The 72,089-nt window shown below is 45.2% G+C and overlaps 1 long non-coding RNA gene across 1 annotated transcript; it reads right to left on the bottom strand.

Annotated features, from left to right (window-relative positions):
- Positions 1-12,526: 12,526 nt before the first annotated feature.
- LOC119973691 lies at positions 12,527-53,172 on the bottom strand. The gene is made up of 3 exons (XR_005462374.1): positions 53,119-53,172; positions 46,144-46,272; positions 12,527-12,844 (listed from the first exon to the last, which is right to left on the bottom strand). It is a non-coding gene; the product is annotated as an uncharacterized LOC119973691 (long non-coding RNA).
- Between the last annotated feature and the right edge of the window lie 18,917 nt (positions 53,173-72,089).

Raw genomic sequence — 72,089 nt, 5'->3', positions numbered from 1 at the left:
GGCCTCCTTCTGCGCTGTAAATTCTATGAACAACAAAGGTTAACGAACAGAGTGTGGATCGGTGAATGGGACCTCATGAAAGTTAGCATACATAAGAGAGATTTTGATGAACTTTAACTTTATGGCGCATAGAAGATGGGAGACTGGCCAGGAGTGTATTTGAAGAGTTAGGTTTAAAAATCACAACACAATTATTATGTTCTCATCACTATTTTAAGACAGGTATTTTAATTTTAAATGAGAAAAGGACTTCAGTCACAGAAAATAATGCAAAAGCATTAATTAATTGTTTCCCCGCTGATATTGGAACAGGTATTTTGTGGCTTAAAGTGTCTAAAATAAAGCTATTTCTTTTGCAGATTGCATTCCCTTTTCTAAAGGCATTGTCCCCTTGCTTTCTTTCGTCTGTAGGTGCAGTCATTAACTGGGGCCTCACCCAAGAGGGCATTATTCATATGTGAGGCTTGACAGTGAGACAATCCAAGCATGAAAAAATGTAATGAAATGAAAATGAAAATGGCTTATTGTCACGAGTAGGCTTCAATGAAGTTACTATGAAAAGCCCCTAGTCGCCACATTCCGGCGCCTGTTACAGGAATTGAACCGTGCTGCTGGCCTGCTTGGTCTGCTTTCAAAGCCATGATTTAGCCCTGAGCTAAACAGCCCCTTTAACAGCATGGTGAACATCATTGTAAAGATTTTTATTCACACGTGCATACTTACAGCAGAGATACTGAGGGGTAATGGAATGGAGTCACAAACAAATTTTCACTTATAGCCTAGGATATTGAGGGAGGTCATTTGTAAATATTGGGGGCCAGAGGACCGAACCCTGTGGCACACCACTTGTTATAGCTCGCCAAACAAAAAAAGACCCATTTATCTGCCCTCTTTGCTTTCTGTTGGTTAGCCAATCCTCTATCCAAGCTAATATATTACCCCAAACACCGTGGGATCTTAACCTTGTACATTAACCTTTTGTGTGGCTCCTTACCAAATGCCCTCTGGAAGACCAGACATATTGGGGGCGATTCTGCAAAATGGAGACCAAGTGCTCGCGCCATCGTGAACGGCGTCAAGTTTCACAACGGCGCAAAACGGGCACGGGGATGATCGATTCTGTCCCCCACAGAGGGGCCAGCACGGCGCTGGAGCAGTTCATGCCGCTCCAGCCTCCATACCCGGTGCCAAATGGGCGCCGCGCCAACCCATGCATGCGGACTTCTTCAACCCTCCGGCCCCGATGCAACATGGTGCGGGGGTTCTGGGGCCGGACGCGGAAGAAAGTAGGCCCGGGGCGGGGGGGAGGGGGAGAGGCCGGCCCGCCAATCGGTGAACCCCGATTGCGGTCCAGACCCCATTGGAGGTCCCCCCCGGTGAAGAAGCGATTTTCCCCGCCCCACAGGCCGCCCCTCGACCGTTCGCGCAGAATTCCAGCCGGCAGCGACCATGGGTGAAAGGCGCCAGTGGGACTCTGCCATTTCCGCGCGGCCGCTCGGCCTATGCAGGCTGGAGAATCAGCGGCTTGTGGCCGCGCCGTGCCAAACGCACCGGCGCAAATGGCACCGATTCTCCACACCTCGGAGCATCGGGCACCGGTATCAGGGGGGCGGGGTGCGGTCGCGGCGATTCTCCGGCCTGGCGCGGGGCTCGGAGAATCGCGCCCACGGGGCAGGATTCTCCGTTGCACCGCACCAGTTTTCTGGTGTGGCGTGCCTCCGGCGGCAATGGGATTCTTCGTCTCGCCAGCCGTCCAATGGGATTTACCATTGTGGGCAGCCCGATGCCGTCGGGAAATACCCGGGCGTGGGTGCGCTGCCGGCGTAACGGATGATCCTGACAGCGGAAAATCTAACCCACTACATCGACAGGACCTTAATTATCCACTTTGCTTGTTACATCTTTAAAGAACTCCAGCAAATTAGTCAAACCCGATTTACCCTTCATAAAACCATGTTGGCTCTGATGGATGGCCTTTTGACTTTTTAAATATCCCATTGCTACCTCCTTAATAATGGATTCCAACAGTTTCCCAATGACAGATTCATAGACTCATAGAACATACAGTGCAGAAGGAGGCCATTCGGCCCATCGAGTCTGCACCGACCCACTTAAGCCCTCACTTCCACCCTATCCCCGTAACCCAATAACCCTTCCTAACCTTTTTGGTCACTAAGGGCAATTTATTATGGCCAATCCACCTAACCTGCACGTCTTTGGACTGTGGGAGGAAACCAGAGCACCCGGAGGAAACCCACACAGACACGGGGAGAACGTGCAGACTCCGCGCAGACAGTGACCCAGCAGGGAATCGAACCTGGCACCCTGGCACTGTGAAGCTACAGTGCTATCCACTTGTGCTACCGTGCTGCCCATAATGTTCATCTAACTGGTCTATAGTTTCCTTCTTTCTGCCTTTCTCCTTTTTTGAACAGGGATGTTACATTAGCCTTTCCAGAATCCAGGAAATTTTGGAATATTATAACCAATGTCTCCACTTTCTCTGCTGCCACTTCCTTTGAGACCCTCAGATGTGGACCCGAGGAGGAAAGAAAGGGAAAGAGGATACAGCTGACCACCAATGTTGGAGAGATTCAAATTGAGGTCAGAATTAGAGGAGTGCAGCTGTCCTGGAAAGTTGTGGGACTCGAGGAGCTTTCAGAGAGTTTGAGGGACAAGTCCGTAGAAGAATTTTAAAACAAGGTTGAGAATTATAAAATGAAGGACTTGCCTGAACAGGAACCAATGTAGGTCAGTGAGCACGGGGGTGATGAGTACAGAGGATTTGGTATGAACCAGGATAAGGGGATAAGGGCAGCAAAGTCTCATATCACCAAGTTTAGATTTGTAAAAATGTCTTTGTTTCTATTGTGACACCCCTTGTGATGGCTTATGGATGAACATCCTCCCCCACAACCAATGCTCTTTACTTTCTTATGACTTTTCACCACGTCATTTAAACTGAGAAATTAGGACGGTTCACATATTGTAAAAAAGAGGATATATGGGATATTAAAAGTTGCTTGCATTTGTGTTTAATTGGTTTTTAGTTTATAATTGTAGTGGAGTTGGAGTCACGGAGCAGGGGGCCGCAGCAAAGACAGGCGGGTGGCTCTGAGCGGAACCCCTCCTCTTCTCATTACTGGGTGCCTTTGAATGACAGTCTACCCTCCAACCCCCAACCCCCCCCCCAACCCCCAAATCCCCCCACACCCTCAACCCCCAAGAAACTCTGCATGGGTTTGCTTGTTGTCTGTCTGCATGGCAAGCCCCCAGTCTATCACTGGGTTAATACCAGCAATGGTGGGATGACACCCTGAAAGGGCATTAATTGGTCACATACGGACCTCAATTGGGTTGGGAAGCACGTCTGTGGGCCTTCCCATCACAGACTTAATCGGAATGGAGGTGGGAATGCAGCGGGGCCCCACCCGCCACCATCCCACCCGCCACCATCCCACCCGATTAAATTTCCCCCCCGCCTCCAAGCATTTCATTGGGGGGGGGGGGAGGGCGTGAAAGATTCCAATCAAGGATTTGGGGTCCATCTGGTCAGGCCAAACACCAAATAACATGCCTGTAGATAAGAAAGCTTATTGCAAATATTATTCCAATATAAATTTAGAACTTGAAAGAAATTATTTAACTTCAGATCCATTAGCTTTTACCTCTGAGTAACGGAGGGTACCATTGTATGGAGATCTGTTATGATGCCACAACATTTGTGGTCCCTTTACTTGTTTCAGTGATGTTCCAGAGTATAATGACAGCAAACTTGGGACCCATAGCTAAAAGTCATCTGATGCGCACTGCACCAATATTACTTTGGGTCAAGCCAATTGATGCAATAATTGAATTTGGAACAAAATACATTATAATAGGCAGGACCAGCAATTTATTTTAAGGTTTAAAGGTGAAATTATGAATGTTTTATTGTGCAGAGGGAAGAAAAGATAGGCATGGACCATTAAACCAATATTAACTCCAAATTAAATAGTTCTTGGCTCCATGAAAGCAAAGAGTTGATTGTTGAACTGATCCACATAGCTGGACTACAATCAGTCAAGTTACAATTTTCTTGAATTAGAAATAAATAGCCCCATTTATATATTATACTTGTAGAGGCAGTATTCAGCTTGGGCCAGGATGACCTTAACTGAACGCAATCCCCTGAGGTCAATATGGAGGGGAGTCCCAATTGAATGTGCCAAAAAACATTGAATAACCTGCCTAACAGAGTTTCATTTTCCATCAGAAACTGGCAGGATATTACTATTGAGCATGTATCTGCTGGACACAAACCTACTTGACAGACTTAGGCAAAATCTTGGGCAATGCTGTGACATTTTGTCTGAAATCCAATCTGAATACGTAGGTCACCAGAGTTGGTGCTCAACCTGTTGCTGCTAATATTCTGCTGCCAACTGGACACGTCTGAAATAAATTTAAATGGATGAAAGCCTTTGAGGTGCCTTATATCAAACTCTGACACATATTAACCATTTCCGTGGCAATCAGGTGGGCAGGCAATGAAAATTTCCCAGATAACTTAAACTGCTGGAAATTATAGATCAAATCATGGTTTCTATCCACATTCTGGTTAAGAAGTTAAGATGGCTGCCCAATGCAAGTCTTTTCTAAACATGCAGATTGGGGTCTGATGTCAGGTTGCATATAGGATAAAGTGGAGGCCGCATCAGGGATATGAATTTTGGGACCAGGAGGTGGAATCTCCTCTGATGGGACCCACGGGTTTACCACATCCACTGCCCTGCCACCATTTCCTTAACATGAGATCCTGCAGAAACGCACATCTCCACATATACTTGATTGCTGGCAGCTGACCAAGAGATGCCGGTTTTCCCGAGGCTACCAGCAACTTTTCACCCCGCTGTAGACATTTAAAATTTTTGGAACATGGGCGGGATTCTCCAATCCCGCAGAAAAGTGTCCACGCCCTCGTAAACGGCATCGCGTTTTATGACAGCGTGAACAGGCCGCTCCCAGGACTAATTCTGGCCCCTACAGGGGGCCAGCACGGTGCTGGAGCGGCACACGCTGCTCCAGCTGCTGATCCTGGCGCAAACTGTACACCGCGGGATCCGCGCATGCGCCGGCACCAACGTGGACATGCGCAGTGGCACCGGCGCCAACACGCGCATGGCCACCCCGATGCAGCATAGCGCAGGACTACAGGGGCCGACGCGTAGGAAAGGAGGCTCCCAGCCACAGAGGCCAGCCCGCCGATCGGTGGTCCCCGATCGCGGGACAGGCCACATCGGAGGCCCCCCCCCCCCCCCAGGGTCGGACCCCACCCCCCCCCCCCCCACAGGCTGCCACCCGATCCTTCAACCCCGAGGTCCCGCCGGCTCAGAGCAGGTTAGAATGGCGCCGGCTCAGTCAGGATATTAGTTAATTTTGATTTCTGTGCTGAGATCTACTCGCCTGCATTGATGATTTTGTTTGCCTGTTAAAGTAGAGCCAATTATTATTTTTGGAGGGGATTAGTCTTCATGCTGAGTATGCAAACTAGAATCATGGATCCTTGGCTTTAACTGGAATGTCTTCTCCGCTCCAAGAATGGTGAAGACGATTTGTTCAATTGGCTGCACTGGAAGGGAGACTTTGGAACTGAATCTCTTCTCATTCTGAATGAAAGGACTCAGCTGTTTTTTTCTCCCACCACTGACACCTTTTCCTAATCAAACAATGAACGATGAGAGGATTTGTACAGTGTGCAACCACTGGTATGTAACACTGAGGCGTCAATAAAGTTTTAACTCCACTCACAGAATTGTCAGAGAAAACCGTTTACAACCAAACAGTAATTATCATTGATTGCAATGTGGCAACACGGTTCTTCCTGGCTTCAAAGTATTATATTGAATTTGAGTGATAGCTTTTTCTTGGTGAGTTTTTCTTGGAGAGGAGATGAAAGAGTGAAAATCTAAACAAAACCTGATCCCATTTCCTTTCTCTTTCAGATAACGACTGACTCCCGGACATCCTGTCACAGGCATTGTTGTTTTATGCTCCACAATTGTCTAACCATAACCACACAGAGGAAGTGTCTACTTCAGAGTGATGAAGATAGTGGGCAGAACCTTGTGTTGTCTGGATGGAAGGATTGAGTCAGAACCATTTCAGTTCCTGATCCTGCAGGGATCTGAGGTACATCAGAAGGGCTGACTTTCGGGGGGGGGGGGGGGGGGGGGAGGGGGGGGGGGAGAGGGGGGGAAGGAGGGAGGGAGAGGGGGTGCAATTAGGTTGCTGCCACTGAATTCACGATTCATTTAAGGATGGTAGGCGGGAGCGAGAAGTGGGACTGTCATGGAATGATGCACTTTCAGAGACTTCATTTTTGAACAACAAGGATTTGAGGGATCTGAGGTACATCAGAAGGGCTGACTTTCGGGGGGGGGAGGAGGGGGGGAGAGGGGGGGAAGGAGGGAGGGAGAGGGGGTGCAATTAGGTTGCTGCCACTGAATTCACGATTCATTTAAGGGTGGTAGGCGGGAGCGAGAAGTGGGACTGTCATGGAATGATGCACTTTCAGAGACTTCATTTTTGAACAACAAAGGATTTATTTAGAAGGATATACAATGCGTTCTGGAATGCCTCTTGCCAAAGAGCACTCCTCCCCCTGGGGTGATTCCCCACCCTGAGTCCTGATTGGTCACCCAGGTCAGGTGACCCTTACTCTGCTGTGTTGGCCTGAAAGGAGTAGTCAGCACAGTTGGCCAGCCTGCTGTGTGACTGTGGGAAATTTAAAACTGCCAACTACAGGAGTGTTGTGAATGAGCATAATAGAGTGAAAGAGGTCAAGGGTTCAGCCATGTCCCTCGGATATTCTGTTGAGGTTATGATAGATGTGATGTGGAAGTCAGTGGGCATATAATAAATACTGGTTGACAGCCCAAACCAAGAAATGGAGATCAAGAAGTTGAGGGCAGCAACAGTCAGAAAAGAACGAATGACATCCTACAAATCTTCCAAAGCCCTCTGGCATTTTAACGGTCCCTATGTGGTCTGTTTGGGTAATAACACCTCACATCACTAAATGTGCATAGATTTTTCCTCCTGTTCTGCCTCCATTAACGGGGTGGGATCAGGATAGGATAGGTTCCTGTTTTAGATGTTTACTTTTTACCTTCCGATTGGAACTAAACTCACCCACTTTCTAGTTGGGGATGGGGGGGGGGGGGGGGGGGGGGGTTGGGGTGCGGGGGTAACATCACCCCTGTTAACCGTTTCTCAATCTACAGATGCTGCCTAGACTGCTGAGTATTTTCACCATTCGCTATTTTTATTTTTATTTCAGGTCTCCAGCATCTGCGACAATTTACTTTCGCACTGAAAAATGTTCTTGGAAAGAAAAGGTCTAAACTGTCATCCTTGTTAAATGCTGCAATTATCAACAAAGCTATGTTAACTTTACAGCCAACACATTTTAATTATAGAACAATGCTTGATAACCTCAATCACTTCACTCAACATACACATAATTTCAAATCTGTTTCATAACATTCAACATTTATAATTTTCCCTCAGGCTACTGCTTCTGAGGTTCATTTTTACCCTAATATAATGTGCATAGCTCTTGAGAACAGAACATTGAATACTGACAGTGCAACACATTTGTTTGAACTCCGGTACAGCTTTATCATTCATCTTAATTCTTATTTCTAATTTCTAGAGATTTCCAATTAAAGTTCAGCTCAAATACTTAATGGATGAGCTGAGCAGAATTTGAAAGTGGATAGGAAGAGCTTGCGGCACGATACATCTCACGGTAAAGGATTATTTAGTGCTGTTCTGAAATTCCTGCAGTTAAATATCAAAATTGCAGATATGCCACTTTATTCTTTTTCCTGGTTCCATGCTCTCCAACCCTCTAGCTGCCTTCAGCTTTGATGGTTTCACTTCTCCTGTATCAAGCAGAATCCCACAGCCAAAGAACTGCTCATATCCAGCTATGGGAGGTCATGGCCAGATTCTCTGAAAATGGGGCTAAGTACCCACGCTCGCCGGAAAACGGGTGCGAATCACTCCAGATTTTTTTCGAAAAGTACGGAGTGATTCTCTGGTTTTAAGGGGGCTAACAGGGCCTCGACGTGCGCCCCACAGCTCCTGCTGCCGAAACGGGGCACTGCACTTCCAGCCGAGAGTCCACGCATGCACACGGCAGCCGTTTCCACGCTGGCCCCCGCGCAACATGGTGGAGCCACACAGTGGGCCAGTGCGGATGAAGATAGGTCCTCCCGGATCGCGCGCGCCCACCGATCGGTAGCCCCCGATCTCAGGCCTGTCAGTCGTGGAGGCCCCCGCCGGAATCTGATCCTCCCCACCAGGACGGCCAGCACAGCCGCTGGTCCGAGCTCCCGCCTGGTGGGACCAGGTTGGAACCATGGCGGTGGAATTCGGCAGGGACTCAGCTGGTCGTTCGAGGAGAATCACCGCGGGGGCCTATTTCAACGGCCCCCGACTGGCACTGAGTCGAGCGCATGCGCGGCTGGCGGCGGTTCTCTGGTCCACGGAGAATCGCGTCCCGGCGCCGCGGGTCTGAGCCCCCATTCTCCGCCCCCGCGCCGACCACAATTTTGGCGCGGAGGCTCGGAGAATGCCGGCCCCAGCTCCAGGGACCCGGGTTCGATTCCCGGATTGGGTCACTGTCTGTGCGGGGTCTGCATGTTCTGCCTGTGTCTGCATGGGTTTCCGACGGGTGTTCCTGCCACAAAGTCCCGAAAGACGTGCTTGTTAATTGAATTGGACATTCTGAATTCTCCCTCAGTGTGCCTGAATAGAAGCTGGAGTGTGGCGACCAGGGGATTGTCACAGGAACTTCATTGTAGTGTTAATGTAAGCCTACTTGTGACACTAATAATGATTAGCGCTATTATTAATTTTACGACCACAAATTTGTGCGCAGTAAACATTGGGAGAAATTTTGGATTTAGACTTCTCCACAAACTGACCTCGTTCAGATAGCTTCCATTTTCAGCCTTCAGTTGATCTGTTTGGTTGCAACAACCTTCATTTGTGCCTCAAATCAATCTGATTAATCATTTAGAACAACTTTAAACCAGACAATTAGTAGTGATGCTCTTCATTCCCGATGGAAAAGTGGTTTCTTTTCCTGAAGGATCACAAACTGAAGCATTGGATGCGATTTAATGGCCTTGTCGCGCATGACTTGGTGATGCAACGAGGTCGTCGGATCTCACGAGAGGTCTCTCGCGAGATTTGTGACACTCCAAATGCCTTGCGATATTTAACGAGGGTGAGATCTAGATTACCATATTTAAGAGAGCCATTAGGCTCATTTAAATATATTCCCCCGGGGCCCGGGAACTAGCTGCCCCGCCTGAAATACATCGCCATGGTGCCATTTAGCACTGGTGTACACAAATGTGGACCAGGTGTAATGGCACATGGGAGGTTTCCCAAGCGATTAGTGTCCCCCGGGTGGTTGGGCTCCGGGCAGGATACCACTCTGGCACTCCCGCTGGCACGCGGGCACCTTGGCACTGCCAGCCTGGCACCATGAAATTACCACTCTGGCACTGCAATGGTGCGCAGGTGGCACTGCCAAACTGGCAGGGGAACTGTCAGGGTGCCAGGCTGACAGTGCCAATGTGCCCAATTGCCGGGTTTCCCATGCTGGGGATTGGGACTGAATGTGCCTTGTCCTTAAGAGACGGAGTGAGGTGGCGGGGGGTTAACTCCCCTAAGTGTTATGTTGGGTGCGGTGAGGGGTCCGGATGCTGCAGAGGAGTGGCTGAGCTCGGCAGTGCAAAAAATGACTAATGTCCTTTCATAACAAATGGAAAAGTCCCGTTCAATAGCAGTGCCATTCTTGGCATTGCAGGTGCTGAGAAACACCACTAAACGCATCCAAAACGGAACTCTGTTTTTGTCCCATTATATCGCACCCATTAACTCTCTTTGCCGTTCCCCAGATACTGCCAGACCTACTGAATATTTCTTGCATTTTCTGATTTTATTTTAGGTTGAAATACTGTCAGTTTTCGCTCATGGAGAGAAGTCTTCATTTTTAGACTGAAGGTTGTGGAGGTCAAGCCCCACTTGAATGCAGTAAGGCAGTGCTGTTGTGCCACAGGTTTATTCTTGAAGGTGAGGCATTGAGCTGAGGCCCTGCCTGCTCTCACCTGGTCATCGAAAATTCCAGAACACTGTTCAAAGAGCAGGGGGATTTTTCCTGTGGCCAAGGTAACGTTTCTCCCTCAACTAAAACCATAGTCATAGAATAGTGCAGCACATGAGGCCATTGAGTCTGTAACAGGCTCTTTCAAAGAGCAATCAAGTTAAGTCATACACCCTTCCTCGGTCCCCCTATTGCTGCCATTTCCCTCCTTCAAGTATTTATCCAATCCTCTTTTGCATGAATCTGTACTCACCAGACACTTAGGCAATGCATTCCAAATCCTTTTTATTTTAATATTTAGAATACCCGATTCATTTTTTCCAATTAAGGGGCAATTTAGCGTGGTCAATCCGCCTACCCTGTACATCTTTGGGTTGTGGGGGCGAAACCCACACAAACACATGGACAATGTGTAAACTCCACACAGATAGTGACCCAGAGTTGGGATCGAACCTGGGACCTCAGCGCTGTGAGGTAACAGTGCGAACCACTGTGCCACCGTGCTTCCCTATGCATTCCAAATCCTAACCAGGTGTTTCTTCACGTCACTCTGGTTCCCTTAGATCTGTGTTCTCATCTTATCGGCCCTTCAATCAGCCCGTCCTTTTGGTTACAAAGCACTTCAGGGCATCCTGAGGAGATGAAAGATGCTGGAAAATGTCTGTTCTTTCTTTTTTTTTCAACACACAGATGGACTGTTTCAGCAATTAAAGGGTTGCTTGGATTTTAGAACAACAGGATGTTTGATCTAACTGTGAGTAAGCGGTAAAGATAAACAACATTTAAAAGGGAGGCCACTCTTCTAGAGTGTCTCTTCTTTTAAAAAGAGTCAAGTAAACTGAGGCAATCCACAGCGCACATCCTTGTAACTATGCATTTGGATTTGGCATTGCACTCTCAAATAAAGGTGAGATACCTCTCCACAGCAGTGATGGGAAAATTGGAAGACACATCACATCCACCCCATCTCCTGCATCTCTTAGCAGCTGCCTCAAGAGTGCCTTAAACTGAAGTCTGGTACCGTATGTGGAACTAATCATTGTGTCGAGCATTGTGAAGGAGATGAATTTGCAAACACACAGCTGAAACCACAAGGTTGCTATAGCACCTCGGGTATATAGCAGTATCTTGATGTTGTTAAAATTTAGCTCTTTCACACTGCCACTCTAGGTAACTCCACCAAGCTACTTCCTTTCAATATGTCAGTTGCACTTATTGAACAAAAATATTGACATTTGGAAAACAATTAACAGCAGTCAGAATTCGCTTTATCTCATATTTAGAAACTGGTAGTCGTCAATTTCTTTGGAATTTGGTGTCTTCTACAAAACAATGTTATGAGAAAAATATTTCACACCGCAGTTATTTTTCAGATCTAAACTATGTTTGTTCTGTGGGACTCTGATGATAGCGCCCAATTATTAATCCCTTGGATATTGGGAAAATGATGAGACATATGCCTCTTTTCGAACATGTGTTTGTCGTCTAATGCCTTTGTTAAATTCCAGGATTATCAAGATGTAAAAATAGGAAGTCAAAAGAAATTGGGGAACATATGGCAAAGGTAAGTGCAAAAATTGTGTAAATGAACAGCAGATCCTCCAGTAACGGAAAGGGGAAAAAAAAAACCAAATGAACATTTCAGATGTTAATCTGCACGGCAGCACAGTGGTTAGCACTGTTGCTTCATAGCGCCATGGTCCCAGGTTCGATTCCCAGTCTTGCATAGTCGGCACGTTCTTCCTGTGTCTGCGTGGGTTTCCTCTGGGTGCTCCGGTTTCGTCCCACAAGTCGCAAAAGACGTGCTGTCACTAATTTGGACATTCTGAATTGTCCCTCAGTGTACCGCAGTGTACCCGACCAGGCGCCGGAGTGGGGCAACTAGGGGCTTTTCACAGTAACCTCATTGCACTGTTAATGTAAGCCTACTTGTGACACTAATAAAGATTATTATTATTATTCGATAGATGGATACATAATTTTCTTGCTCAAAGGATGCTTTTAACACTTAAGTGTTTTTCCTTCTCCCCAAAACAATTCAATATCCTGTAATGTTTGAAAGGTTAATACGTGTTGCACTTTTTAGTGGTCATAATATTCTGCAACAGATAAACTGTTTGGAATTGCAGGAATTGAATTGTTACTGTTAAAATGTTAAATATTGTAGCAGAGTTTTCTAATAATATTGACATCTACACTTATCCTGCAGTGCTCCTCCTTAACCTTGATATGAACTTCGTATGAAAATGAACTGTGTAAAGTACTATCAACAGCTAGCCTGAACCAGCTTGGATTGGGTGAGAGTGCAAGGACAGTGTGGTATTTTGCAGAAACATACAGCAGAGCACAAAATTATTTGACAAAAGTAATTTTATCTCAGTGCTATGAACGCATTCACATCTTTGTGTTTTATAATGAGTGTACAATAACAAACCACGTTCAGTGGCCGAAACGGCTGCCTCTCATTCCACAGATTCCTCTGGTCTATTCGTCAAGGCAGACAATTCATCTTATTGTGGCAACAATTTAAACAATTTGCAAATCAATTATCCAGGAATGAGCATATACAGTATTTCAAACTCCCTTAAAGGCCGATAGAAACATACTGAGGGGTGCAGAAAATCTGAACTTAAAAGCGGAAAAAAAATTGCTGGAAATGTTCGGTAGGCCTTGCAGCATCTGGGGAGAGAGAGACGCAAAGTTAGTCCTGCAGGTCGTGACTTTTGACAGGTTGATTGGTCACTCTCCATAGATAATGAGCATTTCCAGCATTTTCGGTTTTTATCCCCTAAAGGCGATTTCTGGTTGCTGAGGTTTTTGCACATCCTTTACTCTTCTGGATGGACTCAGTACAAAGTAAAGGTATTTGCGTGTAAAGAGCCTTATCACGTCAGAATTTAGAGTTTTAGGAACAGCAGGAGGCGACTGGGACCGTTGAAGGTAGACACAGACTTCACTGTCACCTAAAGGTGTCAGCTCAATGTTTGGCAGACCGAGGAAAAGAATATTTGAGGATCAGGCTCTCCATTCCGAGATAATACCAGGCAGTGGCTTTGTCAAGGGTAGGCAGCTCACAGCAACATCAGGCAGCTGCTGAATGTAATAATGTCCCCCCCACCCCGGGGAGAGAACACCAGAGGTGAAGGTCTCCCGGGACACAGAAAAGGCCTTCGTCAGAGCCGAATGGAACTACCTCTTTGAGGTATTGGAATGGTTTGGGCTAGGAGTGGGGTTCACCGCCTGGGTGAGGCTCTTGTACAATGCTCCCAAAGCAAGTGTCTGAATTAACACTACCAGCTCTGCATACTTCCAGCTACACAGAGGAACAAGACAGGGCTGCTCCCTGTCCCCACTCTTGTTCACGCTCGCGATCGAACCCCTTGCGATAGCCCTGTGGGACGCAAAAAGCTGGAAGGGAATCCGGAGAGGAGACAGCACAGAGTCTCACTCTATGCAGATGAACTGCTCCTCTATGTCTCAAAGCCACAGGAGGGACTGAAGGCAATACTGCAAATACTAAAAGCGTGATGGGGGAGGGGGGGGATTATAGACCAATCCGCAGGGCAACGAAATGTACATAGAGTTAGTTAAATGAAGGACAAAATAAACCTCTCTGTACAATAAAGTAAATTAGCGTGGGCATGAAAAATGTAATGCATACACAAAACAACTGTTTATAAATAAGAGAAAAGCCAATAAAAAGATTTTTTTTAAAAATGTTTAGCAGGCAGCAGTGATGTCCATGATCCTATATACTACAGCAGGCAGGGGACGTACCCTTGGCAGTGCCCACGCACTGGTGTCAAAACCGGTGTCAAGGAAGGTGGTCCAAAAACACCATTTTCCCCCAAGCCAACATACCCAGCATCAAGGCGCTTTTCACTCAAAATCAGTTCTACTGGTTGGAAAGTGTCCCATTACCTGACGTGTGACTCTGCAAACAACTGCTTTATTCACAACTCAGTGGTGGCAGGAGACTCCCAAGAGGGCAGCAGATACACTTTAGGAATGTTTTCAACGCATCCTTGAAGAGGGCTAACATTCCTATTGACTGATGGGAGTTCCTAGCTCGTGACTGACCAAAATGGAGAAGGTTCCTCGTGAAGGCACCGATCGCATCAAGAGGTTTTGTCAGGAATGTACAGAGGTGACGCTAAGGCGCTGGAGGCAACACATAAACCTCCAAACAACCCACCTACCCAAATAGTCAAGCATCTGCCATGCATGTGGTAGGGTCTGCAAAGCGCGCAATGGACTTACCAGCCATCCCAGAATCCACTGAACATTGGTGGAGGCAAGTCATCCTTGATTATGAGGAACTGCCTCAGAAGAGGAGAGTGGGGCCATAAAACTGACTCTTCAACCATTTCATGCAAATATTCTGACCATTTAAGTTTTTCAGGCCCATACTACTACATAGTATTCTGACTGTCCAGGCTCATGCTGCAGCTGATCGCTACTTGCTAAACTATTGCACATACAATGAAAGTAAGAGTTGGGTTGATTTAAACAATACTTACATTGTTTTTCACATTGCTGTTATTGAATCATTCAAATGTTTCAATGATTACAAGTTCACACAGTATGAAAAAGTGGTAATTTCACACTTACTGTGTCCGAAGATGAGCATTACACTCAACAGACAATGGAACAAGTAAGCATTGTTCCAGACTCATGTTTATGAAATGATTGTGTTATCATTTTAAATTGTGCGTACTAGCTACTGTTAATTTTGAATGATAAGGACAGTACACAGTGTCTACTGACTGAACGGATTGAACAAAAAAAACTGTTTTTCCAGAACTCAGCGCTCATAGAAAAGCAACATGTAGGCCGGATTAGACAGGACAATTCTTGGCAACCATTTGTTTTGTTATGACATCAATCGAAACATTACATCTTGGCATCTCACAATTCAGGCATTTAATCCACTGCCCCCCCCCTCCCCCTCCCCGCCCCCCCACCCCCCACCCGCCGCCGCCACCCCAAGTTTCTAATTTCCCAACGAAACAATACTTAAATGGTATTTGTAGTCAGAAGATGGAGTTGATCAAAGATTTTGTTCAACCCAATGGGCACGGCTTAATGTCCTTATTCCAAGAGCGCGATGAGGCAGTCAAATCACGGTAGAGGCCAAAATCGAGAACCACGCCAATCCGTTTGCAATCGAACCGCAGTTTCAGAAAAATGGATTGTCCAGTTAAAGCAGCGATGAGAGGAAATGTCTTTTTCCAGAGGGTCGTGAATCTTTGGAATTCTTAACCCAGAGAGCAGTGGAGGCTGGGTCATTGAATATATTCAAGGTTGAATCAAACAGATCCGTGAACTTTAAAAGAAGTTGGGGTTTGAGATTATAGGCAACAGGCAAGAAGTGGAGTTGAGGACTATTAACAGGCGGCACATTGGCACAGTGGTTAACACTGCTGCCTCAATTCTCCCCGTGTCTGCGTGGTCTCACCCCCTCAACCAAAAGATATGCAGGATAGGTGGATTGGCCATGCTAAATTGCCCTCAATAGAAAAAATTAAACATGTTTTTAAGAAAACATTGCTGCCTCACATTGCCAGGTACCCTGGGTTTGATTCGAGCTTTGGGTGATTGTCTGTGAGGATTTTGCACATTCTCCCCATGTCCATGTTGGTTTTCTCAAGGTGCTCCAGTTTCCTCCCACAGTCCAAAGATGTGCAGGTTTGGCTGAATTGGCCATGATCAATGTGCGGAGTTACAGGGATAGGGCGGGGGAGTGGGCCTAGGTAGAGTGCTCTTTCAGAGTGTTGGTGCAGACTCAATGGGCCGAATGGTATCCTTCTGCACCATTGGGATTCTACGGTTTATATGAGAGATGCTAAAAATCACCAGTTCAAAACCATCGCAACTGGCCAAGAGCATTACAGAGAACTGTAGACTAGGACTGAAGCAAAAGGCAGAACATCTAAAATGAGGTAGAGATAGCAAAGTAACAGACAATGATGGAGAAAGTTTGTAGATCAAAAAACAAATGCACAGGCTATGAGCAAGGCAGTGAGGATGGCAGGTAAATTGGCAGTAGAAGAGATAGAAATACTGGAGCATCATAGATCCATGAGTTAGAGGAAGCAGTCTACTGGCTGCATCCTGCTGGAACCGGGACACGATGCAGATGGTAGATCCCAGGAGATGCCTCCTACGGGATTCCTGATGCCTGTTACACCACGCAAGAACTAACAAGATCTCGCGTGTCGTCGCAATTTGGCCACAATGGACAGGACCCAGTCTTGTACAGCTAAGTGAGTTTAAGAACCCACTTATCAGTGCTCGCGCCGAATCTAACAGCCACCCGGCATCCATCGGCTCACTGAGGAGGCCCCAGTCGGGTGTAGTTCAGTACAGGTCCTCACAAATGGGGACCAGACGGAACGGTACCTCAGACCGTCTCCAGAGTGATGAGAAGCCCCCGGGTAGTTGGCCTCCAGGCAGGGTGGCACCCTGGCACTGCTGGTGTCATCCAGGCACCTTAGCACTGCCTGCCGGTGTGGCACCCTGGTGTTGCCACCCTGGCTATCAGGGTTCTCAGGTGCCCAGGTTGCACTGCCAGGCTGGCAGGGCACTTCTCGGGTTCCAGGCTGGCAGTTCCAAGGTGCCAGCGTGGCACTTTGCTCACAACATGGATCGGGCCCGGGGGTGTACCCTGCCTGTGTGAGCTGGGGCGGGGGGGGGGGGGGGGGGGGGGGGGAGGGGGGTGCTCGATGACCCCCTTACAGGTGGGGGGGGGGGGTCTAGAGATCTGGATGCCATTTAAAAATACATGCACATGTATTTAAATAGTATGGTCAGCTTTGCCTTGACACAAGTTTCACAGCACTTACTGCATTGCGTATAAAGTGCTTTCAGACATTTCTAAGAGACTTGATGTAGAACTACAGCACAAATTTCTTTTGGTTTCAAAGTCTGATTTTTAGTTTCAAAGAACATGAGCTCAAAGGTATCCACTGTGAGGAAGAAAAGGAGTAAATATGTTGTGCAAGCTACTAATTAATCTTCACTCTACTCAAAAATGTACTGAAAAAGACATTTCTTAAAAACCTTGGGAGCAATTGATAACTTGTAGCTGATAAGAATTGAAAATAAAGTACACATTTAACTCTGTTGCTCCTCTTTAGCTTCCTCTTGGATTTTGGGGAAACAAAGGGTATTTCACTGTAGCTGCTCTTCCTAGAACTATGTAGGATGTGATTCTGTATCAATCGGCTTGATAAGTGGTATCTGGAAATGTTGGATTGAGTAGCATTTGACTGAAAGAATTATCTCCCCCAGCTATGCCTCTATAGATTGCCACAGGCATGCATTTTGGCTTTCATCTGGGCCTATGGGGTCAGTCACAGTTGAGTGCAGATGTGCCCGTACACAGTTTACACCAGGATTTCAATCCCAAACAGGCACCCTAGTCTCTTCTCTCCTTAGATCAAGTGTTACTGAGTCTCGGTGTGATGTTCCTGAACAGCGTGGGTCAGCTAACTCAGTGCAACTCAATTTGAGGCAGTATGGTTATTAAAAACTACTGCCTTCAAACTTTTCTTTGAGATTAAAGCTAAAATAATATGCAAGAGTAAGAAAGTTCAAAGCTGTAAAATTGTAGATAAAATGAGGACTAATAAATTGATCGACATACCAGTCATTCTGTCACCAGCAACATAGACTGAATGCCAGAAGAGAGAAGGTGAACAGATGGCTTTAGATTCACTCAATTTACACTGAAAATGGTGAATCTGTGGCCCATATTAACCATGCAGGAAGGCATAAGCACTGCTGGCAAATCAAAAAAAAATGCTGGTTGTTTGAGGAAAAAGAAAGATTGAATATAAGAGTCAAATTCCTTTCGAAAACGTAGACATGGTCCAGCTGATAGTTTTCACCAATTTTGCGTATTCTGTCGAAGTAAAAATCCAGAGGAAAGGATCTTATTTCCCCTTATGGGTTATCTTTGAGAGTGAATTCCCTCAGAAATCTACCCCCCCCCCCCCCCCCCACCTCCCATTTTCTTCTGCCAAAGTTGCAGTGCGGAGAACAGAAGAAGCTCAAAAGAAATTCACCCAATTCTCCAGGACCAATAAAATTGCTCAGCTGACTCCTCGTAGATGCATAACATGGCTGGAGTGTACAAAGAAAGGGAAGAACCTTACTCTTGTTAAAATTGAATTGAACAAAGGAGAAAATACAAAACGAAATCTTCATTTCAAAATCACATACTGAACCAGAAAGCTCAACTTTAAACAGTATGCAAATATGATTGATATGCTACAAAAGTGGCACAAAATCTTAATATCTGATGCCTTTCTGTGGGCCTCCTAGCATCTACAAAGACAAGGTTATTGATTCACACTATAGGAATCCATAATGGGACAATGGAAATAAAGATTTTATCCCCACAGTGTTATCATAGATTGATTTATTTAAAGCAATAATTATGGGGAAATGGCTAACAAGCAATGAGAACAGATATTTGCTGTTGCTTTAGATTTGGCCATCAGAGTCAATGTTCTATGTTTTGAATCCTATGTATTGGAATTTTTATGATGATGGAGAAAAGGTTATTGTGGCTAAACACACCATGGTCACACCCCAGGTTAGGAGAAGTCTCATTGCAGGTGCTTGAGAAGCAATGGTGTGGGAAAACTGTTCAACGTCATTGGAATGGGAACGTTGGCCTGCCCGATGTAAAGTTTAAAATCCTAACTAATCAAGAGTCTGATTGCGGGGAGCAGCATGGTGGCGCAGTGGGTTAGCCCTGCTGCCTCACGGCGCCGAGGTCCCAGGTTCAATCCCGGCTCTGAGTCACTGTCCGTGTGGTGTTTGCACTTTCTCCCCGTATTTCTGTGGGTATCGCCCCCACAACCCAAAGATGTGCAGGGTAGGTGGACTGGCCATGTTAAACTGCCCCTTAATTGGAAAAAATAAATTGGACACTCTGAATTTATTTTTTAAAAAAGAGTCTGACTGCAAAAGTCAAGGGGATTCCTTTTCTGTGCATCTGATGAAGAGATAAAGACATGATTGGATTGGATTTGTTTATTGTCACGTGTACACAGGTACAGCGAAAAGTATTTTTCTGTGAGCAGCTCAAACAGATCATTAAGTACATGAAAAGAAAATTAAAAACAAGAAAATACATAATAGGGCAACATGAAAATGGCTACATCAATACCCAAGAACAAATTGGGAAGTGGCAAAATTCTATTTACGTCAAGAAGACTTTTGTTTCTTGAAATAATCTAACTAAACTCGAGCAAAATATTGCAGATGATGGAAATCTGAAATGCAACCCATCCTCCCCAAGGCAATCTGGACTGTGTCAGCAAGCCAGGCAGCATCTGTGGAGAGAGAAACAGTTACTGCCTCAGGCTCTGACAGGAGGTTGTCAACCTGAAACAGTACTTCTATCTTTCTCTCAATAGCCTCACTTACTGAGTATTTGCCGCATTTTCTGTTTCTGTTATGTCAATTTTGTATGGCTGGACAGGTGTTCAAGCTTACATTGGGCCTATGTCATTGTACCTCTCTCTCTTTCTCAGTTCCTTTCCATATATCTCTCACCTTTTACAGTACATCATTGAATAGCAGAAAAAAGGGTTTCAGCTTAATCTTGATCATTTGGCCTGTTTAATAAGGCTGCATTTCCCATCTCATCTCCATCAACATCAATGTGTATTTATATAGAGCCTTTAACATAACGAATAGTCCCAAAGTGCTTTACAGGCAGAACGTTAACAAGCAAAGTTTGACAATGAGCCATAAAATGAGACACTTTTTTCCATTTATTCTTTGATGGGTTGTGGCTATTTGCTGCCCATCACCCTTGAACTGAGTGGGTTGCTAGATCATTTCAGAGGGCAGTTAAGAGTTAACATTACTATGGTTCTGGGGTCACATGTAGGCCAGATCAGGTAAGGACAGTAGATTTGCTTAAATTTTCCTCAAAGACATTTGTGAACCAGATGAGTTTTATTTTTTTTCAATATAAATTTAGAGTACCCAGTTATTTCTTTTCCAATTAAAGGGCAATTTAGCGTGGCCAATCCACCTAACCTGCACATCTTTGGGTTGTGGGGGTGAAATGCAGACACGGGGAGAATGTGCAAACTCCACATGGACAGTGACCCAGGGCTGGGATTCGAACCCAGATCCTCAGTGCCGCAGTCCCAGTGCTAACCACTGCGCAACATGCCACTCCCTGCACCACATGCCCCCTCAGATGAGTTTTATGACAATCAATGACACTTTCATGGTCACCACTAGCTTTCAATTCCAAATTTATTAGTTCAATTCAAATTCCATTTGCTGACATAGTGGCCTGGGTCTCTGGAACACTAGCCTAATGACATTACCACTATGCCATCATCTCCGCAGGAGGAAGATTAAAATCTGTGTTGCTCAAGAGGCCAGAATTAGAGGAGTGCAGGTAATGAATGGGGCAAGAGCAGACTACAGAGATTGGGAGGGGCAAGGCGTTGGAGTGATTTGAAAACAAAGGTGAGAATTTAAAATTGAGACTGGTAAGTGAGACTTTGTGCGAGTCAAGAGGCAGGAGAGTTTTAGATTGTTCAAGTTTACAGAAGATGGCCTGTCCAGAGTGCCTTGTCAAGTTGAAAGGTAAAAAAAAACACGGATGAGGGTTTCAACAGCAGATGATTTAAGACAGGGGCTGAGTCAAGTGATGTTACATAACTGGAAAAAGGTGATTCAAGTGCTTTGCTGATAGTTGGTCATAAGCCCATCCCTGGGTTAAATATGTTACCAGATTTGTGAAAAATCTGAAAGCAGTTGCCAGGGAGTGGGATGGAATAGGTGGTTAGGGAGTTTCTATGTTGCCAAGTTACCAATCAGTTCTCAGAATACTCATTGAGGGGTTTGGGCTCATTCACATTTCCAAAAGTTTTAAATAATAATCTTAATATTTAATGTAACTAACCATCAGTATAACAAAGCTCCTCACATTCACAACAGGAGTAGTATGTTTTCTGAAATTCTATTACATTGGTCTCTGCGATCAAAGACACATCTCCATGGCAACTGTCTTGCCATAGTACAAAATGCTGAAAATTAATTCAACTGATGCTATTCTTTTCACTCAAACTGAAGTACATTCATAAAAGTAAATCATTTTTAACAAAACCAAAAACATTTATAATGATGATTCTGCTGAACATAATGCTTCACAACAAGGAGTACTTTGCATATTAAAATTAAACAACTCAACAACAACTGAAACAACTTGCACATGATCGCAATAGTCCCAAGGCATTCCACTGAGTATTAACAGACAAAGGGGCTTATCTAGTTGTATAAGTTTTGAAAATGAAAAGCAGAATATGTGTGAGGGAATAAACAGACATTCATTTTTATAATAAGCAAGATTTGTTGAAAGGATGCAAGCCCCATCATTGGGGTTCTGCATGGTGGGAGAGGACTGAGAGAGCTGGCCCAATCACAGGGCCAGTAGCCCAACTGAGAGAGGTTGCCGCTTCTGAGATAGCAAGGAGAATGTGAAGGCACCTCCATTTTGTGACAAATATTTTGAGAATACATAATAAGGCTTGACTGATAGCACAGAAATCTTTGAACCTGTTGAAAGACCTGAACCCTAGGTAAAACATGGTTTGATTGACAGCCTTGGATCTCTGGTCTATGCGGTGGTGAGTGACTTAGAGGGGAACCTCCAGGTGGTGGAGTTTCCATGTATCTGCTGCCCTTGTCCTTCTAGGTAATATTGGCCATGGGTTTGGAAGATGCTGCCTGAGGAGAATTGGTGAGTTCCTGCAGTACACCCTGTAGATGGTACACACAGCTGTCACTGTTCATCGGTGGTGGAGGGAGTGAATGTTTGAATGTTTGTGGATGGAGTGCTAAGCTGTTAGGATGTCTAGTCCTCACCCCTCACACATCCTCATCCTCTTCCCCCACCCTCATTCCCCCTCATACTTCAACAAGGCCCCTCCGTAGCCACCTACCCAATATTCATCAAGTGTGGACCTCATGAACCAGGTGTAGATGAAAAGAAATATCTAATAATCTAATAGTCATACATACATCATAGTGAAAAAACTCCCATCCATGAAACCCATTCAAAGTTATTGAATTTCCTTGTGGTCAGCCTTTAATAAAAACAAATAAACTTGTATTCAGACACCACATGAAGGACACATAATCCTTTAATAGCCTCTTCAATTTGCCAATCAAACTGTGAAGTCAGAACTGTGATAAAATTACAGATTTTGATGGACATCCAAACATTCAGAATTACATAAAACTCTTGTAAATTGTAAACAAAGAACTCTATTAAAACTGCATGAACAGTTTCAACCTGTGGCAGCTAGCCTGTTAGCAAAGCAATGGAAACTTTATCGAGGAAACAAGAATTTTAAGAAGCTAGGAACCAAAGTAGTAGATACTTTGGAGAGAGAACCTTGCAGGACAAAAACTGAAACACCTCTGTTCAGATTAAAATCTTAGGAAGAACTAACTTTTCAGACAGATCTGGCTCCTCCCCTTAATTACATCATCTGTACCCAAAGCATAAGGTATTTTTCTGTCTCAGCCCATAAGATGTCTCATGACTTGTTTCGCCAGGACCATCCACAATAATGGATAGGGGCTGGTTTAGCACAGGGCTAAATCGCTGGCTTTGAAAGCAGACCAAGGCAGACCAGCAGCACGGTTCAATTCCCATACCAGCCTCCCCGAATAGGCGCCGGAATGTGGCAACTAGGGGCTTTTCACAGTAACTTCATTTGAAGCCTTCTTGTGACAATAAGCGATTTTCATTTCATTATTTCAATACCCCTCATAAGTAATCTCCACCTAGGTGTCCTTTAAACACAAATAATATTCCATCAGCAGACCACTTCACTAGCAGAATTAATGATTACCTCAATTTTATGACCTCTTAATCACAGCTTTAGCAGAAATGCTTCCTGTATGCATTTTAGCCAAGGTTTTAACAATATACTGCAAATAAAGTACGACAAATCCTTACGTTCATCACACCCATCCCTAACTGCTCTCCATTTCAGAGGGCGTTTGAGAGTCAACCATATTCCTGTGGTTCTGGAGCTACATATAGGCCAGACCAAGTATGGATGACATATTTCCTTCTCTAAAGGACATTAGTGAACCAGATGGGTTTATTTTACCACAATCAACAATGGCTTAATGGTCATCACAAGAGTCTTAATTCCAGGTATCTATTGAATTAAAATTTGAACCAGAGAACCCAAATCGTACTCTGAGTCTCTCGATTACTAGTCCAGTGACAACACCACAGTGCCATTACCTCCCCACCTTGCTTCAATAGCATTCTGACAAACCATTATGGAAGAAATTGTAGTCTGAATGTAAGGGAATCATTCTTTATAATGAATATAATAAATATTGACCCATAATATCCTGCACACTTCAGAGTTAAATTATGTAGTTCCATATTCGCTAAAACAGCAGAAACCTCCCAAAAGAACTTCCATCTATCTTCAAAGACGACATAGAATAAAGCCAGCAGGAGATATCTTAAAAGGAGGCCTGGAAACATTGTGCACCAAGGGAATAGTTCATTATTTAGGCTGCTCCTCAGTGTTGCTCATTACCGATGTTGACTCTCCCTCCAGCTCTTAGTATTCATCAGGGGAATGATAATTGACACTTACAATATTCCCCAGCACCAGAAAATGAAAAAAGGGGAGGTCAGAACATATGATCATGCCTGGAGGCTGAACATTTGAAGGAGTATTGTGCAGAAGCTGGGGGAAGGATCCACTTTAAGGAGAATATACATTCAAACTATCTTTTTCTTCCAAAACACAGCATCAGGAATCCTCTGGTAGAAGTTAGAAATTCACAGGATGTTTTTTTGCTAATGCTAGAAATTAGTAACTATAGCCTTGCATTTCGATGATAATTTGATATCTGCCTGTATACCGTCCTTTTTACCCCTGTTTTCAACATCTTCTACACAGGGCACCCTTATATACCAGACTAACTTTATATTAATATGTAGAGGATTGTGGAATTGTAATTTTACCGTTTCTGCTTGATGGAGTAAACAGCTTCTAGACAGTAACATCAATTCATCAATCTCTCCTCCAATAGATTACCAGGATTGCTGAAATGGCAGTGGTTGCATAGAGTACAAATTGCTGCCCTATCTCAAGATGACAACAGACATGCGTTCCGCTCCTGACACTTTTCCATTGCCCTTGCTGTTGCCTGCCAGCTAGCGAGGCCAGACTGCTGGCGGCCATGTTAAGGTGGTGCTGTTGGTAGCTGGGTCTCCAGCTGTTTGAGGTCAGCCTCCAAAGTCATCTACAGTCAGCAATGTTCCACAAACTGTGCTGCAGCCACTGGGGTTGTACCAGGACAGACAAAGGCACATGGAAATGTGCTCATGGAAATGCACAGGGGTGATTTGTTTATTTTTGTGTGCATTCCCGGTTCCCGGTATAATTCTTGAACTATTTGTTCATGTTGAGCCTAGATACAAAGAAACCGCCTAGATTTTAGCCTTCCTACGCTCCTCCTTTTCCCTCAGCCCTTGCGTTGCTCTACGAGCCATCTGCTAATCCAAGTCAAGGCACAAAAGTTACCAGTTCACAGGTGTGTGAGAAACTGGTTTATGCAAAAGCCCCGAAATGAGAAAAGCAATATTTCAGTACCTGCCACTGCAGTCCCTGTAGGATATTGAAACTTTAAATAGCTATAGAAAGTATTCAAAACATGTACAATTTCAGCAGCAGACAGGGGGAATAAACTCGTACAGAGGCAGACTTACAATGAAACACACCATGCCTAGGCACTGGCTGCTGACCAATGGCTGGGGCCCAATGCTGGCCGTTGTCTGTGGGCACCAATCAGAGACTGGTAGTTCTGCATTTACTGATAGGCTCATTTTTCACCTATCGGCAGGCAATGCAGAGTGACATTAGATTCTAATTGGTTGAGTCATTTTAGAGCAGGAAAACACAGGTCAATGTTGAGGCGATGAGGAGGGGGAGAGGCAGCGGTCAAGGCAAAGATCTCCTGCTTTTACTGAACTAACATTTTGAGAATTGCTGAAAAAATCCATGAGGAACTTGGAGGGAGGGAGGAGGTAAGTCAAACAGCTGTCGTCGAGGGGAGCAGGGAGCGACTCAACCCCCAGGCCAGGGCTGAGGAGGCCTGGGCATGCGATAGACAGGCAGCCAGCACTGAAGTGAGGTCGTCAAGGTGAAGTGCGAGCCGCTGCCAGAACCGGGCAACTTGGTGAAACTACGAGGGACATGATGAGTGTGCCAACCAGCCTGGACTCAGGGTAGCTGTCATCAAGAAGTGAGGGGAGCAGGGGTGACGCGACACCCAGGGCTGAGGAGGGCAAAAAAAAATCTGCTCTTTCAAAATAATCATATTCATTTAAATCAAGAAAGATCAGTTGAAATAAATTGACAATTTTAATCTGGCAGTCAAAAACGCAGAAAGTTGAAGGTGAGGCAAATGACAAAGCTGGGCAAAACGACAGTTTATCATTTTACATTAAAAGTATTGAACAATGTACAAACTGCACATTCATCCTTATCCACTAAAAGTATAGGTACATTTTCTGATGACTTAGACTTGCCAATTTCCAGAGAAACGTTGCCTGAAAAGTTGAAAAAGAAGTAGAATCTGAAATGGCAATGAACTATAAGGTATTCTTCTGTTGAAGTGACGGTAGAAACCCAACCAGAAAACATTGACTTAAAGCCAAAATCTGTTCCAGAGTATGATAGAATATTTTGCACTAAATAAACCAGAAAGCATAGGTAATATGGAAAATTTGAGAAAAGAGTTTGAAAGCAGGTTAGAGGTCCTCCTTTGTCTTATTTTTTGAGGGTGAAGAGAAAGGGGATGACGGAAATTAGCAATTGGTTGCTTTTTGAGAAGCATATATGGTAGTTTACTATTAGCTTGCAAATTATTCCCTGACCATAGTAAAGAAAAAGAAGCATTCATCGAAGGTAGTCTAACTAGCGAAATGGTGTAAGAGATATTGCTGATCATGAAACTTTCAAAACCCATATTAAAGCTATGTGTTCATTCAAATTTGTCAATTATCTGGAAGAATTAATTTGGCTCAGTTTGAAAAGGCGTGTCCTTACAGTAGCTAAATGCTAAGATGTGTTGTTGCCACAGTCAAATTGCTGTCTTCTTTGGGGTTCCCTCTAACAGGACATGATGAGTCATTATTGTCAAATCAAAGAGGTAATTTTTTTCGCCTGCCTTGAATATCTCAGTGAATTTGATGAGCTTCTCAAAGAGCATTTGAAAAGTTATTAATGTGGCTTTTTAACGCTCAGAACCTACGATGACTTCATTGCCATAATGGCAGAGCAGCTTCGAAATCAACTCACTAATAAAGCAAAAGATGCCAAATAGTTGATTCAACTTCAGATGTGAGTCATGTGGACCAATTAACATTAATTTTAAAATATTTGACCAGCGGTTGTGACCAGCGGTTGTGAAGTTATACTGCAATTTCTTTCTTTTGTCCAGATACAATCCCCCACATCAGAGTGTCTGGAAACAACTATTTCAGAAATGATTGAAAATTTAGGTTTGGACATCAAAAATAATCTCGGGCAGAGTTTCGCTAATGCCGCAAATATGGCAGGAAAATATTCAGATCTACAGCAAGACTGAGCAATGTAAGCTAATGTGCATTTATTCATCCCATGTTCCAGTCACTCCTTGAATTTAGTCTGCAATGCGGAAGTTCAATCCTGTGAGGCAGCCGTACATTTATTTTTTACTTTGTTCAAAATGTGTATGCTTTTTTTAGGTTTCCACGCATTGGTGGAATAGGTTCCAATCATGCTTGGGGCGGACAAATGGAAAACAACTGATGGTCAAAATAATTTGTGACACCAGGTGGTCCGCTGGTGCAGCTGCGGTTTAGGGTTTGAAGATGAACTTTGTTGACATAAAGGAAACCTTGGGCGGGATTCTCCGAGCCCGCGCCGTGTTGGAGAATCGCTGGGTGCGTGGGAAATTCCCGCCGCACCAATCCGACGCCGGGCCGCTGATTCGCCGAACAATCGTGCTTGCGGGTTTTCCACGGTTGCCATGGTGCCAGTTGGGGGCCACTGAAATAGGCCCCCACGGCGATTCTGTGCTGGCGACGGGCCGAACTCCTGCCGAGTTCCACTGAGTCCCACCGGCGTGGTTCTAACCTAGTACTTCCCGGCTGGAGCTCGGACCCGCGGCTGCTGTGGACGTCCTGATCGGGGGGGGGGGGGGGGGATCTGACTCCGGGGGGGGGGGGGGGGGGCCTCCACAGGGTCAAGCCGCGATCGGGGGCATCCGATTGACGGGCGGCAGCGATCTGGAGGGGGCCTTCCTCCTTCTACGCGGCCCGCTGTAAAGCCCCCGACATGTTGCTCCATGCCGGCGCAGAGACGGCCAGCACGCGCATACACGGACCCACGCCGGCTGTGCAGGGAATGCCTTTCAGCGCCGGAGCAGCGTGCAGCTCTCTGGTGCCGTGCTAGCCCGTGAACAGCGCATGAATTGTTGGGCCAGCCCTGACCCGTTGACGCTGGCGTACACCACTCCGGTGTTGACGCCGGCATGCACCACTCCGGTGTTTACACCGGCGTGAACATTTGGCCGAGATTTCAGAGTATCCCGGCCCTTATCCGCATCAAATTCAGAAAAAACACATGTGAAAGCTGATGCAAAATCCTTCATAAAGAAATTTGCTGTTTTTATTGTTTTGCAGCAAATTGCTACAAAGCGTCGATTCAACTTTATTGAATGCAGAATAATTGTTAGCCTCCATAAATAGTTCTGTCATGAAAGCTTTACATTACTGTAGCTTTAAGATTAATATTAGCATAAAATACACATCCCTCTGATGATGAGATGCAGGAAGTTATTTTTTGATGAAACTAGGGACAATAAAATCATTTTAAAAGAGAAAGAGAAAATCATTGTTGAGACTGTCACTGGGGGGGGGGGGGGGGGGGGGGGTTGGGGGGGGGGGGGGGCAATAATATCATGGGGAAGGCCCAGAAATGATGGTGAGTGCAGGGTCCCACAAAGTGTAAGTCCACCACTGAGCCAGCAACTAACTTGAAAATAGTTGATGATTCTTTTAAATAGAACTGGTGAGGGTGGGATTGGTGGTAATGGGGGTAATGCCATTTACCATAGCGTTCAGCTGGGCAAGGCTAAGAGAGAGAGTGGACTGGAATGTGGAGATCCAAAAGGGCAACACTGGCATCAAATCAACGTTGCGCACTAATTGATGTCATGTTCTGCTTGCTCTGCATGCTGCCAGCAGATCTCAACCATGTAGAGGCCAACTCCTCTGCCAACTGGATGTCTGGAACCATTCCCATTGGGGATGTGCATACATGCTATGGATGGCATTTTGGAATCTTATGGGGCTTGTCCATTTGTCCTCAATTTGCATTGGCACTCTATGCTTTCAATTATAACACTTAAGTTAAGAATTAACAACTTTTCCAAAACCCGTCAGAATACGCAGAAGATGTCAGAACGTGGCACCAGGATGTCAAATAAATGTCACAAAATAAACTGAAAATATCCTCACGTCATATCATTCGGCTGTAAATTGTACCCGTTGTGGTTTTCTGTTCTTTTCCATCCAATTCTTAAATGTTAAAGAAATAAAAACTTCTAGGCTGTTTCAATCTAGAATTCTGCCTTCAGTGAACATTATTTTCAAAGAAATATCTATTTGGCCAGGTGGAAAGTCTCAAAGCTCAATTTGTTTTCAAATGCAACCTACAGGGAAAATTATGATTCAAGTGCTTTATAAAGTGAATGGATAACGTGGAAGACGGGAAGTTCTCAATGAAGGAAAAAGAATACAACGCCCACGGCACCAATTATATGTTTAGAAAAGCAAGAGCTACTCTGACTCAAGATCTTAGACTCTTCATGTGTAACACTGTAAAAACAGGGAGCAGATACTGACCAAATAGGGAGAATATAGCACTCTTTTTGTTAAAGAAATGGACAAATTTCTGATGAGGAAATGATAGGAATATGGATTCACATATCATGTCTGCATGGAGTCAAAATATTATTCTTTGGTGCTAGACCACTATATTGATACTAAATTCTCTCCACAGCATTGGTCATTACAGAAACCTTCAATAAGCACAAACTGTTCTCCTATTTATCTGATACTACATCTTGATAGGTGAAATTACAAGCACTTGGAGAGCAGGACGGTGGCGCAGTGGTTAGCACTGCTGCCTCATAGCGCTGAGGACCCGGGTTCAATCCCCGCCCTGAGTTGCTGTCTGTGTGGAGTTTGCACATTCTCCCTGTGTCTGCGTGGGTATCACCCCCACCCACAACCCAAAAGATGTGCGGGGTAGGTGGATTGGCCATGCTAAATTGACCCTTAATTGGAAAACAAAATTGGGTATTTCAATGAAAACAAAAATAAATTACAAGCATTCCTGCAGGATGTGTTTGATGGGTTCCATTATCTCTCGATATGAAATAACTGTGGTGAAATAATTGCGTGAGGCAGTTTGCACTTTTAATAAGCTTGCGTTTTCAATAAGTCTTCAACATGAACAATTGTCGAAAATCTACATTACTTTGTTTTTGAAGTTCAATAAACTGAAACACCTTTGTGGATGTGGTAATTGACCTGGAGGGAACAAAATGGTGGTAACCAAATCTGCATTATGAAAATAAATGGTTTCCTCCCCCCCCTCCCCCCGTCCTCTAGCCATTTACATTCTAAATGTTTCATCTAATTGACATCCATTCACTCCAGTTAGCTCGGTGTCCAGTATCAGGACTAAATTTACAACCCAAAATAAAAATTGCTCAACTGAATCAGTGAACAATAAATGCCACTATAATTAACTCATATTTTTGTGGTTAAAAGTACAAACCAATTCTTGCAAATACATCAAGTGCAAGACTCAGATTAATGAAGAACAGTTCCAAACTACATACAAAATTATCCAACCATTCAAAAATATTAAGACAGTTATAGCCTATTGTGTCTTTACTCAATGGTACTTGACTGTAGTGCTTCGATAGATGCATTACTCAGTGTAAAAAGAGGAACGTTGTGCAAATTATATATAAATAAACGCTAATTTTCTGACAACTAGTGAACTATAGAAGACAAATTGGGAATTTCAATCCACATTGTGGAGGGACCCGCCACGGGAAGTTCGGCAGCCCAGCCTAATGTCCACTGACTTAGGGCTGGACTGCACAACCCCAGCAGTGGATGAAGCCGGTAAATCCCATCCAATGTGTACCATTACTTTTCAAACAGTTCATCCTTACTTATCTCATAAGGGAAGTTTCACCTTTGACAAAAGTTCAACTGTGAGCGAATCATCAAATATTAGATGTTCGGACAATTCAGCAATTGGAGTCTGAGATAATTTAATGCTCTCTCCCTGTGGTGGCGATGGCAGTGGAGAGGGGGGGGGGGAGGAAACTTAATCAAGATGGGCGTAGAGAGGTGGGGGCCCCATCGCCTCCCTACCTCCACCTCAATTAAGTTTTTGATGGGAAGGCCTGCGAATGCTCTTCCGATCCCATTGCCAATTGATGCCCACTTAAGGGACTCATGTTGCCACTGCTGGTGTTTAAAAAAAAAAAAATTTAGGGTACCCAATTATTTTTTCCAATTAAGGGGCAATTTAGCGTGGCCAATCCACCTAACCTGCACATCTTTGGGTTGTGGGGGCGAAATCCACGCAGACACGGGGAGAATGTGCAAACTCCACACAGACAGTGACCCAGGGCTGGGATTCGAACCCGGGTCCTCAGCGTCGTAGGCAGCAATGCTAATCACAGTGCCACCATGCTGCCCTGACACTGCTGGTATTAACCTGTGGTGGGTGGGATGGGAGTGGGGGAGGGGGAAATGGGGCAGACCCCCGGGTGTTGGGCAGAGTGTGAGTGGGGGTCCCTCATTTAAAAGGCACTCAGTCATTGAGGAACTTTGCACCAGTAAGGCAGGGGGTTGGGGGTGGGGGGAGGAGGTGGGGTGGGGTGGGGGGGGGGGGGGGGGGAATAGTAGCTATTGAGAGCCATCTCTTCTGTCCTTGCTGCTAAACCCATTCCTCCCCTTCCCTCCCTTGACATCAATTAATATGGTGGGCCATTTTGAAAAGAAGCAATGCATGTTCCTTGGTGAAACCCCTGTCACCTCCAACAAATATTGCCCCAAGCCTTATTCAGTAAACATATTCAAATGTGAAATAAGTGACTTTAGGATGGAGGTAAGAATGTCACATGAATGTATGGATTTGGTTTTGCAACATTTCTGTCTTTTGTTTGATGACAAAACCTCTTCTTAGGCAGTCCCTTGGAGTTGAGGATTATTTGCTTCCACGCTAAAAATTAGTTCTCAGATTACTGAGTTGGATGCGCGAACGACAGTATCTGTCACAGGTGGGGTGGACTGTGGTTGTGGAGTGGGTGGGTGGAGTGCCTGGGTTGCCATGCGCCCCTTTCACAGTCAGCACTTGGCTTTAGCTTGCTCTCAGCAATGAAATGCTCTCGAGGTGTTCAGCTCTTTCCCAGATGCTTTTCCTCCACTTCAGACAGTCTTGGGCCAGAGATTCCCAGGTGTCGATGAGGCACTTTGTCAAGTAAACTTTGAGGGCATCCTTGAAATGTTCCCTCTGTACTCCTGGGGCTTGCTTGCCATGTCAAAGCTTTGGGTAGAGAGCTTGTTTCGGGAGTCTTGTGTCACGCGTGTGAATGATGTGCCCCGCCCAGGGGAGCTGATCGAGCGTGGTCAATGCTTCGATGCTTGGCGTGTTGGCTTGCCTGAGAATACTGAAGTTTGTGTACTTATCCTGCCAATGGATTTGCAGGATCCTGTGGAGTTTGAGGTGCCTGCGTACATAGTCTACATCTCTGAGCCATCTAGAAAGGTGGGTATCACAGCTGCTCTGTAAACTACAGAACAAACGGGAATCTGTTCAACCTCCGCTGCCTGCAGGCCAGACCCAAGGTAATAATAATAATCTTTATTAGTGTCACAAAGTGGCTGACACTAACACTGCAATGAATTTACCAGCTGGCATTGAACTACAATATGCAGACGATTCTTGTGTCTGCGCACTCTCAGAGGCTGAGCTCCAAGCCGTCGTCAATACCTCCACCGAGGCATACAAGAACATAGGGATCACACTAAATACTGTATGACAAAGTTCTCTATCAATCTGCTCCTGCCATGCAGCACTGCTCCACCCCCCCCCCCCCCCCCTCCCCCACCGCCACCCAAGAGTTGTCAACATCCACAATGAGGCCTTGGATAATGTGGACCACATTCATACCTTGGAACCCAACTCTCAACAAGGGCAGACGTCAACAGCAAGGTTCAACATGCCTTCATTTGGCCAGCGCTGCCTTTGGTCACCTGAGGAAGAGAGTGTTTGAAGACCAGGGCCCCAGACCCGGCACCAAGCTCATGATGAAGAACAGCATTATACAAATAAGAACCGCGAGTTTCCAACTTGATGCAATTTGAGATCCAGTGCAAATCACAGCCAAAATTCACTGCCTTTGAGAAGTTTGTTATTCTCAAATGTCAGCTCAAATCCATTTGCAGGTCACCAAATGTAAAATCTACAATGAACCAAAAGCAATCAGACAGTATTTTAGGATGTAATCATTTTTGTCCCTGGGATCTGCTTTAAAAATATTCCTTTGTATAATTAAGGGACTTGATGCAGTTTGATTAAAATAGCTGAAAACAGTTTTATTGTTAAAAAACAGCATTTTTAATCGGGGTGTCCTAATCCATCAACTGTGAGTAGCCCAATTTTAAAAACACAGAAAATGGGTTTGAAAAAATACATTGAACCATTTACTAGTTGGATTGGTTTACTGTTGTCGTTTGTATATTGAAAAGTTTCTAAAACATACCAGAGTGTCCTTGCATGATAAAGAATCAAATTCATTGGAAGAGCTTCGTCATAGATTTGCAAACAGACACAGTTAGTAAAAACTCGCAACATGGTAATTAGTTTGATCAAGAGATGAGGCTGTTTGCAAAACAATGTGGAAACACTACTCTACCCTGCATGCAACCTGCGCCTGACATTTTGTGAATCGTTGCACCGACTGAGCCAATTTCGGTGAATTGCACTCAAAGAAAATCATTGCAACTTCGCCAAAACCCCTTTCCAAGAACTTCATTGCATCTGTAAGGATGTATCAGAAATGGTATTCAGAAGGCCCTACAAAACACAAAATCCAGGGGGGTGCTAGCCCTCCCAAACCAACAATTCTACCACTGGGCGGCGACAGCCGAGCAAATAAGGGGATGGATCAAGGAGCCAGAAGCTGAGTGGGTGCGCGCGGAGGAGGCTTCCTGCAAGGGGACATTCCTCCGGGCCCTGGCCATGGCGGCACTCCCATCCCCACCCAAAAAACACTCCAGCAGACCGGTGATGATAGCCACCCTCCAGTCCTGGAACTAACTACGGCAGTAATTTGGCCTGACCAAAATGTCGGAGAAAGCTCCCATCTGCAACCATAGGTTCACACCAGCGCTTACTGATGCCACCTTTAAAAAGTGGTGACAGGACGGAGGGACACTGACAGTTAGGGACCTACATAAGGACATCAGGATCGCAACACTGGATGAACTGACAGAGAAATTTCAGCTAGTCAGGGGAACGAGCCAAGGTAACTGCAACTCAAAAATGTCCTACAAAAGGAGACAAGAATGTACCCACAACCACCACAACAGACATTACTGGAAGGGTTACTGGACGCAAACATCCTAGATAAAGGGAACTGGAGTGACATGTATGAATGAATGGTATAAAGGGCCGTCACCGTACTGGACGCAACAAGAAATAAATGGGAGGAAGACCTGGGGATTGAAATAGGGTGGAAACTCTGGAGCGAAGAACTGCATAGGGTCAACTTCACCTCCACGTGCGCAAGGTTCAACCTGACGCAACTAAAAATGGTACATAGAGCCCACTTAACAAGAACTCGAATGAGTAGGTTCTTCCCAGAGGTGGAGGATAGATGTGAATGGTGCCAAGGATTTTCTCCCCAAATGGAGAAAATCAAATTCGCCATCCGAGGGTCAGATGACGGCTTCCAAAGAACGTGGGAGCCATTCACCCAACTGTTCCGGGACCTGTTTGTGGCCAACGAACAAGCAGAAGAATAGCCAAGAATCAGGGGAAAGTAGCCAAGGCGTGAGAGGGAGAGAAAGACTCAGGGTGGGTGGGGGGGACAGGTGAACCTAAGAGAAAAGAAAGGCAAACCACAGGAGAAGGGGAGGGAGGAAGGGGGGCAGGAGGGTGGGGGGGGGGAGGAAGAGGAAGGAGACAGGGAACAATAGAGGGGAACTGAGAGGGGGGGCGGGAGGCGAGGAAATGATTGCCAGAAGGAGAGCTTGGGAAATGACAACAAACTCGGCAAATACAGTAACAGGGAGCAAGGAAACTACGGGCGAAAGACGGGACCAATGGCCGAAGTGGAGGTGAACGCGCAACAACAATGGCAGCGGAAACTGTCCAGGAGAAGCAAGCAACAACACCAACCCCAGATCCATTCTCGTATTGCCCTCTCTGTATTGGACAGAACTACTGTAATTGTTTCTCCGGCACCCAAATGTATATGTATCTCCCCAGTTTTCCCCCACCCCCACAAACAGGTGCCTACTTATTTTTTAAAAGTAATATTGTTAACTGTACAGATTTGCTGTTTTTGAGCTAGTGTACAATATCCTACCAGTCTTTTTTCTTCTTTATATATATATATTAATCTGTGTACATGACTGTAAATATACTATGTTCAAAAACCCACTAAAAAACATTTATTAAAAAAAAGAAATGGTATTCAGCAGAGTGAAATCGATAGGAAGGGAGAGAGCCGGGAAAGATTTTAGGATGTGAATAATTTAGCAACTGGAAGATTAAGGAACCAAGAAAAAGGAGCCTGCTCTACCCAAGACCGCAGGAAACTACAAAAGGTTGTGAATGTAGCTGAGTCCATCACGCAAATCAGCCTCCCATCCATTGACTCTGTCTATAATCCCCGCTGCCTCAGAAAGGCAGCCAGCATAATTAAGGACCCCACACACCCCGGACATACTCTCTTCCACCTCCTTCCATCAGGAAAAAGATACCAAAGTTTGAGGTCACGTACCAACTGACTCAAGAACAGCTTCTTCCCTACTGCCATCAGACTTTTGAATGGACCTACCTCGTCTTAAGTTGATCTTTTCTATCCACCTTGCTGTAACTGTAACATTATATTCTGCAGTCTCTCCTTCCTTCCCTATGTACGGTATGCATTGTTTGTGCAGCATGCAAGAAACAATACTTTTCACTGTATACTAATACATGTGAAAAAAAAAATAATAAATAATAAAATAATAATGAATGGAGTGGGCATGGATGAAAGAAAAAGGCAGGAGAAAAAAAGCATGGAATAGTCAGAAAGGTTAATAAAATGGAAACAAATGGCTTGGGGTAGGGAATCTGTTCTTCATGCTTACACACTTCAGTATTCCCATAATTCAATAGCCATTGTTGAATCGCCCACTATCAACATTCTGGGGGTTACCATTGAACAGAAACTGAACTGAATAAGCCATATAAACACTGTGCCAACAAGACAAGGTCAGAGGCTAGGAATTCTTTGGTGAATAACTTGCTCCTGACTCCCCAAAGCCAATCCACCATCTACAAGGCACAGCTCAGTAGTGATATGGAATATGTTCCACTTGCCTTGATGAGTGCAGTCCCAACACTTAAGAAGTTCAGCGCCATCCAGGACAAAGCAACACGTTTGATTAGCACATATTCGCCATCATCAACATCCACCCACTGCACAGTGACAGCAGTTGGTACCATCTACAAGATGCACCGCAGCAACACAACAAAGTCCCTCAATAGCACCGTCCAAACCACTGAGAAGTACACGGGCAGCAGATGCATGGGGACACTACTGTGTGCAAGTTCCCCTCCCAAACCACACATCATTCTGACTTGAACTATATCATGGTTCTTTTACTGTCTCTGGGTTAAAATCCTGAAACTCCCTCCCTAACAGCACTATGGGTGTACCTCCAGCACATGGACTGCTGAGGCAGCTCATCATCAGCTTCTCAAGGACTATTAAGGATGGGTAATGAATGCTGGTGCCAATGACACCCATATCCCATGAATGAACAAAAAACAGACAAGAACATGTAAAATGCACTGAGGAAGAGGAAGAACAACATTGAAAGAATGATCATAGGACTAAAAAATTGCACCCCTTTAATTTGGCGTGTTTGCTTTTAAGGTGCACGTCAGCTCTTTAAAATTGTTTGGGGATAGTTTTCGAGCAAGCACAGACATACATGCTGCTGTAGGTTCTACCGTAAATGGGTGTTGTTGAGGATTCTACTACACACTGCTTCCTGTCTCCCTGCCCCACTTTGTCTCAGACGTTAACTACAATTTTAATTGCCATAAAGATGACTAAAACTGAGCATCCCTGTGATATCAATGCTAATAAAGAGGCAAGCATGAGTGGAGGATGATAAATTTTTTTGAGAGAAAATTATGACCATTGATGAAACTCAATTACTGCTACCTGCTGTCTTCACACTGATAACAAAATGCAATTGGTATTAAGCATCCTGCCTATTCTGCACCCATCAGTACTGTATTACTAGCTTCCACAACATATAAATCAATGGCTGTTGCCCGATCACAATTCACCAGTCTATCTAAAGACTGAAGTGCAAGACTGTTGGTGTAAAATGTGTGTGGGCACCTTTACCAAGCCAGAATCAGCATAGCTCTGACAGATCAAAAGACAAATAGATTAGGACCCTCGTTATCATGAAATAGGTGGGTTGCCAGCAGAAATTCAGCCGATCTAATTGGGGGTTTGAATATACTGTGTTCCTCATTGTATTTAAAGGGGGTCCTCACTCCTTCAAGGCGAGGTGCACTTTGGCCGCAGGTAACTGGAAGGCAACTCAGCAAATCACAAGACAAACGAATCCGTCAAGGTTTCCCTGCTCTTCAGACATCGGATTGGAGATCATGGCAAAGGTTGGCATGATGAGAGAGCCTGCTCTTCTTTATATGAAGGTATCCTGTCAAACTACTCGGCAGCAATGGGCATAGGTTGCAGACGGTGGCCGCAGCAGGGTCATTGTGCTTGACTTTGCTGGAAAACAAGAAGTTTAGTGGCCTGATCAGTACTAATAAGATAAGGTTTCAACTACCTCAAATCACTCTGCAGAAATGTGCACTATCCGACGTTCCAGCTCTCACCATCCTTCCTTCCCCAAAGTACTGGTCCCCTCTACCATTTAGGGAAGCACATTCCACCTCCTGCTATTCCTAATGCTACTTGCTTCGGCATCTTCACGATTACAGCATGCACCTCTGCCATCCTTCAAATTCGAGCACCGCTATTTGAGTGTCAGTCATGGCTCAGTGAGTAGCACCCTTGCCTTTGAATCTGAGAACGTTGTGGAGTTTGAGTCCCATTCCATGACTTGAGCACAACAATATAACTCCAGTGGCGTACTAAGGGAGTGTTATATTGTAAAGATGCCATAGTTTTGAGGAGGCATTAAGTTGAGGTCCGTCTTCTCTCTCAGGTGGATATGAAAGATCCCATAACACTATTTTAAAGAAGAGCAGGGGAGTTTCCCCCAAATTCCTGGCCAATATCTATTCATCTAACAATAACCCCCCCCCCCCCGCCCTCAAAAATAATGTCTGGTCATTATTACATTGCTGTTTCTGAATGCTTGCTATGTATGAATTGGCTGTTGCTTTTTCTACATTACAACAGTGGCTACACTTCCAAATTAGTTAATTGCCTGTTAAGTGCTTTGGGATGTGCAGTGGTCAGACCCTATAAATTCTTTCTTTTTCATTCAACCTTAAAATGCACACCCTTAACAACTCCCAAGAGACTAACACAAATTTTCTTTTCTGCTTTGCAGGCAAAGCTGATGAACAGAGAAGCCATCTTGGAGCACGGACAAGCACAGAGGTCAGCAATTAAGGAGTTGTATTTGTGAGATGTCTGTTCAACATTAGGGTTGGGAATAGTGATTAATCAACAATGTCCACAATGTGAAGCAAAGAAGCCATATTCATTTTTGCACTGATGTCGGGCTCACACTTCAAATTATGCGAGCGGAAGATCCATGAGGCTGCAGTGCTGGAGAGCACTCAGAAGGATCAGGAGTGTGTTACATGCTGAGACTGTTTGTGTGCTAGGAAGGAGAATCTTTCTTCAGTAATTTGTTGCCTGACAACTCTGGCAACTGATAGCACTGCCGGGCCTTCGTTTCCTCCGGGTTTCCTTCTCCTTCAACTTGCTTCTCCACTTTTTCCTCCTGAGTGACGACAAGGCTTGGGCCCAGATTTGCATTTTCCATCTATGTTGGAGCGGAGTCAGGGTGGGATTTAAAAATGGCGGGCAGGGTTTAATTCCAGGTTGACTGCCCTCATTTCCAGTTTGCAGGATTTTTATGGTGCCAGGATATTGCAGGAATAGGCATTTTAAACTGCCTCTTATCCTCATGAAGCCGGGCCCATTTTGGGAGGAGACATATTCCATGGTACCTGAAAGGCATAGCGAATCAGAATCAACTTTCCTACCTCCTCAGTAAAAATCCAGCCCTTGCTCTCTCTAAATGGCATCATTTGTTTCACACACAGCAAGCCAGTAGAAATCCTGAGACCCATGTGGAACTAGACTGAAGGACTCCTCCAGATCAGTCTCGGCAACAGACTTCTGTTTGAGGACATCTACGTTTTGCACAATGAAAGTTCTGATCTGAGCTTGACTTTCATTGAATAAGTGCCCTGTAACTGTGCCCATCTCTCTAAATTTACAGCATCCAGGTACAGTAATTAGTTAGAAAGGCAAGTGGAGTGTTGACCTTTATTGAAAGGGGGATTGAGTATAAAGCTAGGGAAGCCTTGTTACAACTGCGCAGAACATTGGTGGGACCACATCTAAAATGCCATGCACAGTTTTAGCCTCCTGACTGAGGGAGGGGTGTGCTTGCAGTGGAGACAATCCAGAGAAGGGTCACAAGACTGATTCCTGGAATTAAGGGGTTGTCTTTTGAGGAAAGGTTGAGCAGGTTGGGCCGATACTCACTGGAGTTTAGAAGAATGAGAGATAATCACATGCAAACATTATAAGATTCTGAGGGGGCTTGACAGGGTAGACACTGTGATGATTTAAAATAGCGAGAGGTGAGGTAGGAGTTTCAGTGTTCAAAATAGCGAGAGGAGAGCCGGGAGTTTCAGTGTTTAAAACAGCGAGAGGAGAGCCGGGAGCAGAGAGGAGTGGACCTGCGCAGGACACTGCTGCAGGTAGGACGGCTGCTTGTCTGTTTATTTCAAATTGAAAAAAACCCGGTAAAGTGATGTCACAGGAGACTGTGACCTGATTGGCTGAAAGGCAGACTGGGCTAAATTTGAATATTTGTGGAGTTACTAGTTTTAATTTGATTTAAATTACTATTTTTAAGTTGATTTGAATTACTATTTTTTAAACTTGACTTAAATTACTATTTTAAAGTTGATTTGAATTACTATTTTAACATTTTTAAATCTCACTTAAATAACTATTTTGGGTTGATTTAAATTACTATTTTTCAGTTGATTTAAATAACTATAAATTTTAATTAAATAACTTTTTAATTTCAATTAAATAACTATTTAATTTATTGTCAGATCAAGCAAGATAAATACTCAGGGGTCAAGCTAATTAAATAGTATACAGGAAATTGGATATAATCCAACAGAAATACATCCTTCGAAAATTTAATTTCAAAAGATTAATTTAAAAGAATAAACCATGGCAGGACAGCTCCAAGGTGTGGTCTGCTCCTCTTGCTCCATGTGGCAGGCTGGAGACAGTTCCAGTCCCCAGGGTCAGCATTTGTGCAGGAAGTGTCTCCGGTTACAGCTCCTGGAAGCTCGAGTTTCAGAGCTGGAGCGGCGGCTGGAGACACTGTGGAGCATCCGCGAGTCGGAGAGCATTGTGGATAGCACGTATAGAGAGGTGGTCACACCGAAGGCTCAGACTCCACAGGCAGGAAGGGAATGGGTGACCACCAGAGAGAGCGAGGCAGTTAGTGCAGGAATCTGCTGTGGCCATTCCCCTGCAGAACAGATATACCGCTTTGGATACTGTTGAGAGGAATTGCCTCTTAGGGGAAAACAGCCAAACTCGTGACACCACGGTTGGTTCTGCTGCAGAGGGGAGGGGTGATAAGTTATAGGGGATTCAATTGTAAGGGGAATAGACAGACATTTTTGAGGCCGCAAACGAGACTCCAGGATGGTATGTTGCCTCCCTGGTGCTAGGGTCAAGGGTGTCTCGGAGCGGGTACAGGACATTCTGGAGGGGGGGGGGGGTGAACAGCCGGTGGTCATGGTACACATCGGTACAAATGACATAGGTAAGAAAAGGATGAGGTCCTAAAAGCAGAATACAGGGAGCTAGGAAGGAAGTTAAGAAATCGGACCTCGAAGATAGTGATCTCAGGATTACTACCGGTGCCACTTGCTAGTTAGAGTAGAAATTACAGGATATATAGGATGAATACGTGGTTGAAGGGATGGTGTCAGGGGGAGGGTTTCAGATTCCTGGGGCATTGGGGAAGGTGGGACCTGTCCAAACTGCACGGGTTACACCTGGGCAGGACTGGAACTGATGTCCTCCGGGGGCTTTTGCTAGAGCAGTTGGGGAGTGTTTAAACTAATGTGGCAGGGGGATGGGAACTGATGCAGGAAGTCGGAAGGAGTACAACAGGGACAGAAACAAAAGGCAGTAAGGGGGAAAGTGTAAGGCAGAGAAGCCATTGTCAAAAATCAAAAAGGACGACAGTACAAGGTACAGTGACTGAGGGGAGGTCAGTGAATAGGCCCAGCAATACTAAAAGGAATAAAATGGGAAATAAAAACATAAATGAAAAACGACACGGCAGGTTGTTTCATGAAGATATGGGTTCAACGACAAGGAAACTTAGGAGAAACATTAAGAGGAAAAAATAGCTTAGGAGAGGTTACTGATCAAGGTGTTAAGATTCAAAACAGATGTATAAAAGCCAACATAAGTGTACTTTACCTGAATGCTCATAGTATTCGGAATAAGGTAAATGAGTTGATGGCGCAAATCATCGTGAATGAATATGATTTAGTGGCCATTACTAAAACACGGTTAAAGGATGGTCACGGGCGGCACGGTGGCGCAGTAGGTTAGCCCTGCTGCCTCACGGCGCCGAGGTCCCAGGTTCGATCCCGGCTCTGGGTCACTGTCCATGTGGAGTTTGCACATTCTCCCCGTGTTTGAATGGGTTTCGCCCCCACAACCCAAAAAATTGTAGGCTAGGTGGATTGGCCACGCTAAATTGCCCATTAATTGGAAAAAATGAATTGGGTACTCTAAATTTAAAAAAAATAGGATGGTCACGACTGGGAGTTAAATATCCAAGGGTATCAAACTATACGGAAGGAAAGAGTGGATGGTAAGGGAGGTGGTGTAGCTCTATTATTTAAGGATGCCATCCGGGCAATCGTAAGGGATGACATTGGTGCTATGGAGGATAAGGTTGAATCTATTTGGGTGGAAATCAGGACTAGTAAGGCAAAAACGTCACTGATAGGAATAGTCTATAGGCCACCAAATAGTAACATTATGGTGGGGCAGCCAATAAACAAAGAAATAACGGATGCATGTATAAATGGTACAGCAGTTATCATGGGGGATTTTAATCTACATATCGATTGGTTTAATCGGGTCGGTCAAGGCAGCCTTGAGGAGGAGTTTAAAGAATGTATCCGCGATAGTTTCCTAGAACAGTATGTAATGCAACCTACGAGGGAACAAGCGGTCCTAGATCTGGTCCTGTGTAATGATACAGGATTGATTAATAATCTCATAGTTAGGGATCCTCTCGGAAAGAGTGATCACAATATGGTGGAATTTAAAATCCAGATGGAGGGTGAGAAGGTAAAATCAAACACTAGTGTTTTGTGCTTAAACAAAGGAGATTACAATGAGATGAGAGAAGAGCTAGCTAAGGTAGACTGGGAGCAAAGACTTTATGGTGAAACAGTTGAGGAACAGTGGAAAACCTTCCAAGCGATTTTTAACAGTGCTCAGCAAAGATTTATACCAACAAAAAGGAAGGACGGTAGAAAGAGGGAAAATCGACCGTGGATATGTAAGGAAATAAGGGAGAGTATCAAATTGATGGAAAAAGCATAGAAAGTGGCAAAGATTAGTGGGAGACTAGAGGACTGGAGAATCTTTAGGGGGCAACAGAAAGCTACTAAAAAAGTTATAAAGAAGAGTAAGATAGATTATGAGAGTAAACTTGCTCAGAATATAAAAACAGATAGTAAAAGTTTCCACAAATATATAAAGCAAAAAAGAATGGCTCAGGTAAATATTGGTCCTTTAGAGGATGAGAAGGGAGATTTAATAATGGGAGATGAGGAAATGGCTGAGGAACTAAACAGGATTTTTGGGTCAGTCTTCACAGTGGAAGACACAAATAACATGCCAGCGACTGATAGAAATGAGGCTATGACAGGTGAGTAACTTGAGAGGATTGTTATCACTAAGGAGGTAGTGATGGGCAAGCTAATGGGGCTAAAGGTAGACAAGTCTCTTGGCCCTGATGGAATGCATCCCAGAGTGCTAAAAGAGATGTCTAGGGAAATTGCAAATGCACTAGTGATAATTTACCAAAATTCACTGGACTCTGGGGTGGTCCTGGCGGATTGGAAATTAGCAAATGTGACACCACTGTTTACAAAAGGAGGTGGGCAGAAAGCGGGTAATTATAGGCCAGTAAGCTTAACTTCAGGAGCAGGGAAGATGCTGGAATCTATCATCAAGGAAGAAATAGCGAGGCATCTGGATGGAAATTGTCCCATTGGGCAGACGCAGCATGGGTTCATAAAGGGCAGGTCGTGCTGAACTAATTTAGTGGAATTTTATGAGGACATTACCAGTGCGGTAGATAATGGGGAACCAATGGATGTGGTATATCTGGATTTCCAGAAAGCTTTTGACAAGGTGCCACACAAAAGGTTGCTGCATAAGATAAAGATGCATGGCATTAAGGGTAAAGTAGTAGCATGGATAGAGGATTGGTTAATTAATAGAAAGCAAAGAGTGGGGATTAATGGGTGTTTCTCTGGTTGGCAATCAGTAGCTAGTGGTGTCCCTCAGGGATCAGTGTTGGGGCCACAATTGTTCACAATTTACATAGATGATTTGGATTTGGGGACCAAGTGCAATGTGTCCAACTTTGTAGATGACACTAAGATGTGTGGTAAAGCTAAAAGTGCAGAGGATACCGGAAGTCTGCAGAGGGATTTCGCTAGGTTAAGTGAATGGGCTAGGGTCTGGTAAATGGAATATAATGTTGACAAATGTGAGGTTATCCATTTTGGTCGGAATAACAGCAAAAGGGATTATTATTTAAATGATAAAATATTTAAACATGCTGCTGTGCAGAGAGACCTGGGTGTGCTAGTTCATGAGTCGCAAAAAGTTATTTACAGGTGCAACAGGTGATTCAGAAGGCAAATGGAGTTTTGTCCTTCATTGCCAGAGGGATGGAATTTAAGACTAGGGAGGTTATGCTGCAATTGTATAAGGTATTAGTGAGGCCACACCTGGAGTATTGAGTATTGTGTTCAGTTTTCATTTCCTGACCTGAGAAAGGACGTACTGGCGCTGGAGGGTGTGCAGAGGAGTTTCACTCGGTTAATCCCAGAGCTGAAGGGGTTGGATTACAAGGAGAGGTTGAGTAGACTGGGACTGTACTTGTTGGAATTTCGAAAGGGGGGGGAATCTTATAGAAACATATAAAATTATGAAGGGAATAGATAGGATAGATGCGGGCAGGTTGTTTCCATTGGCGGGTGAACACAGAACTAGGGGGCATAGCCTCAAAATAAGGTGAAGTAGATTTAGAACTGAGTTTAGGAGGAACTTCATCACCCAAAGGGTTGTGAATCTATGGAATTCCTTGCCCAGTGAAGCAGTTGAGGCTCCTTCATTTAATGTTTTTAAGATAAAGATAGATAGTTTTTTGAAGAATAAATGGATTAAGGGTTATGGTGTTCGGGCCGGAAAGTGGAGCTGAGTCCACAAAAGATCAGCCATGATCTCATTGAATGGCGGAGCAGGCTCGAGGGGCCAGATGGCCTACTCCTGCTCCTAGTTCTTATGTTCTTATGATGTTTACCCTGATTGGCGTGGGGGGGGGGGGGTGGTAGAATCCAGAACTCAGGGTAGAGTTTAACAATTAAGGGGTCTCCCATTTAAGATGGAGATGAGAAGGAAATTCTTCTCTCAGAGCGTTTTTATTCTTTGGAATTCCCTTCCACAGAGAGAATATTGGTGGAATATGGATGTCCACCTTTAATGCTGCCAGAATGAAAGTGGAAGGAGAAAAAGCAGAGGCAGTGAAGGCTGGGTCATTAAATACATTCAAGGCTTTGTTGGACAGATTTCTGATCAGAAGAGACTCCAGGATTATGGGTGGGAAAGCAGCAAAGTGGAGTTAAGGCCGCATTAGATCAGTCATAATCAATGGTGGAGTTGGCTCGATGGTGAATGGCCCATTCCTTATGACCTTCGATCTGAAAGTAGCAACATGTATCTACAAGTTCATGAAGGAAGTATTTTTCCAACCACCCTGACATTCTGAAGGACAGGTCGATGCTCCAGCTGCATGTTTATCATAGTCATTTGCTCAATTTATTTTTGCCTAGAAACCAAGAATTAGTGTGTGTGGAAATTATGCTTTTGGCTGATTATAAAAATAAACCTTTGTGGCGAATCTTGTTTGGCAATCACTCCTGATAATTGCCTCAGGACCTTTTACTCTGTTAAAGGTGCTATATTAATGCAAGCTTTTGTTGGGCTGTCGTTGGCTGTTTCCTGTAATGTATTTCTTTCTTTTAAATTTAGATTACCCAATTATTTTTTCCAATTAAGGGACAATTTAGCATGGCCAATCCACCTACTCTGCACATTTTTGGGTTGTGGGGGCGAAACCCACGCAGACACGGGGAGAATGTGCAAACTCCACACGAACAGTGACCCAGGGCCGGGATCGAACCTGGGACCTCAGCGCCGTGAGGCAGCTGTGCTAACCACTAGGCCACCGTGCTGCCCATAATGTATTTCTAAAGGAGAACTTCAGGACCCCTAAAACGAAGGCCAGTTCCAAAAACATCAGAATATCTCAACCTACAGAATTGACAAAGGTTCATGCAAAAGGTCAGGGACAGATTCCTTCAGAGTTTTCACAACAAAATACATTTCTTTAAACACTGAACTGACATCCTTCATTGGGGGAGATGGGCTATCTTTATGACCTACCCATCTCCCCCTATTGTCCGTATTTCTCTTGTCAATTATTGATATTATGATATCACTGTTCGCCCGGGTAATAAAACTGTTTCACCAAAGGTGCTTTTAAATTACAAAAGCAAAGATAAATTCTAGAAAGCAGGCTGGGGAAACTGCATCCCTGTAAGGATAAAGCATTAGTTTTCTCCTCCCTCAGTAGAACAATTTATAACAATAATGTTAATTCTGTCTGGACAATGGCTGACTCCAGAGTGCGTATATCATGAGCTGTAATGAAATAATTCACAATCACCACTTCAAACCAATAAACTTCAATGCGCTTATTGCTGACATGGTCATTGTGCAAGCTGGGTTCGAAGAACCATTGCAGCTGAACTCTCATTAATGGCTATTTTTTTCTTTGTTGCTTTGCTGATGTTTCGCTGAGGTTAAAACCAAATCATCATCAAATACCAATTTTCGAAACGAAAACTTTGAGCAATGCTGAACTTCTGCAGATGCCTGTTTATTTCTTGGATTTTTTTTTTAAAAATCACGCTAGTCCATAAAGTAGAACTTGCACTTACTTCGTTTTTTTTTGGAATTGAAGCTGAAGATTGGCTAATGTTCCTGAGTATCAATATTTTAAAAGCTTCAGCCAGGATCAATGGATTTGATTTGCAATCACTGTTGTACTAATTCTTAGTCCTTTGTGGCTGAAAGAGCAAAAAAATAAATTAAAGCAGTAACTAAAAAGGGAAATCCTTGAAGGAATTAGCACAGAACAATTTTGAAGAGGGAAGCAAAGATTAAGGAATTGCTTTCTGTCACGTCTCTTAAGACAGTCTTACTGCTTTGTTCCAGTTTGCTCTAATGTCCTCTTTAGAATTAAATTCTATTCAAAATAAAGAATATAGTCCATGGAAATTATTTCAAATAAAGAAGAAAATGCTGGAAAAATTAAGCAAGTCTGGCAACATCTGTGGAGAGAGGATCAGAGTGAACGTTTCGACACCGTATGATCTTACGGGCTCGAAACATTAACTCTGGCCAGGAAGGCCCACTCCCAGTTGTGTCAGGTGGGTTTTGTTGACGGGAGCGGAAAATGTCGTGGAAGACCACCAATCCTGCCCCAAGAGAATCCTGCCCTATATGTTTCAATAAGACCAGCTCTCTTTCTTTAAACTCCAATGGGTATAGGCCCAAGCTGTTAAGCTTTTCTTCATAAGATAAGCCCCACATCCCAGGAATAGTAGTGAAGGGATGGTGTCCTGAGGGACTTTGAGTCTTTTTTTAAATTTAGAGTACCCAATTCATTTTCTTTAATTAAGGGGCAATTTAGCGTGGCCAATCCACCTAGCCTGCACATCTTTGGGCTGTGGGGGTGAGACCCACAATGTGCAAACTCCACACGGACAGTGACCCAGAGCCGGGATCGAACCCGGATCCTCAGTGCCGTGAGGCAGCAGTGCTAACCCACTGCGCCACCGTGCTGTCCCAGGGACTTTGAGTCTTGGGCAGCCCATACAAAGTGAAGCTGTCATTTATCTCCCTCATTCACCTCCCTATCCTCCTTCCTCCACACACAACTTCCCCTCCGCACAGCTTCTGCCCCATTCTCACCTGACATCCATACATTTCAGCACTGTGCATTGGTCAGAGGTTAAATCAAAAGGCCTGCTGGGCTTTTGCCTTCTTAGTCCAGGGACATGGACATTAATTGAATAACCCACACCCTGAGAATACCAGCACAGACCAAGAATCAAAGCTGGAAATTCCCACTGAAGTGTCATACATTGGCTTTGCTCTGTGTCTTGGCTGTTGTGCACAGCCTAACTGCAGAAGCTGAAGAAATCTTCAGTCAGAAGCCATTAGAGTTTTTTTTTAGTGTATACAATTAATTTTTTTCCAATTAAGGGGCAATTTAGCATGGCCAATCCACCTATCCTACACGTCTTTGGGTTGTGGGGGTGAAAACCACGCAAACACGGGGAGAATGTGCAAACTCCACACGGACAGTGACCCAGAGCGAGGATCGAACCTGGGACCTCGGTGCCGTGAGGCAACATGGCTCATCCACTGCGCCACTCTGGAGCTTTTTTGATAGATTTGGGCAGTATGAATTGAAGTGATACACACATTGCATGCACCGGATTCATCTCTGGCCTGTACTGTATTAGCTGATCTAATCTGGATTGTGGAAGTCATTTTCTGTGTGACCACATTTACTTCAGTATTTGATGAATATTGGTCATGGATGATCAATGTAGCCAGCGCACTCTTTTGATTCCATGCTTTTAAAGTGTGTGTTCAGTCAATTAAAGTTTTGAAAGTTGGTACCTTCAGAATGAAAGAATGTGAACTGGAAGAAAGAAAATAGCCAGTAAAAATACTGTCACAAAGTGACTGCTACTTCATAATGGAAGTATTGCCTCTTTAAACTTTCCTTTGCCCTCCTCCTACAAGACTCCTCAAAACATATTCCTCCCTTTGGTGCAAAATTTTGTTCATGAAAGTAAAAGTCTCCAGGAGACAATGGTGTCCAACATCCTGTGCAAACGATTGCTGTCTGTCGTAGCTGGTATACCAAGCACCTAACTCTTCCTAACCAAAACAATCTGTATGTCTGTGTTCCCAAGAGTTGTGGAATAATCATGTTATTTTCTTTTAATGCATTAAAATGCACTGTCTGTTGAATGGTTTCCGGATCTGGGAATGACCCATTCATAAGTTCATAAGTGGCTGCACAAAAATCTATTTGCATAATGTAGCAATCAGAAGCCTGTTATTCCGTGGTCATAGCAGCAAGCTTATTCTGAAAAAGTGCTCAGGTAAATTGAGTCAGCTTAGCATTTATACCAAATATAATTACTTTAAATGATGCTGATTTAAAAAGTCACAATTTGTATATAAATTATTATGTCATTTAAAAATGACACCTTTAAGAATAGATTGTTGGATTAAATGATAATAGCCCACTAATTAAAGCTTTCATTTCTTGTGGGGAGAATGTTCACTTTGCTGAGCTGTCCAGCCAAGAGGGTGCTTGTTCGTATGCTATAATGAGAGTAATGCTATTGTAAACTCAGCAGACTACATTTATTTTATGCGCCAGTGCACATCATCCAGATTTATGGGCTTTCATGTATTCCATATACTGCTTGGGTCGCTATAAGCATCAGCAAATCTAATGTGACATAAAGGAATTGGAAGCAGCACTTTAATGTATTCCAATGATGCCAAAAAAAGGTACCGTGAATGGGAGGAGCCATCTGGAGACCCTCAGACTGTAATGCGAGCACTGAATGTTTGGCTCCAGTGGCTGTAGCAATAAGGAGCTGATCTATGACTTGCTGTGTGGCCCTTCTTTCAATACCTCACACAGATTGCACAACACTTCAATTAAATTTCCTTTTAAAAACCACCGTCAGCCTGATCTGAATCTTTGGTTCATCGCTGTCTATCTGGGAGATGTGTGGTAGGCTCTTTCCGTGAAAATGTACGTGATGCAGTGATCATCAGTCACTGCACCAAACTGTAAACATACTCTTCCAGTCAATTTATTATTTTACTGCTATGATTAAGTTAACATGTATGGTAATCACTTCACAACTGTGTCGTGAAATAATTACACCACCATTCAGTCCTGCCAAGCACTTAAAACATGTACTTAAAAAATAGAGGGGGTTAATTCCCACAGGAATTCTCCCACATCTTCCACCATAACTTTAGCGGAGGAGCAGTTAATACTCCGGAAAATCGGCAGAACCAAAATTGACTTTTTCCATGACTCTATTACAGAAGGTATAGCAGATTAGCCGAAGCCTTGGATAACGGTTCTGTGAAATCCTTGGGATGCTTTACTGTGTTCAATATACTATATAGATGTAAGTTGTCACCGTTAAGCCGGGTAGAAATTCAGCCTTTGCTCTTGCTCACTGACTTTTTTATTCCTCACCACTTTACTCTGCCATTTTTCCCTGTCACCACCTTTCCCCAAAGTACTGACCTCTTAATGAGGTACAGTTCAATAAGCACTAAGCATCCTGCCATACCAAACCCCAGTGACTATTATTCTCATGCGAGTCTTGATGTGAATGTCAGTAGGCCATTTAAGGACAGGGAGTTCAACAGCCAAACGTGATCCTTGACCTCACTCAACATTCAGACAGGCACACATAGATCAGAGCTGTATTTATCCCATTGCGGTGTGCTTGAGTGGAGCAGGACTTCATTGTACCCCTGCAACTTAGATGGAAAGACTTCCATTTATATAGTGCCTTTCACAATTTCAGGGACATTCCACAGCAACTTACAGCCAAGGAAGCGCTTTTGAGGTCCCGACGCAGTTGCCACGTTGGAAACGTGGCAGCAAGTGTGCACACAGCGATGTGACAATGACAAGATAATCTGCTTTAGTGACCTTGGTTAAGGGATAAATGATTGCAAGAACACGAGGAATAACTCTCCTGCACTTCATCAAAATAATGGGAATTTTTATGTCCAGCTGAGATATCAGATAGGCCTTAGGTTTGAGTTTGTAGCCCAAGGAGGCACTGGACTCTCTGAGAAGCACAAAGGTTCCTTCCATGCTGCTTTGTGGGTTCGAGATGTAGAGGAGCAGATCATCTGCATCGAGCAAGACCCTGTGCTCTCTTTCTCTTCTTTGGATGCCCGTCTAGTTCTTTGCTGTTCTGAATGCGATCGCCAGTGGTTCGATCGCGAGGGTGAAGGGCGACAATCCTTTGGTGTCCCGAAACGGCTTTTATGCTGGCAGGATTTCCCTGATCGATTGTTCCCTCCCCCTGCCAATGATGTGACGGGAATCATTTGTACAGATTTAAATATCATTATCAGGCCTTTATGCCTGATAATCGCCCACTTATTGGATTGTCCATTCACATCAACAGGAATCTCGATGGGTCCCGAGGATGTGCATCTGGTGAGCAAAACCCATCGGAGGTGAGCAGGTGAGTACAACCACCATGGGGGAGCCGCTCATGTCCAGGCAGCCCCCGGGCACTGCTCCCTGGCTGATCACAAACCTAAGCTGCTGGCGGGCTTACATCATGGGACCCACACCTTAAATTATTTTGCACTGAGTGGCTAAAGATACAGCGGAGGAAGCTGTCCTTAGGGTCGACAGCATCCCCTCTGTTTTTCCCACCTGCTGTGTCACTCTGCAAAAAAATCAGAAACTTCGGCCCAGGACCTTTACAAGTGAAAACAAGTATTCAATTAAAAAAACCCACGGAGGTAGATTTTCCAAAGGAACTGTGACATGAGCACTCACTATTCAAGCAAAATGATTTCTCAAAGTGCTCCGAGTGTTACGCCATGCGGAATGCTGACAGGCCAAACAAAGCAGGAATCTATGGCATAGGTAGAATAGGAGGATCTTAACAAAGGAAATATTAGGAGAGCTAAAATTGACCTTTTTATAAAAATGTATTGATTCACAGGGTGGGCATTGCTTGCAAAGCCAGTGGTTAACGCCTAACTCTGATTGCCCTTGAGAAGGTGATGGTGAACTGCCTTCTTGAATCATTGTCGTATGTGTGGTGAGGGTACTCACACAGTGCTTTTAGGCTGGGTTTCCTGAACTTTGACCCAGCAATGATAAAGGAAAAATAATGGGGGTGATTCTCCAACCGTGTTGCCCCCTCTCAAACCCGCTATGACGGGAGAGGGCTGAAACAGGATTTGTGCGGGCGCGAATCAGTTGCCAATGTTGTCGGCCCACTCCAGCTGATGTCATCAGGATCTCGCCCATAAAGGGCAAGGAACTGATCGCAGCTCATTTTCATTCATTTTAATCTCATCAGTGAGATTAAAGTAGAACTCAATGGCCTCCCGGTATTCCACCGTCCCTTCCAGCCGGAGGTCGCCTGGGCCTGAATCACAACTGATCCTTAAAAGCAGAGACCAGGCACCATGGATTCCAAGGAGTAGCAAGGAGACGGGTACCCCTCTCCACTTACCTCCAAGGAGCACAGGGGCATCACAGCCGCTGGCCAAATGCCGTGGGAGGAGGGTCCTCCAAGGGGGTTGGGTGTTGGGATCACGGTTTGGGCTGGAGGGGGCCAGACCACTGTGGTGCATGACCAGGAGGTGGTCATGTTTGTGTGCACCTGCTTCCTTCATACTTCTAGGTGGTAATGCCTTTAGGAGATGCTGCCCTGGAGTGCATTGGGGAAAATAAATACAGTCAGGATTTCTACTAAGTTGTACCAGATATATGCGTAAGGATATTGTGCAAGGACAAGATTAATGTTGACTTTGATGCTCCCTTCACTGAATTTCCTTCTGATTCTTGTTGTCCACACTTACGCATGATGAATGGCAGTTAAATTCCTGCTCAATGAATCAGAGACTTCATGAGATAAGGGGGCAGGGGGGAGAATGGACAGAAGAATTGGTGAGAAAAAAAAATACGACGTTGGTTTTTTAATATTTTGGTGAAAATATTGAAAAACCTCTCGACTGCGGATAAGAATATTGCTGCTGACTTGTTTTTCTTAATCCTCAACTAGTTAAACCTACTATTAGTAGCAAACATTGGTTTAAAATCCTGAACATTAGTGGAAAATAGAGCCAATATTGTCATACTTGAACTGAAGTCAGATCTGTTGTTATATGTAATTGTCCATCAGTTGCTTGTAAAGAGGCAACGAACTGTACAAAAACATTAAACTGACAAAAATATGTATTTTCAACGAATACTTTGGCCAAAATGCAGGAAAAATGTGATTACAAGTTTCAGATGACAAGAGCTGATTACTTCTGAGGCTACATAACTATCTCAGTTGTGAAGTAACCCCCTTTACCTTTCAGCAAGATAATAATTACTCTGCAATCTATGGGGCGGTGTTGTACCATTGTAACCTTCAATTACTGTCAATATTTGTAAAGTGTGTGTTAAATGTGTACAACCAATACTTTAATCGGTGAATACATTTTCCTGATGCCAGTAAAATTCTTAAGAGTAAATGAGCCAGTGTGCATCAATCAACAGCTTGCTCCATATTAGCGTACAGATATTATTGTATCCATTTCATTAATGGCTCTGGCCACATGCTGTTAGTACCAGCGAGCTTTAGATACTCAATCAGCACGGACAATCAATCAATAGCCTGTTTAGCTGGGTTTACTGATCTATAGTACCTAAAAAGGAAGTCTAATTTTTAAAAAAGAGAGTGACAGTGAACTGCGTTTTATTAGTGTCCTCACTTTATATCGTGTGTGCTATTTATTGATCTGTCATATTTTATGCAGTTAAAAACCACAAATCAGTTTATTACCAGACGGGTTTGAAAGTTTCCAATTTCTCCATCAATTGTAACTGCGCTCCATAGAGATTGGCAAAATATGAAATGTCCGCCCATTTGTTTCTTACGGAATTAAAATGGTTGACTATCTGCAAGCTAGATTTCATCAGATTCATTTGTCCGGATTTACTAACAGAGAAGCAGTTCTATTGGCACTAATTAGTGATCTATATTTAATAAACACATGCTCTGTAACAGCTATAACAAGTTTAAATATAACGATGGCCAACTTACGTTAGTTGCCCTTGCCAGTGAAAGCACCATCTATGGTAGATTTCAGATGCCTGGTGGAACAATTAAGCACCAATTAATCTGCAATGTTCAAAGCTATTCCTTAGATTGCTGTTGCCCTGCTCAGGAGTAGTTGCACTGGGCAGAATTTAATGGTGATAGTGTTGGTCCGACCTACCTGGTGGATGATTGGTGAGAGACCCACGTCGCCTTTCTGTGGGAGGACCAATGCTATTTTGAGAAAATACTGGGCTTAAGGGCGTAATAAGCCAGACACCCAGTTCCCAAGAGGCTGGCAGCCCTGCATTATCGGCAGCGCCACCAGAGGTGGTGGCCATTGCTGGTATTGTACTTGGGCCTACCCAGACAATCAACAATGTGTCTTCCGGCAAGTGGGTCGGGATGGGTTTCCAGGGTGAGTGAAAGAGAGTGCGCCAGAGGTCAAAAGCAAAGGCGGCAGTTGGTTTTCTACTGTCCCCACCCCTTGCCTGATGCCAGATCCCTCGATCGGGCACAGATTGCAATCGAAAGAACGATCCCCAGAAGACTGCTGGTCAGCCTGGCAGGGTTTCCTGGGGTGCCTCCCTGGATGGGGAGTCCCTTGCCTGCTGCTGATTAAATGCCAGCTGTGGTAGAATGAGGCCCTTAGGTCAAAGGCCATTTGCAAGACATCCTGCTCCAGACTTAGTTGGAAGCAAATCAGAAGATGGCGAGATCATCACCCGTACCTTCCTGCCCACCTCAGAGGGCTGTTGGGGGAGATGGAGAAACGGACATTACTGGCTGGTTTAGCTCACTCAGCTAAATCGCTGGCTTTTAAAGCAGACCAAACAGGCCAGCAGCACGGTTCGATTCCTGTACCAGCCTCCCCGGACAGGTGCCGGAATGTGGCGACTAGGGGCTTTGCACAGTAACTTCATTGAAGCCTACTCGTGACAATAAAACGATTTTAATTTACACCCACCATCTTTGTAAAAATGTTGTAGAAGCAGTGAAAGCCGAAGCTACATCTGGTTACATTTAGTCTACAGGGTAGAAACAGACCATTTAATCCAACTGTCAGCATTCTTGCTCCACACAAGCTTTTCACACCTCTTCTCCTAACCCGATTAGTTTAGCCTTCTATTCCTTTTCTCCATGTACTGATTTTGTTTTATTTGTTCTTGGGATGTGGGTGTCGCTGGCTGGGCCAGCTTTTGTTGCCCATCCCTAATTGCCCTAAAACTGAGTGGCTTTCTAGGCCATTTCAGGGGTCAGTTTAGAGTCAACCACATTGCTGTGGTGCCAGAGCCAAGTGTAGGCCAGACCAGATAAGGACGGCAGATTTCCTTCCCTGAAGGATACTCGTGAACAAAATGTTTTTTTAGGACAATTAACAATTGTTTCATGGCCATCATGAGACATTAAATTTAGCTTAAATACGTCGATGTTAATAGCATCGACTACTTGCATTTCAGACAGGATTTTCTGACCGTTCACATTGGTGGGATCTTATGGAATCGCGGTGGAGAGGAGTGCGTTCAACGGGAAACCCCATTGACAACGGCGAGACCAGAAGATCCCGCCGCTCGGCACTGGTGAACAGCGGAATTCTCCGGCCTTTGGGTCTCCGTGTTCCCACCGGCAGCGTACCCCACCCACAGGTTTCATGATGGGGGGGTATCTTCAATGGGAAATCCCATTGACAAGCGTTGGGAACAGAGAATTGCCCCGCCAGCAAACGGCACGCCGCCAAGAAACACACATTTGGGGCGGACGGAGAATCCAGCCCATTTTTCTTTTGCACGTATGCGACCAAATCCTATGAAATATACTCGGAGGCGGTTTAGCTCAGTTGGCTGGACAGATGTTTCATGATACAGAGCAAGGCCAACAGCGTGAATTCAATTCCTGTACCAGCTGAGGTTATTCATGAAGGCTTTGCTTTCTCCACCTTGCCTCTGGCCTCAGGTGTGGTGATCCTCAGCTTAAAGCACCACAAGTCAGCTCTCCCCTCATAAGGGAAATCTGGGACTCGGGTGAATTTACTTACTTATATCTTAATGAACTTTATTATGACAGCCCTCAACTTCCGCCTTTCCAGGGAAAAGGACCCCAATCTGTTCAGCTTTTTCTGATTAGTGTATCCTCTCAGTGATGCTATCATTCTTGTGAATCTTTTTTGGCACACATGGTATTCATAGAACTTATAGAATTTACAGTTCAGAAGGAGGGCATTTGGCCCATCGAGTCTGCATCGGGGCTGGTTTAGCTCACCAGGGGCTGGTTTAGCTCACCAGGCTAAATTACTGGCTTTTAAAGCAGACCAAGCAGGCCAGCAGCACGGTTCGATTCCTGTACCAGCCTCCCCGGACAGGCGCTGGAATGTGGCGACTAGGGGCTTTTCACAGTAACTTCATTGAAGCCTACTCGTGACAATAAGCGATTTTCATTTTCATCGGCCCTTGGAAAGAGCTCCCTACCTAAGCCCACAGCTCCACCCTATCCCTATAACCCAGTAACCCCACCTAACCTTTTTGGACACTGGGCAATTTAGCATGGCCAATCCACCTAACCTACTTTTTATAATATAGAGGCTAACTGAGGTTTGATTAGTTTAACATAATTTCTCTGCTTTCCCAATCTATCCTTCAAAATTTGTTTAATTTGCTTTTTATGACCTAGTTAACTTATTTAGTGATTTGTGGTAAGTACCCCCAGGTTTCTTTGCTCTTTTATCCTATTTAGACTGATTTTCCAAGAAAATGTCACCTCCCCATTCTTCCCACCTGAATGCACCATGTCACACTGATCTACATTGAAATTAATTTCCCAATTAGGTGACCATTCTGCCAATTTAGAAATGTTGGGCGGGATTCTCTGATCCTGAGACTAAGTGTTGATGCCATCGTAAACCCCATCACGTTTCCCGACGGCGTCAACATGGCCTCAGGATCAGCAATTCTGGCCTCTACAGGTGGCCAGCACGGCACTGGAGCAACCCACACCGCTCAAGCTGCTAATCCCGGCGTCAACTGGGCGCCGCGGGGTCCACGCATGCGCAGTGGCACCGGCGCCAACGCATGCATACGCAGTGGCTCCCTTCTCCGCGCCGGCCCCGACACAACATGGCGCGGGCTACAGGAGTCGGCTCGGAAGAAAGGAGGCCCCCAGCCCAAGAGGCCGGCCCGCCGATCGATGTGCCTCGATTGTGGACCAGGCCACAGGGGAGGTGCCCCCGCCGGGGTCGGATTTTTGGTGATGTGTGCCCCGAGGAATTTGAAGCTGTTAACCATCTCCACTTTGGCCCCATTGATGCTGACAGGGGTGTGTACCGTACTTTGCTTCCTGAAGTCAATGACTAGCTCTTTAGTTTTGCTGGCATTGAGGGATAGATTGTTGTTGCTGCACCACTCCACTAGGTTCTCTATCTCCCTCCTGTATTCTGTCTCGTCGTTATTCGAGATCCAGCCCATTATGGTCGTATCGTCAGCAAACATGTAGATGGAGTTGGAACCAAATTTTGCCACGCAGTCGTGTGTGTACAGTGAGTATAGTAGGGGGCTAAGTACGCAGTATATTAACTATTGTTCAAATTTAGGAATTGTACTTCCAGTAACATAATCCAAATCACTAGGATTTGAAATGGTTTCAGACCTATGCAGAGGAACAGTTGCATGGTGACACTTTGTTGTGGTGATTGGCTGGCTTTATTTGAAGGTACTGAATCCTTTGCATTTCTCTTCCAACTGTCTCAGTCTTTCCCTCCATTTCATGCTGAGGTAGTTTTTGCAACGTGGTTGTTTTTAGCAGCCTGCTCAAAAGACCATTCTTCATTTTTGTTATTTATTTTGTGATACAAATCCCTGAAGGCAAGTGATAGTCTCCTCATTTACTGAGTTTAAGGTGATTACTCCACCATTTAGTCTATAGAGGGAATTCTCCTCGGTAACGTGCAGCATTATTTGTTTCTCTCCATTTGTGCATAAAGGGTTGTATTGAGGTTTCCATGGTGGCGGTAGGCTACACAGGGGCCTGGCTTGTCCTGAAACTTGATTGGCACCCAATCTACCACCTTAAAGGGGCTGGTTTAGCACAGTGCGCAAAACAGTTGGCTTGTAATGCAGAACAAGGCCAGTAGTGTGGGTTCAATTCCCATATCGGCCTCGCCGAACAGGCACCGAAATGTGGCGACTGAGGGCTTTTCACAGTAACTTCATTGAAGCCTACTTGTGACAGTAAGTGATTATTACTATTGTTATTATTATTAAACATTCACTTTCTCCACCACTGGCACACGGTGGCAGCAGTGTGTACGATCCACAAGATGATTGCATCAACTCATCGAGGCTCCTTCAACATCACCTTCCAAACTCACCAACTCTGCTACCTAGAATGACAAGGGCAGCAGATGTATGGAAACAGACTACAGAAGGGAGATAGATCACTTGGCTGCATTATGTACTGAAAACAACCTCTCTCTAAATGTTGGAAAGACCAAGAAACTGATCATCGACTTCAGGAAGCGCAGGACGATCCCCCCCCCCCCCCCCCCCCCCCCCCCACCACCCCCATCTACATCAATGGCTCCGAAGTAGAGATGGTCGATAGCTTTAAGTTCTTGGGTTCACCATCACCAAGTCTGTCCTGGTCCACTCATGTTGGTGCAGCAACCGAGAAAGCCCAACAACTTCTCTACTTCCTACGGAAGCTAAAGAAATTTGGCATGTCTGCATCAACTCTTTCAAACTTCTACACATGTACGATAGAGAGCATTCTATCTGGCTGCATCACAGCTTGGTATGGCAGCTGCTCGTCCCAAGACCGCAAGAAACTGCAGAGTGTGGTGATCTCCGCCCAACGCATCTCACATGCTTGCCATCCTCCTCTTGATTCTCTCTGCACCTCAGCAAGGCAGATAGCATTATCAGAGACCCCTCCCACCCAGGCTTTGCCTTCTTCCAGACCCTTCCATCAGGCAGAAGGTACAGAAGTCTGAAGACCCGCACATCCAGACACAGGAACAGCTTCTTCCCCACAGCTACTAGACTCCTCAACAACTCTCCCGCGAACTGATCTGTTCCCTGTAAGAACACGATTCACGACGCCCTAACTCTTGCTCATGTATTGCTTGTTGGCCCCTTGTTCCGCACTGTAACCAATCACTATTTGTTGATGTACCATTGTCAATGTACTTTGTTGAGTATTCTTTTGTCTGCTATGTACGTACTGCGTATGTTCCCTTGGCCGCAGAAAAATACTTTTCACTGTAATTCGGTACATCTGAAAATAAATATCAATCAATCAACACCACCACCTGTAAGTTTCCCTTCAAATCACTCACTGACTTGATTCGGAACTATATTGCTGCTCCTTCACTATTGCTGGGTCAAAAGTCAAGCCCCCCCCACACCCCTAATAGCACTGTGGGTGTCTCTTCAACACATGGACTGTGGCAGTTCACTACCACCTTATCAAAAGTAATTAGGGATGGGCAACAAAATGCTGGTCTAGCAGTGATGCCCACATCCATGAGCGAATTTAAAAAGCCTGTTTAGCAAGTACGTTTTATCACAAGGAACTTGTTAGTGACTTGCTGTGTTTCTCATTTCTTGATCTAAAGGATGTCTCCTGGTAGATCTTGCTCAGGACTTTGGCTCTGTCCAGGCCCCTGAATTGGAAGCCACGCAGTAAGTGGGTGGAACAGGTCATCCTGGAATAGTAAGTGAGGTGCAGCACGGATGGTTTCAATTAACTTGTGGGTTTTTGTCAGTCGGTGAATATGTGTGTGTGTGTGTTTATGTGTGTGTTTATGTGTGCGTGTGTTTATGTGTCTATGTGTGGTGACCTTTGCCATACAGGTGCACAGTACTCTACTGCAGAATTTAATAGGGCGTTTACTAAGGTAATGTTGTGGCAGCAGCGTCCCACGCACAATCTTCATTCACAAGACTAGACAGTTGGTGTAAACAGCCTTTTTAATTGTGATGGCATCACAGCAGAGGTGAATTTTGTTTTCATCCCGCATCCAGGAACATGGACTGCACGAATGGTTACTAGGTAATTGTTTTCCTTGTTAACCTGGAATGTGGTGGCTAAATACAGCAATCACACTGCCCCTTGGCGTAAAGTTAGCTAATTTAGATCAGATCAGAGGTTAAACATGGACCCTTCTTGTCAGCTGGACTTATTACTACCCAATGCAGTACCTTTTCCCACTGAGTTACAAAGCCAGTCCTGCTGAACCTTTTTAACCTAAATTAGCCGACGGACCACATCCAAGCATAGACTATAGTGTCATTTACAGCTTTGTATCACAGACACTTTCTGGCTGCTTACAGAATTTTATCATGCAAATCATGTAATGCATGATTTGTCTTGAAGTATTTATAGGACCCCACATAGGCTGAAAATAATCCACGTTAAAAAAAAGTCATTTAACATATGTTATTTAATAAACTCTGTCGGATATCTTCAGCAGGATAAAGTACATATTTTGTGTATGGGACTTGCAGGGCTCCTGAACTACACCAATTCTCTTGATAAGAGTATCGGTTATAACAGATTTAGTGGATTCTAGTAAACACACCTCTTTAATCTTTTCTTGCAAATAAATTTCATTGCCAAATTCCATGACGTTTGAAGGCAACAATTAAATTGGTTCATGGTATGGAAAACAAAATTTGTAACCGTTCCAGGACTCAATGATCTATCAATATTTCCATATTCCATATCTACTAACTATTAAGGCTAAATTGGGTGTCTCTACATTTAAAGACATGGCCAAGGTTATACAAGTTAAGGACAAAATAATGATAGGTTTAATGTGAAAATATAAAGGCCCCATGTGTCAGACAGAATTATGATTATTTACAGCAGGGAGAGAAACATTTTCACATCAAATTAGTTAGCATATGTTCTATGCGGGGGAGGGTGTGGTGTTCGTGGAGAAAGGATCAGCATCGGTACAATCATCTTAGAATTTCTAAATTATCAGGATGTAGCATGTCACACGTGTTTACTGCTCCCTCGAAATAGTAGGCATATTTTATACCCAGCAGCCGGTATATTTTGTAACAGTATATAACAACAGGTATATTTTGTACTCAGCAACAACTTACATTTAAATAGCACCAATGAAGCATCCAAAGGCGCTTTGCAGGAGTGTTACAAAACAATATTTGATGCCGAGCCACATTCTGAGATATTAGGACTGATGATCAAAGCTTGGGGAAGGAAGTAGTCGCGGTGTGAAAGAAGAACCAACGATAGAGAAGTGGAGATGTCTCGGCAAGGACATTCAGGGCTCAGGGCCAAGGCAGCTGAAGGCAATGCTGCGAATAGCAGAGTGTTTAAAACCATCGATGCTTAAGTGGCCAGAATTGGAGGAGTCCAAAAACCTCGGGCAGTTGTACAGCTGAAGAAGGGAGGGATTTGAAAACCAGCAGTGTAAGTCTTAACTGAATCACCATCATAGCTTGAGAATTTCAATTATTTATTTCTCCAATTTTGGTTTGCTGCAAAGAGGTAGGCATTTTTGGATGTTCCCCTGTTGTAGTACTATAGTGACCTTAAAGGAGGTCCAGCAATGGTTAAACAGAGTAATATTTAACATGAAGGGATTGAGTAACAATAAGGGACTGGATCGAGTTGGCTTATAATTTCTGGAGATAAGTTTGGTGGGGGGGGGGGGATTGGTGGCTAAGAAATGATCCCGTCAAGGTGATTAAAATAGTGAACAGAATTGATTGGGATGAGAGAAAACAACTTTTCCTTCTAACAGGAAGATCAACAACAAGAGAACATAACCTCAGATTCTGAGCGATGGAGGTTCAAATACAAATTCAAGAAAAACTTCACCACACAAAGCAACTTTTCAATCGATTTATGAAGGGGGAAGGATCAGGACAACATTGAGTCTGGAAGTGACAAAAGAATGGATAAAGAAGATAAAACAAAGTTTGTTGTGTCTCCTGGTTCCCAGTTATAAATTAGAACTAAAAACACTTTAGACTCAAAATTCACCAACATCATCAAATGCATTTCTTGTATCTCTCCATGTGGTTGATAGACCGATAAACTGATACACTGTTACGCTGCACATGATTGCAGTGGAACAATGAATGTGACACCCCAGATATATTATTCACGTAACAATTGGTTCCTAGCACTTTCTGAATCATACAACAATATTACATCCTGACTGATAAAACATGTGGTAGGCTTGATATCCTAATTGGTCAACTCCTGTTATATTCCAATCTCACACAATCTCTAGTCTACACTCGTAAATCTGCATAGAAGTCATCCCACAAGGATGTGTGCTCAGCCCTCTACTGTACTCCCTGTACACACAGGACTGTGTGGCGCGATTCAATCTATAGGTTTGCAGATGATACGACTGTGGTGGGTCGTATCTCTAACAACAACGAATCAGACTACGAGAGGGAGATAAATCACTTGGTTGCATGGTGTACCGAAAACAACCTCTCTCTAAAAGCTGGAAAGACCAAGGAAGTGATCATCGACTTCAGGAAGCGTAGCAACCCCCCCCCCCCCCCCCCCACACTCCCGTCTACATCAATGGCTCCGAAGTAAAAATGGTCGATAGCTTTAAGTTCCAGGGGGTCACCATCACCAACAGTCTGTCCTGGTCCACTCACTTGATGCAACAGTCAAGAAAGCCCAACAGCTCTGCATCAACTCTCAAAAACTTCTACAGATGGGTCATCGAGAGCATCCTATCCGGCCACATTACAGCCTAGTATGGCAACTGCTTGGCCCAAGATCGCAAGAAACTGCAGAGTGTGGTGAACTCAGCCCAATGCATCATACAAACTTCCATCCTCCCTTTGATTCTGTATACACCTCCCGCTGCCTCAGAAAGGCAGACAGCATTGTCAGAGACCCCTCCCACCCAGGCTTTTCCCTCTTCCAGACCCTTCCATCAGGCAGAAGATACAGAAGTCTGAAGACTCGCACATGAAGACATAGGAACTGCTTCTTCCCCACAGTTACTAGACTCCTCAACGACTCTCCGTTGGACTGATCTGTTCCCTGTAAGAACACTATCCATGACGCCCTATGCTGTTCTTGTTGGGCCTTGTTCCGTAATGTAACCAATCACTATTTGTTGATGCTGGTTTAGCTCACTGGGCTAAATCGCTGGCTTTTAAAGCAGACCAAGGCAGGCCAGCAGCACGGTACGATTGCCGTACCAGCCTCCCCGGAAAGGCGCCGGAATGTGGCGACTAGGGGCTTTTCACAGTAACTTCATTGAAGCCTACTCGTGACAATAGGAGATTTTCATTTCATTTTCATTTCATGCACCACTGTCAATGTACTCTGTCGATTATTCTTTTGTGTACTATGTACGTACTGTGTACGTTCCCTTGGCCGCAGAAAAATACTTTTCACTGTACTTCAGTACATGTGACAATAAATATCAATCAGTTAAAAGTAATTTTAAACTCTTGAAAAAGCCTGGGTGGGATTTGCCCACCATTCCGCCGTGTGTTTTTCGTGGCCAAGGCGGTCCGCTAGCGGGATCTACCGGACCCACTGTTGTCAATGGGATTTTCCGGTGTCAGCTCCCCTCATCGCCGGGCAACCAGTGTGCGGCGTGGGACCAGAATTTCCCGCCGGTGTGAACAGCCAGTAAATCCAGCCTAAAAATGATTTATGTTGACCACCGAATGGTATTGGATGAACAAAGCTTTTTATTCAGGTTCATGCTCTCAGAAGACCCTTACTTGAGCCAAAAAGGAATATTAAAGTGGACATGAGGTAACTCAATGCTTTTCTTTATTGTCTTAGTGAATGAGGGTCAAAGAGGCAATGAGGGCCAAAAAGAGAGAGAAAACAAAAGTGAGAGAGAGAGGGAGAGAAAGGCGATAAAATAAATTGACTATGGTTCGGTAAACATTGTTTTATATTAAACATGTGCCATTGCTTTCCCCTCCATTAATGGCACTCGCCTGAAATCTCAGCAAGGGTAACAGAATAATTTTCTGATTGGTCTCCACATTACACGTGATGCTTACAATTGTGGTGGCACCAGCAAATATCAGCAGGGACACAGGGCTCCCGGAGGCGATGAACCTCTGTGCATCACTCTCCTGAGACTGGAAACAGATTATAAAACCGTTGTAACATTCCCACACATCAACTCATGGTTCTCTGAACTCATGAGACTATTGTGTTTTTCCAGAGCTGCACCTGATCAAACGTCAGCAGCTGGGCTCCGAAGAACCTGGCAGAGACCGTACGCGTAAAGTGGAAAATCAAACAGTGGGAGATCAGAAAGAACCCATGGGCCACAGGTGACAGGACTCTCACAGTGTGGAGAGTGTGTGGAAAATCGGTGTCAAATTGAATGTTGACAGAGTAACCATGCATCATTAACACTTAAAAGGATCAAGGCGGTATTGATTTCTGATAAAAACTGTTCACAGCCTTCTTGCTTTTGAATTTTAGCCTGTGCTCCACTATTGAAGGAACAGTATCACAATGGCAGAGATTCACAAAATACTTTTCAAATAATTCAGACAGCTGATTATAAACGTTCTGACATAGATTGTGAGAATTTCATGTGGAAGCTAACGTAGTGATATTGTTTCAAGTTTTGAAAGAAAACTGAGTTGAATACAGAATTTTGCAACATGCTGTGGCCTCAGCATTTCCTTTAAAGGTTCTCCTACAGCTTCACTGCTGTTTTAAACATAATTCCTACTGCAAGGTAATTTCAACACAAGATGCAGAGATTGTAAATACGCATGATTGTTCAAATCAGTACCAGAAACGGAAACTTTTTATCATTTTTTTCTCCACAGAAATAACAAACGATCAAGTTGTATATCTACAATATCCTTTCAAAACCAGTAATTGTATGTTTGTTTAAAAATCTACATGCTACCATAATGAGACAGAGAAGTGGTGTTATTAAGTCAAGTATGCAGCCTCCACGAGGAACTTGGGGCATTGAGAAACTAGTCAGCTTGTCTCAAATGCTCAACCAACATACAGCCATTGTGATGAGGGTGGTTCAATTCAAAAAGGGGACAGCCTGAGATGTGAGATGACAATGCAAATGTGGGATAGTGGGTGGTTAGTTTGACTGAGAAGACCTTCTGGTGAATCGGTGGACAAGGAAGGTGGCAGAGACACTCCCTACCTCTTGGGATCAGAATTAGCCAACGGGACAGAAGGAAAACATGATTGGGAGCCCGTCAAGTTTTTCAAACAGGCAGACTACACATTCTATACTTGGGGCCCAGTGTGGACTCTAAAATCTTCTTCTTGAGTTCTCTATCTGAAGGCAGGTCTGCTGCACAAAACCACGGCATCCACCACAGGTAGAGAAAGGAGACAATTCCTGAATCCACCTCCGCCTGAACCAGGATTGAACCCCGTGCCACTGGCACCAATCAGATCCACACCAGCAATCTGGCTACTACAAAAGTCAAAGATGTTCTCTAACCTGAATGCTGCAGTCTGGAGCTTTGAGTAGTATTGGTGGAACCTCCAATTTTCTTTCTATCATACGGCTGATCAGGAATCTCTCCCATTCCTCCTACCTGCCTTTGGCAATAATAGAAAGCATTTACAAGTCGGTACTCGACCGGTTTGGCCACACTATGAGTACATCTTCCTTGGCCACCAAGTCCTGGAGTGGGACTTGAAACTGGGTCTTCTGGCTCAGAGACCCAGAGAGGCACAGCTTTGCCTCCATGGCATGAATCCCTCAGATGTCGAGTGTAGTCAACTGCACTTGTGTGGTGTTCAACACACAGGAGAGCAGCCACAGGCACATATCAATAGGAAGGGGCTTCACTCCCTCAACACCCAACTGGTGTACGACCACTCCAAGCGATTTCTGTAGATGCCTGCAAGGTTTCCTGGCAATTGCTATGATGCCTTCATTCAGATGCAATCACAGATGCCACAGCTGTTCATGCCTCTGGGAAGGTTAAATGATTGGCTGCAAGGGGACAGGTGTCAACCATTGAAGAAATGACATCCGACTCCGTGTGCAACCCTACAACCAGAGGCACAGTCCCTATAACCACTGTCACCTCAGCAAGAAGAGCATTATGGAGCAGGGCATCAACCACACAGTGTGGCCAACCACCCAGTTTTGCATTGCATGTGTACTTTATCATGCTTGTGCCTTAATGCCCTCTCAACAAAGAGATTACACAAATCAGGGTAATACCATGAACCAACTCATTACATTGAGGATTAACCAGTGAACAGAAGCTTTACAAAAGCCATGCATGTGAATCCACAGACTGGAATTGATGCTGGGGTAGCCTGGGTCACAGTGGTTTGCTGTAGAAATGAGGGCCTCAGACAGAAGAGTCAAGAGAACGGCCGATCACAAAGGTGCCCCATGTGAGGTGACATCCTGGACCTCATCCCTGCCTACCCTGCCTTTTTATGGGATGCTTGCATATCTGGGGGAATCTGCTGTTGGGGGGCACCTAGTTGCCTGTCAATGAACCTTTGCACCAGTGAAACTGACCGGTTAATATTACAAAATGTGTTATGTGTTCTGTGCATGTCAGTGTATCGACTCGGCATGACGCCATGTGCATTTCAATGGAGATGCTCATGTGCTTGCTTGCCTAAGACACTACTGAACACATTTCACGAATGTACTCCTCCATCCTCTGCCCAAGTTGGTTTAGGGAACCCCAATATTTGGCCATACACCTCCTATTGCTGTTTCCAAAAGACCCACCTTGCACGTGACGCCTGAGGCTGTGCAAATCCACCCAGTTGAGCATGGCTGGAGCTGTCACGCCATCATCCAAGCGGTACTGCCCATAGCTACTGACCACCTCCGACTCACATCTGCCCACCGCTGGTCCTTGTGTTGCCCGTTCTAAATGGACAGGGATGTATGAGACATTGGTTAGGAATTCTCTCAACTGTCAGCAGCTGCTAATACATAGCTACAGCAGCTCATAACAACCTCAGGCATGGCCTTTATGACAGGCATGGCTCAAAAACACACCAATTTGGTGGTGCTGGAACCTTCTCAGATAGGAATAACAAACTCTGAACTTTTGCTTAAATAATCACTAAAAAGTTATGCAAATAGTATAATTAAGCCCACATTTAGGGTAAGTAAAAACTGAACTCCCAAGTCATACGTGCCACTATTTTTATTACTCCTGCATCTTTACTTTCCAACTGAAACATTTCGCCTCTTGACAGATTCCCTAGACGTATACCACAGGTAAACTGCGTATAATGCAAAAGAAAACTTCTTGAAAATAAATCAGTGGCAGAATGAGCAAAAACTTTCAAAGACAGCTTCACAACAATCAGAATGTAGTATCATCGGAGAGCTTCTGCATTGTTACAGATGAAAGGATTAAAAGGAGTATTACAGCCCCCCCCCGATTGCTGTCAATAAAATGCAGAAACTCACAATCTAATAAATACTGCACGATTCTCCCTCTTTGCTGTTCTCTCTGTGCGTCACCCCAAATTATGACCTTTACTTTCGAGATGAAATTTCAATGAATGTCTTTGAGCTACAATACCCTCACGTATTAGATAATTAATGATTCCACTGGTCTGCAAATGCATTCTCGCTTTTGAAGCATACCAGGGAAATGGTGCAACAGGCCAAAATGCATTCCTTGATGCATTCAGTGACATTAGCCACAGGAAACGCTAGTGTTATTCCAAGGAGAGACGCATCTTTGCCATTTGTTTATAGTTGTCATTGAGAAAGAGATAGAAGAATGAAAGAGAGAGAGAAATAAAAAGACAAAAATATAGAGACAGGATGAGAAAAATTATTTTATATTGGTTTTCATAGTGCATATACACTGCTGGTTCCTGAAGCATGGGTATAATGTAACCATCGACAAATACAAAATGAAGATGACTTCTTCACTACTGTTGGCGTCAATATGGTGTTTTCATACATTGCAACCTAAATCTCAGGGCAGGATGTGAACCAAGCTGACCTTTCCTATGTGGAGCATTGTACAGATTTAGTGCAACTCAACATCATGGGCAGATTCTCTCATCCCGCGGCAGAGTGTCCACACCGTCGTAAACGGCGTCGCATTTACGACGGCGTGAATGGGCTGCTCCCAGAACTAATTCTGGTCCCTACAGGGGGTAAGCATGGCACTGGAGCGGTTCACACCACTCCAGCTGCCGATCCGGTGTGAACTGGGCGCCGTGGGATCCGTGCATGCGCAGTGGCGCCGGCGCTATCGCGCACATGCACAGTGGCTTCCTTCAACGCGCCGGCCCCGACGCAACATGGCGCAGGACTACAGGAGCAGTGCGTAGGAAATGAGTCCCCCAGCCAGAGAGGCCGGCCCGCCGATCGGTGGGGTCCGATCACGGGCCAGGCCGCATCGGAGGCTCCCGCCGGGGTCGGAGCCCCCTCCCCCACAGGGCGCCACCCGACCCTTCCACGCTGAGTTCCCACCGGCTGAGAGCAGGTGTGGACGGCGCCGGTGGGAATCAGCGTTTCCACCACGGCTGCTCGGCCCATCCCGGGCCGAGAATCGGTGGGCCGACCACGTAGAGCAGCCCACGACAGGTGCCACACCAACCACTCTGCAGAAAATCGCGTGCCGGCGTCGGGGGGTGGGTGGGGGGGGGGGGGGGGGGGGGGGAGTGGCCCGGTTGCCGAGATTCTCCGGCCCGGCTCAGGGCTGAGAGAATCCCAACCCAGGTGTTTGTCTACTGCTGTAGACCAAGTTCAGAATGCTATCATTGTAACGACCAGTGAAACCTGGACAGCATGTTCACACCACATTAAGAAAAAGCAGCTGTCAGCTGCTAAAGACAACTAATGAAGGCCAGATGGCAAGTCATGATCACTGACGTAGAAGTTCGTAACAAAAATGTGTCAGGCATCATCACTCTAAGGCACAGCTATGATTGTTTGGTCATGTGGTGTGAATGTCAGGTGAATGACTCCTGAAGAAGATTTTTTCTGTTGCATTAACAACTGAAAATTCCTGGTGGAGAGCAAAAAGAGATCAGTCTTGTTTGTCAAAGCAGGACCAGGAACCCGACACCCAGAGGAATTCCAGTCCCAGTCTCTCGTTTGAGCCATGTCATTCTCATGACAATATTGTTAATTTCCCATTACCGAAGCCGGCTAGGCACTCAATTAGAGGTGCCAAGCACCTCCAGCAGGAGGGAGCTGCCAGCCTGGTGCCAGCAGCAAAGACAGGTGGCAGCCACCTTGGAGGTTGCTGCTGTCTTGATGGACAAAGCAGGCAGCATATCAGAAGACTGGCAGCATCAATGAGGCCATGAAGGAAAATCCAGCACTCTCAATGGCACAAGTAGATGCTAAGAAAAACAGGTACAAAACAAAAACAGATATACTTCAACTAGCCCCATGGCGAACTTGGCTGCTGTACATTAACCTGCAACAGGCTGTTTGCGTTTGTTGACATAAATTTGAAAATTAATTTTGTGCTGGACTGTTCCTCAATGAATTTGAAGAGCTGGTAATTGGTGCTGAATGACTTTTGCATTCCCTTTGCCCCTTTGGCCCTTTGAAAATTGGACACCAGCCATCCCAGATCCTGATCCTGTAACCCCTTGAAAATACATCTCAAATAGACTGCTTAAAGTCAATTCTGAAAGTGCAAAATAAGTGTCCCAGAGCAGAAAGAGACTTGCTCAAGACGGGAAAGCATACAAAAAGTACCATCCTTGAAGCCACTTCTAACTATGAGGCCCATCGCATTGCTGAAGCTGAATGGAATTGTTTGTCAGCTGATGAAAGGTCAAGAGTTCTAACTTGGTATTTCCCGTATCATCGATTCAATTTTTAGACTCTCGTTCTGAGCATTCTGAGTGATTCTTTAACATTGAAGGAAGAACAACAACAAAGACTGCTGCACTGCAGCCACCCAGGCCAAAAAATTCAAAATGGCAAGGCGATCACAATGTGCAATTAGCTAGCATCCATTGCTTCAGATGCAGGAAGCACACATACTTAATTGTCCTGTTGAGCAGTTGTATGCCTGAGCAGAGTTGCAAATTGTGAGAGGCTGGCACAACTTAGAGCCAGTACAGACCTTTTTAATGGGAAGGTGAACTCTGACGGCAGTAAGTTTTGGAACCAGTTGAAAAGAAAATGTGAGCAATAATAATCTTTATTAGTGTCACAAGAAGGCTTACATGGACACCGCGATGGAGTTACTGTGAAAATCCCCTTGTCGCCACACTCCGGCGCCTGTTCGGGTACACAGAGGGAGAATTCAGAATGTCCACATTACCTAACAGCACGTCTTTCTGGACACGGAGGAAACCCACGCAGACACGGGCAAGAATTATGGCAAAGCGCAGACTCCAGGATCTTCCAGTACTCCACTGGGGACCTTGATTGAAGGAATGTAGAGGACAAGAACTGTCATATATTGCAGGAGGCCCATCAGACAGACTCTCAGAAGGTGGTGGGAAGATATAACTGTGGAGGTCATAATCAGGAGTGCAGTGCTACCAGAAGTTCATTACCCTCACACCTGATAGGTTAGTTAACGCATCTTCAAATGCCATGTCGCATCAACTGTCCCACCTGCCACAATACACCACACCCCTATCACTCACTGACCATCAATCCCCATCAATCGCAGCACAAGCCTAACAATCTGTCTCACCACATCCTTACACACTAAGCATCAGTGTAGGCCTCACAGCTAGAGCACACGGACAGACTGATAACTGCAACATCATACAAACACATTTCACCCACTGACATGGTACCTTCTCTCCCGCAGGACAAGATGCAACACAAACTGAACCAACATGTGCAGGAAAGGCACAGTTGCATGTTCTTAAACTCACGGAGGAGATGGAGCAGCCATGACTGAGGCCTTGTATAGTGGCAGCACCCAAACCACTGAAGATGATGATATGCTTATACCATATCCCCCTTCTCATGTACATCTTATTGCTCCTGCTGCAATCTCTTCTAATTTACAGGCTCAGAGGGTGTGAGCACGCATTTGGTGCTTTCCCCACCTCCCCTCACCACCACCTTACCTTTGCTATTTTCTACTTTCAGACAACAGGTTTGGCAGCGGTGGAAGAACAAGGAGACAGCGATGAAGAAGAAACATTGTTACTGCTCTCATGCCCTCAGTCATCAGCTCAGATGTTGACAGGTATTTTTGGGGGTAGATTAAAGGTCGGATCTACACAGACACAAAGTCTGGATATAATTGGCGGAGGAAGCTCCTCAAATATCTCCATCCTCAACGGTGGGCGATCCCAGCACATTTGTGCAAAAGATAAGGCTGAAGAACTTGTAACCATCTTCAGCCAGGAGTGTTGATTGGATGATCCGTCTCAGCCTCCTCCTGAGGTACCCAGCATCAATGATGTTAATCTTCAGCCAATTTGATTCACATCATGGGCGAAATTCCCCCCCCCCCCCCCCGGCAGGGTCGGAGAATCGCCCGGGACCGGCGAAAATCCCGGCCCCGCCGTGGCCGGAATTCTACACCACCCGGAAATTGGCGGGGCGGGAATTACGCCAATCAGCGTGCCCCCTGCGGCGATTCTCCAGTCCGCGATGGCCCGAAGTCCCGTCGCTGGGAAGCCTCTCCCGCCGCCGTGGCTTGAACCACCTCTGGTGGCGGCGGGATTGGCGGCGCGAGCGGGCACCCGGGGTCCAGGGGGGGCGCGGGGCGATCGGTCCCCGGGGGGTGCCCCCACAGTGGCCAGGCCCGCGATCGGGACCCACCGATCGGCGGGCGGGCCAGTGCCTTGGGGGCACTCTTTTTCTTCCGCCGCCACTACGGCCTCCACCATGGCGGAGGCGGAAGAGAACCCCCCTACTGTGCATGCGCTGGTGGTGGCGTCAGCAGCAGCTGACGCACCGGCGCATGCGCGAACTGGCGAAGGCCTTTCGGTCAGCCCCGATGCCGGCCAGCGTCCGTCAAAGGCCGCTGGAGCCGGTTTTGGCGCCAGTCGGCGGAGCGGGGATGACGTCCGCAGTCGCTGATGCCCCGGCGCATGCGCGGATTTCTGCCGGCCCCGGCTGGCATGGTGCCAAAGGACATTTCCGCCAGCCGGCGGGGCGCCAACCACTCCGGCGAGGCTTAGCCCCTCAATGTGAGGGCTTGGCCCCTAAAGGTGTGGAGACTTCCGCACCTTTGGGGAGGCCCAACGCCGGAGTGGTTGGCGCCACTCCGCTACGCTGGGACCCCCCCCCGCCCCGTCGGGTAGGGGAGAATCCTGCCCCATGTGTTTTATGAATGTCGGAAACAGGAGCAGGAAAAGCCAATTGGCCATCAAGCCAACAGCATCATTAAACAAGAGCATGGCTGATCATCAGCTCAATGCAATTTTCCTGTACTCGCTCCATATCCATTGATATCTTTAATATCGAGAAATCTATTTATCTCTGTCTTGAATATATTCAATGACTGAGCCTCCCACAGCCGTCTAGAGTCACCACTTTCTGAGTGAAAAAACAGCTCTTTATCTCGATCGTAAATGGCCTAATTCTTATTCTGAGTCTGTATCCCCTGGTTCCAGACGCCCCCCCTTCCCCCCACCCACCTGACAGGAGAAACATTCTTCCTGCACCTACCTGGTCAAACCCTGCGAAAGGTTTGTATGCTTCAATTAGGACATTGTTGAAGGCACTGGATACTGCAAAGGCTATGGGCGGTATTCTCCACTCCCGGGACTAAGTGCCCGCGCCATTGTGAACGCGGCGCGTTTCCCGACGGCGCAAACAGCACCCGGGCACAACCTACTCTGGCCCCCACAGGGGGCCAGCACGGCGCTGGAGTGGTTCACGCCACTCCAGCATCCCTACGCGGTGCCAAATGGGTGCCGCGTCAACCCGTGCATGCGCCATCCTGCGCACGCGCGGGGAACTTAACTTCTTACGTGCGCCGGCCCCTCACCAACATGGCGCCGGTGTTCTGGGGCCGGCCGTGGAAGGAGGTAGGCGTGGGGGGGGGGGGGGGGGGGGAGAGGCT

This window comes from Scyliorhinus canicula, chromosome 11 (assembly GCF_902713615.1).
Source record: "Scyliorhinus canicula chromosome 11, sScyCan1.1, whole genome shotgun sequence".
Classification (NCBI taxonomy): domain Eukaryota; kingdom Metazoa; phylum Chordata; class Chondrichthyes; order Carcharhiniformes; family Scyliorhinidae; genus Scyliorhinus; species Scyliorhinus canicula.
Note: the sequence above shows the minus strand (reverse complement) of the source record. Positions and strands in the feature narration are given on the sequence as shown.